Raw genomic sequence first — 72,089 nt, 5'->3', positions numbered from 1 at the left:
AATAATCTGATTATCTTTTTGTTGGAAAAAAAATAGAGTTTCGGTTTTCTCTTTAATTCCCCAAACTTTTTCTAGCGTTTTCTTCTTCTTCTTTTTTCTCTCCTCTACCGATTCTTTCCCCTAGTTGCTGCAAAAATTTCCATTATTTCCCCCCTTCTGTTGCTTTATTTTTCTAATTGATTCGGTTGTTCATCGTTGGTTACGCATGTTCGGTAAGTAACGGTTTTGTCTATTGTTAATCGTTCTTGGTTAATCTCTAAAAGGGGGATTCCTTTTTGGTGTTTAGAAGTTAATCAAGAGGCTTGTGGTTTTGAATCGACGCTATGATTGTGCGAAGTCATGGTTTCTCAAGCGAGGTAAGGGTTTTGTTAGGTTTTTAGTCGAGTTCCTTCCAAAATTTATTGATTAAAAACGAATTAAGTGATTAATCTGGAGATATGTTGGTTGATTTTTAGGTTCTGGAGGCTTAGGAGTGCTTACACATCAGAAACGATACCAGGTACCCGAAACGCAGAAAATAGGATTGGGTGAAAAGTCAAAATTGCTTGCTGTCAAGTAATAAGAGAAATAAGAGAAAATGATGAGAAAAATTGTAGAGAAAGGAAATAAGGGTGTTATAAACTTGGAAATCAACATTTTGCACTAAAATAGTTTTGGATAGCAGTAGTAGTCTAACTTTGAAAAATCATAAAAAAATAGTGGAAATTGAGTTATAGGTTGAATAAAATATAAAATTAAAGCTTATTGAGTCTAGTTTTTCATGGAAAAAACAATGTAAGTAATGGAATTGTAAATTATGAGATATAATAAAGCTTACGAGACAAGGTCAAAATGATTTCGAGTTCCCCTATTCTGACTTTGGAAAATCATAAAAAAATGTAAAAAAAATAATTAGGGGTTTAAATTTATAATTTTAAATCCTCAATGAGTCTATTTTCAAGAGAAATAAACGGAAAGATCATCCAAATTTTGTACCAAAAGATAAATAATTTTTAGTAAGGAAAGGTTGAAGCTGTCAAATAGCAGAATAGGGATAAGTTTGAAGATTTTACTGTACTTATTTGATAAGCTATAAATTCTGAAAATTTTATGGTAGAAAGGTATTTGAGTCTAGTTTCGAAAACATCAAGTTAACCTTAATTTGGAATTCTGTAGCTCAAGATATAAATAATTTAGTAACAATGATTCAAGTAGACAGCTTTGAATGAACATATAAGTAAATAGTATATTAAAAATGGATCACATGGCCAAGACCAATTTGGGCCGAGTGGGCCACACGAGTGTGCGGGCCCACACGGGCGTGTATGCCCATTTTTACCGAAATGTTTCTAAGGTTGCACAGGTCGCCCAAGTCGATTATGAACCTACTGTAAGGTCGATAAGCGCTACTTAGACCCCTAAATGTGTGAAATTGACTGAATGGTATCTGTATTAAGCATGTTAATATCTGAACTGAATATATGTACTGAAATTGCATAATAGCATATCATCCATGGTATGTTGCATTGCATTGGGTTGGGGGTTTTTATTCGGAGGAAGTATACTGAAAGGCTTTAAGCCTAATTTACTGGCAACTCAGCTGCAAACTACTGTTTTGTGCCACATTCAATACTACTTGGAGTGTAGGGATGGATGGGTTGATTATATCCCCATATGGAATTTAGGGTCGGACGGAGATGGTGTGTAGAGGCTGGTTGGGTAGGATTTTGCTACTGCATAACTGTTATTGCTACTGCTACTGTGATGGGCTAAGGCCCTACTGCATTTTTGACACTGTACTGAGATGGGCTAAGGCCTAAACTGTCACTGATACTGAAAAGGGGTTAGGCCCAATACTGTTCAATTGTGCATTGTGAATACTAATTGTTTGTTTGTTTCTGTGGGATTACACACTGAGTTTGCGTAAACTTTCCCTTTTTGTTTAATGTGCACAGGTAATCCCCAGACTTAAACGGATCGGTGCGACGGAGGACTCAGCGGTGACTACAATAAATTTTGGACTTCATGGTTTTCAATTTACGATTTATGATTGGATTATTATTGATTATTTGAGTTGTAATTTAAGGACCTTCTGGGACTTTAGTTTTAAATTTGGGTTTTTATTTATTTATTTTACTTTATGGATTTATACTTGTTGGTCATAGGAAATTCGGTTTTTAAAAAGTTAAAGTATTTTCTAAACGCATGATCACTTAGACTGTTTTATTAAAGCTTCCACAACGAGGGATGTTTCAAAACAAATGTTTTAAATGAATACAGACGACTTCCTAAGTTCTAACAAAGGTTTACTAAAGATAATAACATCGAATATTTTCATCGTAACAACAAGGTTTCAAAAACAATATCGTGTGACATTGCCAGATACAGCCATAACATCTAGGCTAGGTTTGGGGTGTTACATTTAGTGGTATCAGAGTCAGGTTACAAAACTCGGGTTGCAAAACTCGGCTGTGGATTATGGATTTTATAAAAAATGAGCTTTCAAAAAATTGATTGATTTCCAAATGATTTGAAATAGTTTTACTAAGCAAGTGGTACACCGAATATCCGGTGCCAATCCTGTAAGTATTCTGAACTGTGATTTCCAACTCAGTACTATCCTAAATGTCGAACCGTACCTGGGATGACTTCCATGTCATACAGGATTGCCCTTTAGCAGTTTCAATTTGGGAAAACCTGCGAATTACTTGGCTTGTGTCATACAACGATGCTAATTTTGTTAGTTGGCTCGATTCCTATTTACAACTTATTCTAGAGACTTGATAGAGTTGATACTTACTATGATTTGGGTTCTCTAGATGACGAGGAACCATGGGCACCATGGTGGGCTTCACCATACTTCTTTAGAGGTCATCTTCTTTATTCGTTCGTATCTCCAAGATCTGTCTACCGTCGATGTGACTGTTGGGGTTTTAGTAGGTTTGCTTGTCGAGTAGTAGCACCTTATAATTGATCCTTTGGTAAAGGTAAACTTTGAAGTTGTGTATAAGGGACGCGATTGCACATCATGCTCTAGTGTGCTTGTGCATGACTGCCATGGCCAGGTGTTGGGTGCATGCACACAACTTCATCGCCATGTCTTCTCCGCTTTTGCTGCAAAAGCATTGGCTTTTGTTTGGTTTGTGGAGTTTGCTTGTGACTTCGTTCTACAAAGAGTTGTTTTGTATGGGGATTGGTTGCATGTCATTCGAAAGCTCATTCGAAAGCTCTACTCCAACACATAAGATGTTGGAACGCCGACACCCCTACGGTGCAGCGAAAAAATAAAACATCCAGCGGTCCTAACCATGGATCCATGTGTGAGGAACGAATCGGGGTGAAATAAAGGTTTCGAAATTACCGAATCTTTATTCTTAGTAGACAGCGACGCCTCGGCAACGAGTAATCTGATCTACTATCGAATCAAGTTGCAATCTATTGTGACTTCGGCCTCTACGTAATCCACCCAGTTGACAATGAACGGAAGGAATCAACAAAACTGTTTTGGGAAATACTTTTCTTTGACGGCTGCTAGACCCACCAAACAAAGAAAAAATGAGATTTTATATCTATTTTTAGGGTTTCTAGAAATTAAATAAATATAACAATATTTTTAAATCGAAAATTATAATTACATTAATTATAATAATGATTTCGGTATACTATATATTTATTTGAATTTATATACGAACCAAATTCATGTTCTCATTATGCGTACAACAACCTTGTACATATAATGTATTCGATATTTGATTACCCAATTAAATTAATTCTATAATTAATTTAATTCAAGTGACAACCAAACACAATACTAACTATGTTTTATTCCGTTCATTTCAACTATAGGGTGTGACCCTGTAGGTTCTTGTAACATTAGCAGTAATACTGGAACGATTCTAATGTTACAAACAATGAGTGGCACCTAGCAATGCATCATTGCTACCTAAGTCACAAGAAATAATGATTCGACATAACCTTTTTATGATTAATCTTTCATGCAATAATCCTTAAGTCCTTTATCCCTGGATTGGACACAAGTCATGGAATAGTCATACTTGCATAGTCCATTCCACGTTCCTTGATATCTTAAGTAGACTATGATATACAAATAAGTATGACATCTCATATCAGCTTATTTGAGCATGGCCATGCATTTCTAGTCTCACTCAATTAAGTGACCTAAGATATTACTCCCATTATGTAGGAGGGACTTATCCTATATCGATCAACCATATCCCTCTACACAGATCGTGGTATATCCAACATCAACCTTTATAGAACAACCAGTTACGGTGTATGTTTGACTGTATCAAAATATACAACTCACGATGTTGGGATTATGATGATCTCAAGTCTGAAGATCATATACATATTAATCACTATGAGTAATGTTGTGACAATTACATAATAATCCAAGAAACATACTCATAACGGGTCGTCCAATATGTTGTTCTCTAACACACATATTCATGTATCGATTTTGACATTCTATATCAATGACAACTCTTTATCATCAATCAACTACATGTTAGTCTTAATGCATTATTGTTGTCCTAGCCAACAATAATACTTGACTAAAGACCTTTTAAGAATGATCATATTATTTTCAGGACATTATTATAAAACAGTTTATTTATACACACAGAAAAGAAACTGGAAAAATAATGGTAACGCCTTATATTAATAAACATGATAAATCAAGTATGTTATTACAACCATCTCATGATTGATCTTTGGGCATGCTCTAACAGAAGGCAGGTAAGAAATTTCGGCTATTATTAAGGAGGGTAAACATAGTCTGCTTACCAGTTTCACTGATCTTACCATTACACACTATTATGGGAAACAAAAGACTATCACTCACCTGCTTGCGTCTCTAAGATTTTGATGGGCACATGATTAATTTTGAGTAGAGGAGGTTCTGTTGGAGGTTGAATCGGCAGTTGCTATTGATAGGTGGTGGGTCAACCCTCCCGATTAGCTCTTTGCCCTTCTATGGTTCTTCGAATCAATATCCCTACATTTTTACCTGCTTCGTCCTTGGCCTATCCACCGTCTTGCGCGTCTTGGTCTACCTTTGGGCATTGGAGAATTTTGGCTTCCATGTGTTTTCTTGGTTGCTGCGGTTTTGGGGACTTTTTTCTTTCCTTTCTTTGCCTTCTAGATGCTTTTGGTTGGTTTGTTGGGTTTTCTTGATTTTTCTATTTGTACTGGGATAGTGTTGCTAGCAGCATGTTCTATTGTTTGCTTTGTATGTTTCCCTTTTTTCCCTTCAATAAATGGAAGCCATTTTTCAAAAAAAAATGAATCAAATAATGCAGAATTATAATAGAGTTAACATCTATTATTCAAAAACAATATGAATTTTTTTTCATTTGCAGGTCACCTCCAAATAAGTATTTTATTTGCAGAATGCTTTTAAAATATAATAATGTTAAATAGTAAAATGAGATTATTTTTTAAACAGTAAATGTTAACTCTGTTAAAATTTGAGTTTACTTGAAGTTTTTTAATAGTTTAGGTACTAAATTAATCCATTTAATAGTAGATGGATTAATTTGATCTCATCCTTAAATTAGAAAGACATACCAAGTACATTCACCAAAAAGTTTCTTTTTTCTTAATGCACGCAATTGTATTATAATAATCAAATGAGTTAAGAAAATGAGTTACAAACACAAAAATCAAACCCTGTACTTAATATCAATCAAATTGAACACATGTAATTTTTTTAGTAGACCAACAACTTAATAAAAAAAGGTAAACTATATAAATAGTCATCAATTATTTGCATGTTTCTGTTTTAATCACTCATATTTAAAATTTTCTATTTTAGTCATTAATATTGTTAAAATTTAATATTTTGGTCGCTCCTTTGTTAAATTGCTAATGGAAGGTTGGGTGACTTTTTTTATTGGCATAATAACAAATTTAACTCTCAAATATTTACAAATTCTATCAATTTGGTCACAATTCTAAAAAAAATAACAAATTTAACTTTCAACTTTACACATTCTATCAATTTAATCTTGATTTTTAAAAATTTAAAATTAAAAATTTTAAAAAAAATAAAATTAAAAATTATTTAAAAGTTCATTTTTGATGAAAATACATATAAAAATTATAAAATATTTATAAAAAATGAATATATATATTTTCTCATTTTCTAATATGACATTTATTTATTAAAATAATAACTTTATAAATAAAACAATTTAAGGAGAAAAAATCACGAAGAAAACTTAAGCATATTTAGCTTTTACCATTTTTTTCAACATTAATAACTGCCACCTTCAGGTCGGGTCAAACACCACAACATGAGGCTGAAAAAGGTAAGAATCGATGTCTTTAGGTTGTTGCTCAGAATGAGTTTATTGCGTTTGAGGTTACGCTTGAGGGCGGGGCATAATTGGGGATACATAGGTGAGGATGAGAGCTTGGAGACCAATAGGTGGAAGGTTATGCTATTAGCTTCGCAATTGATTCCTAGTTTAATACATATAAAAATTATAAAATATTTATAAATAAATGCATATATATTTTTTCTCATTTTCTAATATGACATTTATTTATTAAAATAATAATTTTATAAATAAAACAATTTAAGGAGAAAAAATCACAAAGAAAACTTAAGCATATTTAGCTTTTACCATTTTTTTCAACATTAATAACTGCCACCTTCAGGTCGGGTCAAACACCACAGCATGAGGCCGAAAAAGGTAAGAATCGATGTCTTTAGGTTGTTGCTCAGAATGAGTTTATTGCGTTTGAGGTTACGCTTGAGGGCGGGGCATAATTGGGGATACATAGGTGAGGATGAGAGCTTGGAGACCAATAGGTGGAAGGTTATGCTATTAGCTTCGCAATTGATTCCTAGTTTAATACATATAAAAATTATAAAATATTTATAAATAAATGCATATATATATATATTTTCTCATTTTCTAATATGACATTTATTTATTAAAATAATAATTTTATAAATAAAACAATTTAAGGAGAAAAAATCACGAAGAAAACTTAAGCATATTTAGCTTTTACCATTTTTTTCAACATTAATAACTGCCACATTCAGGTCGGGTCAAACACCACAGCATGAGGCCGAAAAAGGTAAGAATCGATGTCTTTAGGTTGTTGCTCAGAATGAGTTTATTGCGTTTGAGGTTATGCTTGAGGGCGGGGCATAATTGGGGATACATAGGTGAGGATGAGAGCTTGGAGACCAATAGGTGGAAGGTTATGCTATTAGCTTCGCAATTGATTCCTAGTTTAATAGCACGATGATGGAGGATGTAGAAATCAAGAAGTTATAAGTAAGGGTGGTTGATGCCAATAATTGTGATTAAAGGTAGTGCCCAGCACTCAACAAATTTAGCAAGAACTGGGTAATAAGGTCAAACGTATAATAAATAAATTATTATATATAAAATAAAACTAAAAACAAGAAAAAAAATATTTTACTTATTAAATTATTACTTAATAAAAAAAATACATGTTAGAATAGAAGAAAAATGAGTATTTATTTATAATTTTGTATCATTTTATTGAAAATGAATTTTTAAATATTTTATTTTTATTTTTAAATTTTTAAGAATTAAGACTAAATTGGCAGAATGTGTAGAGTTGAAGGATAAATCTGTTGAATTTTTTAGAATTAGGATCAAATTGATAGAACTTATAAACATTATAGGGCTAAATTTGTTATTATGTCTATAAACATACTATGTCAATATTATGTTAGTGATTTAATGGAGGAGTGACTAAAATATTAAATTTCGATAATGTTAGTGACTAAAATAAAAGTAAAATTTGAATGACCAAAACAAAAATAAACTAATAATTGAGTAACAATCTATATAGTTTACCCTAAAAAATCAATTAAATAATGTAAGCCGAAGGCTTCATTGGCAAGAAAAATGATACTTAAGGATTCAAAGCCCTGTTCGTTTTCCTATGTCTCTTCTCCAATCTGGAATGAATTCATTAATAACAGAAGTTTGGCATTAACATGTTTAGTTAACGTTTGTTATAACCGAAGTAGACCTATCAAAATATAATAAGAAGTTGTCAAATATTAATGAAAAAAAGGTTCTTTGATTACCTCTATACTTTAATAAATCTTTTAATGTGTATCTATTATATTTCTTAGGGTCGATTCCAATGCTATCTCTCAAATCTTAACTGTGACGGAGCTAGGGTCATGGAAAAGCACATATTCTGAATAGAGGAGATTTTATGGTGGACGGTAGAGATAGGAACTTCTTTCAATTTTAAGGTTTCAACCGTAGATTTGGGGGATTCAAAGCTGTTTTTGGGGAAAAGAAGGTTTAAATAGGGTAGAGCAATTTTCAGTTAAAATAAAAAAAAATCGGCTACACTAGTTCTTTGATAAGGGTTATGGGATGATGGCCACAGGCTCGCCGATACTAGTTTTTGTGATGAAGAGAGAAAGCAAAGGAAGCGGTAAATCTTTCGGTCCCTTTTTCGACTTGAATGAAGGACGGACGGTGGCTAAACAATGACGTAAAGGCAGAGGCTAGGGATTATCGTGAAAGAAAATAAAAATTGTTATTACTTTTAATTTAATTTAATTGCTTTAATAAAATATTTTTCATCTTTTTTTTTTGTTAAAAATAGATATGCTAATTTTGGCATTTTTCATAGATTCTTTGATATAATTTTTTTTCAAGTCCTTAGACTTGATTGATTAACCATTTTTCTAACCAAAAAAAAATGCCAAGCCATGTGGCAATATAAAATTTATCCACGTGTCACTCTAGTTAGAATTAACTTTGTTTTTGAAAGTAGAAATATCGAGAAATTTTATCATTATCCATTTTAAATATTTAATTTTGATCGAACTTTCTTCCACAATTATGTTGTATTCTATACCATTAAGAACTACAAAAGTGGAAAGTATCTAAGCTGGCCCTTGGAAATTACATGGGCTTCTCGTAAGGTTGATACAATCATCCAACTGAGGCATGTGGGCTATTCTCTTGCCCAAAGAAACTGGGCCAGTAGACATGTTCTTTAGGGTCCGAGTACCCATCCAATCCTCCATTTTAAGGGCATTTCCGTCAATCCAAAACATTCAAATACAAATTCCCCCGTTTTCACAATGCATAAAGATCCCGCCTTAGCTCTCGCTCTGCAACTCAACGTTTAAAAAGAAAATGGAGAAGATCTGCGTAGCAGTGAGAGTAAGACCTCCAATTTGCCATGAAAATTCTTCTTCAAATTTCTGGGGAGTCGATGATAATCAAATCTCTCTTCACAAGCTCCACGGCAGCCCAATTTCCGGCGTTTCTTACACTTTCGGTAAATTTTCATTTCCCAAATCCTTTTTACCTTCCCAATTCCAATTCTCATTCCTTGAAGTGTTTTTTTTTTTTGTTTCTAGATCATGTCTTCGATGAGAATTGCTCGAATTCAGATATTTACGAGCTTCTTACTAAGGATATTATTCATGCTGCTGTCGACGGCTTTAACGGTTTACATTTTATCCCCTTTTTTAGCCCTAATTTTGATGATCTGGTATAAAAATTGATTAATTTGTATATGATTTACAATTTTATTTATGTTTTAGGAACGGCTTTTGCATACGGGCAAACAAGCAGCGGCAAGACCTTCACTATGAACGGTTCATCTAACGATCCCGGAATTATTCATCGAGCAGTTAACGATATATTTCAGAAAATAAATATGGTAATTTAACGAAATTTGGTTCTTTCCCGAAGCAGTTAACGATATATTTTAGAAGCTTTGGCTTTGATTTTCTTGTTGTTGAATTGAATTCCCAGATTTCTGATCGAGAGTTTCTCATCCGAGTTTCCTACATGGAAATTTACAATGAAGAAATTAACGACCTTTTTGCTGTAGAGAATCAGAAATTGCAGATTCATGAGAATTTAGAGGTCAGCCATTGATTAAACTTTGATGCAGTATCAAATGTGTACCATAATGCTCAAAACTAACTGATTTTTTCTTGTTTGTTTTAGCGTGGGATTTTCGTTGCGGGTCTTAGGGAGGAAATTGTGAACAATGCTGAACAAGTGATGAAGCTCCTGGAGTCTGGAGAAGGTCCTTTAAACTTCTTATTTTTGCCATTGGTTTAACTGGGTAGTTGTTTATTTTTAATAATTTGTTTAAATCATTTTCCTTACAGTTAATAGGCATTTTGGTGAGACAAATATGAATGCACGAAGTAGTAGGTCTCATACAATATTCAGAGTGGTATGGTCTTTTAACATATTGTTGAACATGAATATTACTATTTTACTTTTAATATTCGTTGTATTTATTTTACATTACTAGGTGATAGAAAGCAAGGGAAAGGATACGGGCTCTTTTGGTGATTATTCAATCAGTGATGCCATACGCGTCTCAGTTTTGGTATGTACCTTATATTACTATAGACTTTCCCCCCTTTTATCTAGTTTATACCTTGTCCCATTAGTTTTATGAATGTTATTTTAATTCCTTTAATTGAAAGCAGAATTTGGTTGATTTGGCTGGTTCTGAGCGGATTGCTAAGACTGGAACTGGTGGAGTACGTTTGAAGGAAGGAAAGTATATTAACAAGAGCTTAATGGTTCTTGGTAATGTAATTAACAAACTTAGTGATAGTGCAAAACGAAGGTACTTGTTTTGCTTATCCTGTGAGAAGTAACTTATCTGTATCGAATAACTATGTTCTAATTATATGAATTATTGACATGTAAAGGGCACATATTCCTTATCGTGATAGTAAATTAACCCGCATACTCCAGCCTGCTCTAGGAGGGAATGCGAAAACTTCAATTATATGTACTGTAGCTCCTGAAGAGGTGGGCTTACTTCGACTGTATGTGGTTATTCAATGGCTTGTTTTTGGTTTTCTTATCTTTTTGAGAAGGGAAGATGAAAATGACTCTCAACTGAGCATTCTGGTTTAATTTTATTATAGATTCATATTGAGGAGACGAAGGGAACTCTCCTTTTCGCTAGCAGAGCTAAACGAGTTACTAATTGTGCTCAAGTGAATGAGGTTGGTCATTTTCTTATATTGCACCACATTATCACAGAATATATGGATTTCCAACGCTAGCTTGTATATAAATCATAAAATCTATATTATTAATAGAACCCCTGACTGAGTTGGTGTCATGGGTTAACCGGGTACCAACTCAGTTAGGAAATAAATAAATTCTTTACCACCACACCAATAATAATTCTTGAGTAAACTTTAAAAAATCAACTTTTAACATAAAATGTTCTCTCACCAAATTTGTGTTTTAAACATACCTCTATGTGATTTCCGCATGCATATACGTTTGATAGGATTTATAGTATTTATTATGTTGTTACATGACAGAGTAAGAGTTCAAGTTTTCATCTAGAATTTTTGTTTTAATTGATTTGGCATTGAGTTTGAAATGAAGCTAATCATAGTTTAACTTGTATCTAGGTTTTGACGGATGCAGCCCTACTGAAAAGGCAAAAGTTAGAGATAGAGGAGCTACGCTGGAAGCTTCAGGTGAGGATCAGGTGACATAAGCTAATATTAGACTTAAAAAGGCAATCTAAAATTGGTCACCTTTTTTCAGGGATCTCATGCTGAGGTGCTGGAGCAAGAGATATTAAAGCTGAGGAATGATATGCTTAAGGTTCATTATTTGTTTATTTCAGAAGGATTATAGATTTATAGTCTTCTAGCACCAATTATTAACATTTACATTAACACATTTTTTATCTGCTTGTATTCCAAGTTCAGTATGAATTAGAGCGTGAAAAGCTTGAAATGGAACTAGAAAAAGAAAGAAGATCACATAAAGAGCGTGATCAGTACATTAGAGACCAGCTGATGATGATCGAAAACCTAAGTAGTTTGGTTTCTGATGGTGATGGAAGCTCTAGTCAGGTATAACTTGTGCAGACTGCAAAATAAGAGTAAAGAAATTCCTATTTCTTTTCAGTGTGCTTCTAAATTCTGTTTGTGCTGCGTGGTTCCTAGGCCAGAAGATCACCTAGTTTGTGTATATTATAGCAGTGTTACTTGGAAAACAATCCGTCTATCTTTTAGAACACTTGATTTATCATTAAAAATTGTAAGTTTTTCATTCTGCTTTCTCGGCTACCCCTTTCAGTAATACACGTAATCACAAATCTTATGCTAATGAAGTACATCTATTCCTGCATTACATGTTCCCTTTATAACTTCCTCTACCATATTCTATTGACAGCAATGTGTTACTTTTAATGGGCTCAAACTTACACATGAAGTATAGGCCGTAACTGAACTGCGGTTGCAAGTATTATTTTATTTTGTCATCTGGAAATTTGGACCAATTGATATGAATTCTAAATCGGTGCAGAGCTAATCATATGATTAATTATTAATGTATTTATAATCTTTTACTTCGTCTCTAGGAATCCATTCTCTAATATGAAGTTTGACATCAAAATTGAAGCTGACCGATCAAAGAATTATTCATTATTTTAGGGTCAATTCTTCTTTTATGGCCGCTATTTTACAGTCAATTATGTTGTTGGTGTTGTTATTTCTATGCTGAGGACAATTTATAAGTTTGGTTTTGGTGAGGGCAGGGATCCATGAAAGAAAGCCCAACAGAAGAATGTCATAATAGGGGAGATGATTTTAAAACACCTTGTTTTAAAGCAGCTCCCAAGGCCTTTGTCGCCAAGAGATCAAATTATTCACAGTTGCCAGACTTCAGTCCCCTTCCAGATTCTTTTAGCGATGTAGCTGATGAAGACACTTGGTTCAAAATAAACAAGGGTTACATAGCAGACCTGGATTCACTTCAAACAACACCTGCAAGAAAAGTTCAATCCTTTCCACCAGAAGATGTTACTCCTGTGAGTTGATAATTTCAAAGTCATTTCATCTTCCATCTTTCAATCCGTCCCATGTGTTTTTAGTAATGCCTTTCTCTGTCATAAATCGATATTGGTCGTAATAAGGACTGCATAAGTTAAATTTAATAAATGGTTTCTTTTTCAGAATTATTTGAATAAGAAATACAGAAAGGAACTCCAAAATCTCAAAAGACGGCTAGAACTTGTCACTGAAGAGAAGAACGAACTCCAGGTCAGTACATTGCTACTTGTTTAACCACCTTAGGGACTTGACATTTTCATCACTAAATTTCTGGACAATTCATACTTCCACTGTTTCAATTGTTGCATTCACAGAGAAAGCTTGCAGAAGATATAGAAGTGAAGGATAGATTAAAGGGTGATATATCTAAACTTAAACAAGAAGCATTACTAGCTAGGGAAATGCCTCAAAGGTTGTGCGGCTCTGTGACAAGTTTTAAAGATACATACGAGGAAGTTTTGTCAAAGATGCAGGTCAAAATGCATTATGTTAGTCTAATTCAACTTTTCATTTCTAATTTGTATGAAAATATTAACCTACTTGTTGCCATCCTTTCGAAACAGAGGTATACATTTGATGGGAAATCTTCAACTGCAAAACTGCTCCGTTGCATAAGTGAAATTGGGTCAATCCTTTTCTCGACTATGGAAACTAGTATCTCAAACACAACAGATCGTCACAAATTGTCATCTGAGAATGACTCTCTAATACAAGAATACAACAAAATGCTTTCTGAAAAGCTAAAAAGCACAATTACATCCTTGATTCTATCCGAAACAGCAAGCTCTGAGGATAAACAAACCAAGACTCCATGCAGCTGCAACTTTGAGGTAGTTGCCTGGTCAAGATACCATGTATCCATTTTGGTTTTATTTTTCGTGATGATTTTAGGATATTTCGTTCCATTCTTCAGGACATTGATTTTCTGAACTCTTTTTGCTACATATATTCTCTACATTTCATGGGTTGTGTCAATATTGTGTAGTGAGCAAAAAAGGAACTCCAATAATTCCTTCAAAGTAGTGTTTGTCCTTTGCAGAATGAAAATTTCCTTTGTTGTACTCCAGGATGACCAATATTTTAGAACTACTATATATTTCATTAAATAAATTCTTAACTTTCTTGTTATATGACATGGAAAAATGTCGAAAATTGATTTTTTTAAATTATTTTATTAATGCTTATTTGATTTTTAGAAATTATAGAAACTATAAGCGAATTGTAAAGGATCTTGATGACGTACGTTTCCAAATAACCCTATCAAAACCCAAAGAAGGGCAGGGAGTAGGAATACTTACTATTTGCACAACGAAATCATCAAACAACCAAATGCGAAACGGATTAAGGTTCTAATCTCCATCAGACGTGACCATTTCATCGAGAGAGCAATTTAAATTAAGAATAACATGCGTAGGAATATGCAAAATTAGAAGACCTAAAGTCGAAATCCAAGAATCTTTCCAACAACGTATACTAGTGTTGTTACCTATAGACTAGGCTAAATTCTCACGAAATAAGGGCCAAACCTTGGAAAGAGACCTCCACAAATGTGAGCACTAGCTTCGACCAATGGAATCCCATCCAACTAGAGTTAGCTTCAGATGTCCTTCGGAGCATCCCCAAATAAATTGCCTAACAATTCACTCAATTTCTGTGCAAACTCTCTTGGGTATCATTATTGAATGCATAAAATAATTAGGGATCCAGAAAAGAATAGATTGAGCCAGTGTGACTCAACTAGCGATGGATAACTTCCTTGCTTCCCAGCTTTGTAGTTTCGGTCGCACCTTTTCCACCACAAAATTCAAGGTGCTATTAGTGACCCTATCATGAAGAAAAGTCACCCCTAAAGAAGTTCCTAGCTTCTGAGTTTCCTGAAATCGAAGCAACTTACTAATTTGTGAGCTTAAATCACTTTCAGTTCTTTTAGAGAAAAAAATATTACTTTTCTGAGTACTGATCCTATGCCTAAAAGACTCACAGAACTGTTGCAAGACATTCTTCAACACACACGCTTGCTCTAAGTTAGCTTTACAAAAAATAACCAAATCATCTGCAAAGAAAAGGTGAGATAAAACAGGTCTTGAACATGACAGGCGAATAGGGTGCCACCTACCAAAATCAGTTGTTGCACGAATAGAGTACCCTAACCCTTCCATTCATAAGACAAAAAGATATGGTGATAAAGGACACCCTTGTCTACCCCTTCTAGCTTGCTTAAACTTTTGAGTAGGAACTCCATTTTAAAGAATCTGCTTAGTAGAAGAGAATATGACAGACATAATCACTCTTCGAAGGGAATTCGATACACCAGCAGCCAGAAGAGAAGCATCAATAAAATCTCTTCTTACCTTATCGTAGGCTTTCTCCAAGTCAATTTTTACCGCCATCCATTCCTTACCAATGCGCTTTCTTCTCATCAAATGAATAAGTTCTTACGCTATAATTATATTATTAGAAATAGCGTGCCCAACAATGAAGTCAGCCTGATTTTGATTGATGAAGTTAGGAAAAACCAATTTAAAACGATTGGTTATAACTTTCATTACCAACTTATAAAGGACAGAGTAGAGGCTAATGGGACGAAATTGAGAGAAAATTTCTTGATTTTCTATTTTTGGAATAAGGACAATCAATGTATTATTCAAATTCGGATCAATGTCCCTTCTTGCAAAAACCTCTTGTACCCACTCGCACGCAACTGGCCCAACAATATCCCATTGATTCTGAAAGAAGAGGGCATGGAATCCATCACTCCCCGAGGCTTTTAAAGGAGCCATATCAAATAAAGCCCGCTTAATCTCCTAATCCAATAGTCGTTTCCCCAAAAAGTCAACATCCGAAGAGCTTAGCATAGGAAAAACGCCCAAAGAGAGACTTATCATGGACTTCGATTGCTCTCCATAAAGTTTCTGAAAAAAACCTACCGCCTCAAATCTAAGAACATTCTGATTCGAGCTGCACTTATCGTTATCAAGTCGCAAAGCATTAACATGATTAAATTTCCTCTTTTGAATAGTGCGACTATGGAAAAATTTTGTATTCCAGTCTCCCAGATGAAGCCAATCACACCTAGACTTTTGTTTCCAAAGTAATTCATCATGACTAAGAATATTCTCCAATTCCTCTTAAACATCTATCTTGATTTGGAATAAACAGTTAGAATTTGATCACTTCATAGCCTTTTGAGTGCTTGAAAGTGACTTAAATAGTTTCTTTTTACAAGTCTCTATAAAACCATAAACAGACCTATTCCATTCCTCAACACATCAGGTAAACTGAGATAAAGGCTCAGTCATATTACTCAAATAGCTCCATTTGTCTTTGAAAAAAAGATGGGAAGTTAGAATGCTTTGTCCACCCAACTAAGAAGCGAAAAGGTCTACCCCTTGTAAGATTAGACTTCGACCTCATAGAAAGAAGAATAGGCCTATGGTTCGACTTAATTTGCGGAAGGTGAGAGACTAAACAACTTGGAAAAGCTGACATCCATGCATCATTAGGTAATGCTTGGTCTAGTCTCACAAACGTCTTACCTGTCTACCAAGTAAAGGAAGGACCTGTAAACCCCAAGTCATGCAACTCAGCTATTTCAACAAAGCCCCTGAAGAGCGTACACCTCCTTCTAACAACACAACTACTCCTCTTATCATTAGGTGAAAGAATGGCATTAAAATCACCCATGATCAACCAAGGAAAAGACCTTCGTGGCATGGAAGCCATCAAATCATTCCAAAGAAACTTCCACTTCCTCTTGTTCGAGCTACCATACACAAATGAAATAAAAATGGAATCAGAAGGAACACTACCAAAAACCTGAAAAAGAATGACTAAGGGTGATTCTGAATAATCTCCATCCTGACTGATTCCTTCCAACCCACCTAAATACCCTTTGAGAAACCAATAGCTTCAACACGATGAGAATAATTAAAACCCAAATTAGCAATGACATTATCCGCTTTCTTTCCACTTACTTTTGGCTCCAATAGATATACAATATCCGAACCATACTCCAAACTATAAACTCAACAGAAAAGGAAGTTTGGAAGTAGGTTATCCCAATCTGTCAACTATAGACAATAATACACTTGAGCATAAAAAAGACAATAAGAGCTCACAAGTGTGTACAAGAGAATTATAAAATTATTGAGTACAAAGGTTGTTTGATTGATGATTTTTTTAATATACTTTTTTTGTAGGATCTTTAGAAGCTGTATTTATACCCCCTGATTGATTTCCAACTGTCTAGGTTAGTGGTAGTTAATAGAGCCGTTGGGGATGTGAAAACCAGGGCATTTAGTACACCTGCAATAGCGAGTATTGATACCAGATAAAAATGTATCAAATTCTTTTTACAATAAATGCTAAATTCAGTGATCGTTGAAGTTTAAATATCGATACCATAACAAATTTACCGATATCTTATAAAAAGGTATCAATACTTAGTTGATTTTGTGAGAAATAGAATGCCAATTTTGTATTGTTTATTTGAAGGGTATCGATATTTCAAAAATATCGATACTTTTTGGCCTGGAGCAATTCTGACTTGTTTGAAAAATAGTTTGATTAGTTAAAAGACTTTTAACTTGGTTAAAATAATTTTAAGTTAATTTTAAAGTTGTTTCAAAAAAATTTTAAGAGCTCAAAGTAGATATTCAAAATTTCATCTCTTAGACTTCAATTTGAATAATCATTTTATCAATTTTGTTCGATTGTAACTTTTATTCAAAAACACTTCAATTTGTTATATCAAAATATTTTATTAAGTAAAAATTAGTTTAACAATCTCCCACTTTTTGTCATAACAAAATATTTGGTAAATTTGTTTTTGAATAATTGCTCCCCCTTAATAAAAGTCATTTTGAATTTAAGGCCAAAATAAAAATTGACATACAATTGACATCCATTTGTACTTTAAGGAAAATGGTCACATAACTTGCATAATTTGCATAATTTGCATATGGTTAGCATAAAAGTAATTAATCAATTTACCTTTTCTTCTCCCCTTTTTGTTATATCAAAAGATAAATAAAACTTAAGGAGAAAAACATGGTTAGTTCAAAAAGATAGGAAAATGAAGAAATGAAGAAATAGAGAACTAACATAAAAAAATCAAAAAGGTATCTTAGAATACAAAATAAAAACATTAAGGTGCATGACATAGGTAATAAACAAAAGTAAATGTGCAAATGTTATGAACAATAATATGCAAAATGCAAGCCTAGAAATCTAGTCTAGTCATCATTATGAGGTGAGAAGGAAGGTGTTGAAGAAGTGCGAGTTAGGAGAGATGCCATTTGCATCTCTAATGTCGATAACCTAGAATTAACCTCATCTCTGAGTCCTTGAACATCATTGTTCAAAGAATAGATAACATTGAGGATGACATCATTGATCTCGGATGAAGGTTCAGCTGCGTGAAAGTACGAAGCCGAATGAGAAACATGTTCGGGTGAAGGAATATGCTTGTGTGCTAGAATGTCTTCTGATGCAGTCATAAACTAACTAAAAATCTGACTAAGGCAAGTGCACCTATCAATTAATAGTATAGTTACGGTGAGCAAATATATAATTCCTGCGAGGACTAAAGGTAATAGTAATTATTGTCTTTCTATTATTTAACTGAAAAATTGGAGAGATTAATTCAAACTAAAATTAACTAAATTAATTAACTAAAGAACCCGACAAAGAATGAATCAGGAAATTAAATGATTAACAACCAAGAAACTAAACAATACCTAGGGAAGAATTCACCTAGAGTTCATCTGTCATTATCAATTTGAATTATACAATTTCTTCACTTAGTATCTTGATCCATAGAAATCCCCAAATTATGCTAATATTTTTTTCGAGAGTAAGAGCAACTAACTCTAGGTTAATTAATTGAAAATTTTTTCTAATTAAAACCCCTATTATCGCATTAAATCGATCTATGGATCCCCATATTAGATTTGACTCTAATCCGTAGATTTATGTCGTCCTATTTCTAGGATTCATGCAACTCCACTCAATTATGCTAGATCTACTCTTAAACAGGGTCTATTCCTCCTCTTATTTAAGCACATAAAATATGGATTAATAGTCCGAAAATATTAAACCAAGAATTAAGCACAAATAATTAAGAACAAGATTCAAGTATTTATTGCGTAAAGCCCTTGTTTTATTTAAAAATATAAATGATATAGAATATAAATGGAATGGAATTACTGATAAAAGTTCTATATCTCTATAGAAAAGTTGGATATATCTATATAATCAATCTATATAATAATAATAAAATTTAGAATCTATATATCTATGGATTAATAATACTCTATATAATTAATAATACTCTATATAGATAAATAATAATCTATATAACATAATCTATATAACAAAGTAAAAAAGGGCTTTTTTCAAGCCTTTCTTTTTGCGTGCTGTAACATAGTAATTATCTTTTCTCAATTAGGAGAGATGGCTGAGTGGACTAAAGCGTCGGATTGCTAATCCGTTGTGCGAGTTATTCGTACCGAGGGTTCGAATCCCTCTCTTTCCGTTTCGGTTTTTGGTAGTGGAATAGATCAAATCCTAATACCATTTCTAAAAATGAAGCAAGGAATCGACTAATTAAACTCATGTTTCTATAATCAATTCGATCCCCCGATTGGATCGGGGGCAAACGCCTACGAAAATATCGCTTGGATTTAAGAAAGAGTCGCTTGGATTTATCCATGATTTCTTTATTCCTTATTTCTAAAAAGAATCCTATCCCTATCTCTATTTCTAAAATCCTATTTTGAAAATTCAAATTATAGAATTAATATAATAAATAGGATTTGGTTTGTTTATTTTATTATTGTTTATTTTATTATTATTTATCATTTAAATATATAATTGAAATATATATAAATTAAAATATATTAATAATATATAAATAATATTTTAATAATATATAAATAATATTAATAATATAGAAAGAAAATATGCGTTATATATAACTAATTATATACTTATACTTAATATATTATATACCTAATGTCATATTTTCATATTCTCGGTAAGTGGTGACATACGAGCACTTGATTCGATTTATTTCTTTATCTCCCCGTGAATTGTATGTTTGTAACAATAGGGACAGAATTTCTTCAATTCCAATCGACTGGGCGTATTGTGTCGATTTTTTTGAGTAATATACCTGGAAATACCCATTGATTCCTTATTAACGCCGTTTCGAACACAACTGGTACATTCCAAAATAATCGTTACTCGGACATCTTTACTCTTGGCCATGAACCTCCTTTGAGTTTTTAATTCACCCAACTTTTCTATTTTCCGATCAAAAGCGAAGAAGAAAGGAATGAAAAAAAACAAAAGAAATAAAAGTTACTAACTCAAAACCAAATCTTGAAAGATTTTGTTGCAATCAACATAGTAAATCAATATATAGAAATCAAAAAACAAAATTCATCATAGGGTTTATCTTCCCTAGGTATTTAGAAAATTAGTTCATAACCATAAATAAAAACATCTCAAAGATAGTATAACCACAAGAAATAAAGAAACTCATAATAAACTTCAAAGAAATCAAAAGGAGATCTTCAATCTTGATGGAAATATACTTCAGAGTCAGCTTCAATGGTGTGTTTCAAGTTGTTTTCTTCAATATTCTCTAATAGCTTACTCCCCCTGTTTATCTTTTTCATATATAGGTCTTAGAATGCCTGAAAAACCTAAAAAATGTGTTTTTTCGCCTGTTTGGAGTGCAGTTCCCGAAATCCACACGGTTTGGCACATGGTCGCGTGTTAGCCTGCTCATACGGTCGTGTGTACAACCCGTGTGGAATGACTTAACTCGTGTGACTCTTGAAACTTGCTCTGATTTTCTAATTTTCACTCGTTTTTCGCTCTTTTTGCTCCCAAATGCTCTCTTAAGTATAGAAACATGAATTTAAAGGATTAGGAGCATAAAATTCACCATTTTACATCAAATAATCATTCAAAAATGCATTAAGAATGAGGCTAAAACATGTTACTTTTGGCATTTATTAAATACTCCCACACTTAAGCATTTGCTTGTCCACAAGTAAAATTCTCAACCTACATTCAAGTTAACTTTCCTTAATTTTTCGTTTTCATCAATAATGTTTCAAGATAATTCACAAACAATCATGCATTGGAAATTCAACCAAAAGGGCACTAAAGATTCAAGCAATCTAAGCCAAAATTTTTAAAGCACAAAAACGTAGGTGTCTCCCCTTATATAAATAATTACCTTAAATTAAAAATCAACAGGAATTGACATCCTCACTAAAGATCACTCAAAGCACTCAAAGTGTTTAAGGTTCAAATATTGTGCACTCAAAAGTCGAATAGGAAATGTCATTATCATAGACTTGCTTAAAAATAAAATCTCCACCACTATAAAATGAGATGACACACCAATCAAGAGGTCTTTAAAAGGTTGTAACAAAACTTAGGTTAAGGATATGGAAAATGCCAGAAAAGTCGATTATAATTGAAATCGAGTTGATAAGTTACCAAACTAGAAAAACATTCAGTTGATGAATTAACATAATTTACATCAACAAGACTAATCAATAATAAAAATGAGCTTTACAACAGAATATGCAACTAACGATTCAAGCTAAATAAAAAATATATTTTTTATTTTTTCTCTCTTTTTAGAACAAAAATAAAATTCAGCAATTCAACAACTAACCAAATCAAACCTCGATAAAAATAGAGTCAATAACAAGGATAATTTACAACATGCTTATGGGTTAACTAACGGGCTAGAAAAAAGATGTGTTAGGATCAAAGGGGTTTACTAGGGTTTAATTCAATAGGTAAGCTTTTTACATGTTAAATCCTAAGTGCTTCTATCATCTTAGTATATTAAATTAATAATATGGTTTCGACATGCATAATCGAAACAAGTTCTAGAAAAACAAATCAAGTTAACATACTATAACAAAAAATAAAATGAGCATGAAAAAATATATGCTCTATAGGCTTAAAAACAAAAAAAAATATGGTTTTGATGTCAAACTTGCAATTTCAAAATTTCAAGATAATAATTCAATTCAAGGAGACAACCTAAAATATTTGTTTCTGAAAAGCAACTTATCATGCTTGACTCTCTCGTGTCTTAAGGTATAAATCAACCAATACATAACAATCCACAAATTAATTCAAAACAACATTAATAAAAATTCCAAATAAAAAAATATTCACTCTAATGGAAGGTATGAGAAAATTACTTAAACACAACAAATAATTTAGGGATTTTATCACAAATATACAAACAACCTCCCCACACTTAAGATGTACATTGTCCTCAATGTACAAACAAATATAAACACAGAATAAACATAATATCAAAAGAGAGGGAGAGAACTGAAACTGCCCTGAATTTGGATGAAATCGCAGAATAGTGAAAATCAGAATCGTGGTAAATCTAAATAAAGTACATGTTTCTGGGTAAACTAATGAGAAGATAAACACATATAAATAAAGAAAAAAAAGAGATTATAAACTCAAATAAAAACAACCATCAAAATAATAAAAACAACAACATAGTTCAAAAGATAAATAAAAATAATAAAGTCTTATACATCAAAATAAAACAACTAAAAATAAAAATAAAAGTACAACAACAAATAATATAAATAAATCAAATAAAACGAAACAAATCAGTGATCGTTGTTGTAAAAGGCATTAGGATCATGCGATGTATAATCAAAATAGGAGATATAAAGGTGCTGGAAAATCTGATGTAAAGCCATGTCGATGGTATCGAAACGCTCAAAGCATCACTGCTCAAAATGGCTAAAATGCTTGGAGAGATCCTCGAGTGTAATAGCGAGAGTGGCAATAAGGTGACTCGGAGGTGGAGGGGAATGAGGTGGGTCCGCATGGCGAGGAGGATCATCATCTGGTAACTCATCGTGCTCATCCTGAGGATCTGAATGAGACAATATATATCGATGGGGACCCACTCTATGTTGTCACTCGATCATCCTCATGTGACTTATAATCGATAATCTCTGCGGGATCATTTATCTAACCAGTGTAAAGGAGGATGTCTGCTCTGGAGTATCAAGGTGGCCAAAATACATTTCCAGGCGAGTCACATAAGGTCCCAAACAGATAGGACCCTTCCTACTGCGAGTCTAATGGCAACAAGTGAGGGCGATGAAGTATGTAACATTGAAGGGGCGTCGCTGCGTCATACACCAAAGAAAACAAACATTAGTCATGCTCACGACCCTAGTACTCTCCCTACGTCCCGTCAGTGTGTGTACAAGAAGAGTGTGGATGTAACAGATGGTAGGAGGTAGGCATGTGGCTTTCGACTGGCTCGAGTTATAAGGTTTTACTGTCCTGCTATATTAGACCAACAAAGACTCATCGAGTTATAGATATGCCGATATAGGGTGGAGAACCTTGAAGTGCTCATAAACTCATTAGTCTAGATACCAAAGGTCACTCCAAAACCTGAGACGCTCAGATAACGCATTGTACCACCCAATTGGAATGAGATAGTGCGTGGCTCATCATGTGTTGACATTGCGTACTGCAGAAAAAATGTCGAACAGGACTCTAATGTAAGCTCTGAGTAGGTAGGCTTGACGATGGAGAAAATACTGTCCCATAGAGTTGTTTCAATCAGTGTGCGCACTCTATCATCCAAATGTATGTCCTGTAGGGCCGCCCAATCAATACAACGACCTAATCTCAAGGTTCTCTACCATAAGTGCTAATACAGGTGCTTTTAAGGACCTAGAGGGAACTGGAGAATGGGAGTCTCACGACTAAGAGAGGAACCGAGGATAAGGTCACCCCCAGTATCTTCCACTTTTTAGAAGTGGGAACGAAGACCTTATATTTACCACGAGTATTCGTCATAATGTATCTACAAAAATATATATCAAACAAAGAAATCAATAGCAGTACAAAATAGTAGAGATACAAAGCAGCAAATAGAGTAAGACACATCAACAACCAACCCATCTCATGATGAAATTGGATCAGATAATTTTAAAATAGACAATGGTTCCTAATACAAAAACTAAAACTAATACTACGTAGAGAAAATTTTACTAATTAATGAAGATATCTAATAATAAGAACCAGACTACTACTAAATAAACAAAAAATTCAAAGAAACAAAATAAAACTCAAACTATTACTAATACGAAAGAAAGCAACATAAAAATGCTAATAAGACTAATAAACAGATTACATAATAATAAAGATAATAATAAAAATAATAAAATAAATAAAGAAAATAAAATAGAAACAAGCAAAAAGTGAGGGGGGACAAACGGTGGGGAAGTTTAAATAGCGGTGGTGGTGACCAGAGGGGTAAATCACAGTAGTGGTCGTCGAAGAAGGAACAACGATGGTGGTTGGGTTCAAAAAAAAAGGAGAGAGTGGAAGGGGGTGCGCACAGGGTAGATCTAGGGTAGGTTGGTGTATTGTTCACAGTGGAAAGGCGACGAGCTCAGATGGTTCACCCGTGGCTTGTTGTCGGGGTTGTTCTCGATAATGGTTGCACAAGGAAGGTTAACGGAGGCGAGCAAAGATGGGGGAAGGGTAAGGTAGAAGAGTGGTTGGGTCGACGAAGAAGAAAATATGAGCAATGGGCTAAGGTGGCATGAGGAGAATGGGGAAAGAACCAATGTTTGGAAGAGGATGGGATCGGCGGTGAGTATGGTTAGGCTTGACGACTGTTACAGTTTGAAAAGGAGGGGAAAATGGCGTGAAAAGAAAAAGTAAAAGTACAAAAATAATTAGGGTTTGTTGTAAAAAAAAAGGGGCACGATTGTCTAAAGGCCCGTGTTGGGCCACATGGCCGTGGCTAGTGCCCGTGTAATCCCTTTCAGGCTGTGTGCCTTGAAATTTTTTTTTAAAAAAATTAAGCTCCAAGACTCACATAGCCTAGAACACTCCTGTGTGTCCAGGCTATGTTCCACACAAGGCCATGTCGCTAGGCTGTGTGGGTCATTTTACCCCGTGTGATGCTTCGAAAAAGAATAAAAAAATACGCCTAGTATCCACATGCCTATTTGTCCAGGTTGTGTGTCACACACACCTTACGTGAGGTCGTGTGTGATGATCCTTTGCTTCTTCCACGCCCGTATGAGAGGCCGTGTGGGTCACACGGTCTACCACACACTTGTGTGCCAGGTCATGTGTCACACATGGCCATATCTCCAAACCATGTAACTCTCTGTTACCGTGTGTCAAAAGAAAATTGGAAAAATTTGCTCCAGTGTCCATACGGCCTAGGACACGCCCATGTGGCCCTTTCTTTTACATACTAAACATGCAACAAAATTAAGGAAAATAAAAATTCAAACACTCGAGTTGCCTCCCAAGAATCGCTTATTTAAAGTCCAAGTTCAACTTTCCCTTTTATGCTCACAGTTAATTTGGATCTTGGAGCTGGAGCTCATCTCTCTCGTTATTAATATCACCACAAATATAAGATTTGAGTCAATGTCTACTTACCTTGAATGTACCATATCCAGGATGTATTAACTCTATTATACCGTACGAAAATATGTTTTTTACTACAAATGGGCCTGATCATCTCGATTTTAGCTTTCCAAGAAACAATTTAAGCCTTGAATTATATAAAAAACACTCGATCTCCAACTATGAATTGTTTTGGCTGCTTTAAACGAGTGTCGTGGTGTAGCTTTGTTTCTTCTTTGTACAATCTTAAGCTCTCGTAAGCATTTTCTTACCATTCTTCTAACTCATTTAGTTGCAACAGTCTCTTCCCACCTGGAAGTTTAGGATTGTAAATCAGAAATTTTATTGCCCAAAATGCTTTATGTTCGAGTTCTAATGGTAAGTGACAACCCTTCCCATAAACAAGTCTGTATAGAGACATTCCTATGGGTGTTTTATACGCAGTCTATAAGCCCATAAAGCATCATCTAATTTTAATGCCCAATCCTTCCTATTTGTCTCTATGGTCTTTTCTAGGATGCATTTCAATTCTCGGTTCGACACTTCAACTTGCCCACTAGTTTGAGGGTGGTAAGGGGTAGCTATTCTATGATGTACACTGTATTTCTTAAGGATCTTATCAAATTGAGTGTTACAAAAATGTGTATCCTATCACTAATGATTGCTCGAGGTGTTCCAAAACAAGATAACAGTTTTTTAAGAAATATAACTACCACCGTAGCATCATTAGTTGGTAAAGCTTGAGCTTCAACCCATTTCGACATATAATCTACTGCTACCAGTATGTATTTATTACCATAAGAACTAGGAAATGATCCCATAAAATCAATACCCCAAATGTCAAAAATTTCACAGGAAAGCATATAAGTTTGAGGCATTTAATCATGCTTGGAAATATTACTTATCCTTTGGCATCTATCACAAGAAGAAACATACATGTTAGCATCTTTAAACAATGTAGGCCAATGAAAACCTTATTTGAGTACTTTATGCACTGTCCTAATCTTATTGTAATGTCCTTCTATCGGTCTCGAATGGCAATGGTCCAAAATTTTATTCACTTCTGGTACTATAACACACCTTCGAATTACTTGGCCAGCACACACACGAAAAAAAAAGGATCCTCGCAAAAATAGTTTTTCACATCAGCAAAGAATCGTTTCTTTTGATGATGAGTCAAACCTTTTAATAAGGTGTTAGCAACAAAAAAAATTGCAATATTTGCAGACCAAAGACTTTCAGAATCAGCTATCGCAAAGAGTTTGTAACGCCCCAAAATTTTAATTTTGGGTATTGTGAATGTGTGGCAGAAAATATTTATCTACTTTAGTGGTTATGTGTTCTGGGTGTGTTTGGGAGGTCTCAGGTTCAAGCCAGGACTTGGGAAAATTTTGGTATTTTTATGAATATCTTTGGTCAGTAGGCTTTTGAGTAAAAGTTGGCAAATAATTAACAGAATGAGCCTGCTGGTCTGGTGGATAAGTGGAGTGTTGGTGTGAAGGAGGTCCTATGTTCGAATCTTGGCATGGGCATTATTTTCACTCGAGCGTCCAGGAGAGTTTGAGATGGACTAAAAATCTGAGTAGTGGATTCAGTAAAGAGTTTGATGGAGAGAAATAATGGATTGGGGTGGTTATCAAATATTATGTTAATCTTTTTTTCCCTTTTTTTTTACTTTCCCCAAAATCCCTCCACTCTCTTGTAGTTTTTCTCTTCATTGCTGCCGAATTTCTGCTCTCTTTCACCCTTCACCTTTTTTATTTTTCTTTTCCCACTCTGCCTCGTGTCGCTCTACATTTATCTATGATCGTTTGGTAAGTTTTAGATAAGTGATTTGTCTCCAATTGTTAACTTTCTTCTGAATTTTTTTGTTTATGCCAATTAGAGGAGGATTCAAGGGCTCGTAATCACCAATCGGAGTCTTAGTTTGTTTGGGAATTACTGTTCATCGGTTGAAGGTAAGGTTTAGTAACTTATGGGTTAAAACCTCGATACGAGTTCCCCTATTCTGACTTTGGAAAATCATCAAAATTTGGAGAAAAATAATTAGGGGTTAAAATTTACATGTTTAAATTATTAATGAGTCTATTTTCAATAAAAAAAATGGTAACATCATCCAAATTTTTTACTAAGAGATAATTAATTTTTAGCAAAGAAAGGTCGAAGCTGTCAGACAATTTTATGGTAGAAAGGTATTTGAGCCTAGTTTCAAAGATATCAAGCGGAGCTTAATTTTCTGTTAATCTTTTTTTCCCTTTTTTTTTACTTTCCCCAAAATCCCTCCACTCTCTTGTAGTTTTTCTCTTCATTGCTGCCGAATTTCTGCTCTCTTTCACCCTTCACCTTTTTTATTTTTCTTTTCCCACTCTGCCTCATGTCGCTCTACATTTATCTATGATCGTTTGGTAAGTTTTAGATAAGTGATTTGTCTCCAATTGTTAACTTTCTTCTGAATTTTTTTGTTTATGCCAATTAGAGGAGGATTCAAGGGCTCGTAATCACCAATCGGAGTCTTAGTTTGTTTGGGAATTACTGTTCATCGGTTGAAGGTAAGGTTTAGTAACTTATGGGTTAAAACCTCGATACGAGTTCCCCTATTCTGACTTTGGAAAATCATCAAAATTTGGAGAAAAATAATTAGGGGTTAAAATTTACATGTTTAAATTATTAATGAGTCTATTTTCAATAAAAAAAATGGTAACATCATCCAAATTTTTTACTAAGAGATAATTAATTTTTAGCAAAGAAAGGTCGAAGCTGTCAGACAATTTTATGGTAGAAAGGTATTTGAGCCTAGTTTCAAAGATATCAAGCGGAGCTTAATTTAGAATTCTATAGCTCAAGATATAAATAATTTAGTAATAGTGACTGAAGTAGATAGCTTTGAAGGAACACATATAAGTAAATAGTGAAAACATATATGAATATTTGGCTAGCACGAGTTACATTAAAAATGGACCACGCAGCCAAGGCCAATTTGGGCCGAGTAGGCCACACGGGCATGTGGGCCCACACGGGTAGACCATATGGGCGTGTAAGCCCAAGTCGACTGCGAACCTACTGTAGGATTAGTAAGCATCACTTAGACCCCTAATTGTACGAACTGATTGTTTGATTTATATATGTGTTGAGCATGATGATAGTATGCTTGTATACTAAACTGGTTATATGTACTGATGTCCTGAGATAGCATGTCATGACTTGTATGTTGCATTCCATGGGGTTGGGTTAATTATATTTAGAGGAAGTGTGCTGAAAGGATCTTCAGCCTAACATATTGGCAGGTTAGCTGAAAATTACTGTTTAGTGCCACATCCGGTACTACCTGGAGTGTAGAGATGGGTGAGTTGATTTGATCTCCACATGGAGTGTAGGGTTGGACGGAGATGGTGTGTAGAGGCTAGTTGGGTAGGACTTTGTTACTAAATACTGCATGACTGCTACTGCTACTGTGATGGGCTAAGTCCCTACTGCATATTTGATACTGTACTAAGATGGGCTAAGGCCCAAACTGTTACAGATATTGAAAAAGGGCTTAGGCCCAGGACTGCTTTAACTGTGCACTGTGATTTGCTATTGTTTGTTTTTTGTGGGATTACACATTGAGTTTTAGTAAACTCACCCCTTTTGTTTAAATGTGCACAAGTAGTGTGGTGGAGGACTATTTTCGGTGACCACGGTATTGGAATTTCATGGTTTTTAACCCATATTTACGATAATTGGTTTTATTTCTATTCTTTTTTTACTAGCTAATTTTTTGTGTTATAATTGGACTTTTGGACTTTGATTTTGGATTTTAATTATCTTTACCTTATGGATTACAACTGCTAGTAGTAGGAAACCTAAGTTTTCAAAAGAAACAAATATTTTTCCTAAACGCACGATTGTTTAATCTGTTTTAAAAGCTTCCGCAAACGAATAATGTTTTGAAACCATCGATCAAATGAGAAACACAATTTTGGAACTAATAAGATATTAAGATAAGGAATTCAATGGTAATGGTTTTAATGCATCGACACGGTTTTCAAACACCCTATCACGTGACATCATTAGATCGGGCCATAACATCTGGGCCGAGTTTGGTGTGTTACAGAGTTATTCTTCAAGAAACAAGTCATTTATTTCCTTTTCATTAAGCTTTTCAAGGTGAGGATTCTCGATCCTTTAGACGTGGTCTGCTGTAAGATTTTTAGCTCCTTTCTTATCTTTAATCTCCAAATCAAGATCCTGCAACAATAAAATCCACCTTATAAGTCGAGGTTTTGCATACGGTTTAGTAAGAAGGTAACGAAGATCAAAGTGATCAGTGTACACAATAATTTTAGACAATATTAAATAAGGCCTAAATTTATCAAATGCAAAAACCATAGCTAGCAATTGTTTTTTTTTTGTAGTGGTGTAATTCTCTTGTGTATCTATCAAAGTCTTACTAGCATAATAAATCGGCTGAAAATGCTTCTCTTCGTTTTCCATGTACTACACCTACTACAAAATCACTTGCATCACACATTAGTTTAAAGGGTAAATTCCAATCAGGTGCAACTATAATCGGGGTATTAATTAGTTTTTCCTTAAGAACATCAAACACCTCTAAACATTCCTAACTGAAATTAAATGACACATATTTTTCCAGCAAATTAGTTAAATGTTTCGCTATTTTAGAAAAATCTTTAATAAATCGCCTATAGAACCCAACATGTCCTAAGAAACTTCTGATAGCCTTAACTGAATTAGAAGGAGGTAATTTTTTGATGGTTTCAATTTTTGCTCTATTGACCTTGATCCCTTTGTTAGAAATTTTATGACCCAAAACAACTCCTTCTTAAACCATGAAGTGACACTTTCACTAATTAAGCACAAGGTTCATTTCCTTACATCTCATTAAATCTAATTTTAAATTTTTAAGTTAAATATGAAAATAATTACCGAATACTGAGAAGTCGTCCATAAATACCTCTATAATGTCGTCTATGAGTTCATCAAAGATGGATAACATGCAATGTTAAAAAGTGGCTGGAGCATTACATAATCCAAAAGGAATTCTTTGGTAAGCAAATGTACCATATGGACATGTAAATGTCAATTTTTTTTTTATCCTCGAGAGCTATTAGGATTTGGAAGTAGCCAGAAGGTCCATCTAGGAAGCAATAATACATGTGACTAGATAATCTCTCCAACATTTGATCCACAAATGGTAAAGGAAAATGGTCTTTCCTTGTAGCATCATTCAGCTTCCTATATTCAATACAAACTCTCCATCCCATGACTGTTCTTATTGGAATCAACTTGTTCTTTTCATTAGCCACAAAAGTCATACCTCCTTTCTTAGGAACAACCTACTTAGGACTCACCCAAGTACTATTAGATATGGGATAAATAACTCTAGCGCCTAGAAGTTTAATTACCTCAGCCTTGATAACTTCCTTCATGTTGGGATTTAACCTCCTTTGAGCTTACACACATGGCTTATACTCATCTTCCATTAAAATCTTGTGAGTGCAAAAAGAAGGACTAATTCCTCTAATATTAGAAATTTTCCAAGCTATATCTCTTTTGTTTTTCTTCAACACTTGCAATAACTCATCTTTCTCATTCAGTTTTAAATCCAAAGCAATAATCATTGGTAATCTAGAATTGTTTCCGTGGAAGGCATACTCTAAATTATTTGGCAATTGCTTTAATTCCAATTTAGGAGGTTCTTCAATAAAGGGTTTCAACTTTAGTTCTTTACTTATCCCAATAACCTCAAAAACTTTCTGTCTTAGTGGAGACTCATTAGTATCTAAATTAGTTTTCATCTCATTCATCACAACATTATCTCCATCGAACTCCTCTCCTTGAACAAGACACAATTCCAACGTGTCCTTATGAATAATTTCTTACAATGAATCTTGAATAGCATGATCAATAAAGTTGATAAAATAATAGGAATCATCTTGCTCTCTAGAAAATCACATGGCATCATAAATTTGAAAAATGATCTTATCATCACATACCCTAAGCACAAGTTTACCATTACCCACATTAATAATAGCTCTAGCAGTAGCTAAAAAGGGTCAACCTAAAATTAAAGGCACCTCAATATCCTCATCCCTGTCAAGTATAACAAAATCAACAGGGAATATAAATTTATCTACTTTCACAAGTAAATCTTCAATAATGCTCTTAGGATATTTAACAAATCTGTCAACAATTTGAATACTCATCTTAGTGGGTTTAGGTTCCCCAAGACCAAGTTGCTTGAACATTTTATAAGCCATTAAATTAATACTAGCACCCAAATCAACTAATGCTTTTTAAATATCTAAACTACCAATAAAACAAGGGATAGTAAAACTTTCTAAACCTTTCAGCTTAGTAGGTAGTTTATTTTGGAGAATGGCTGAACACTCCTCATTGAGTTCCACAATGGATAGCTCTTTTAACTTCCTTTTATTTATCAATAGCTCTTTTAAAAATTTTACATATGTGGGCATCTGCAAAAGAGCTTCAAGAAAAGGTAAGTTAATATGTAATTTCTTAAAAAAATTAAGAAATTTACCAATTTGTTCATCCATGTGGTCTTTCTTCAACTTTGTTGGATACAGGATCGATGGTTTGTATTCTTTAAGCACCATGTTTCATTTTTTCGATTTTTGTCACACTATCATATTTCTCATCAGTTTCTTGTTTCAACTTCTTTTTAGGCTCTAACAACACTTCCCCATTCCTTAATGTAATTGCCTTCAAATGCTCATTTGGGTTTGGTTCAGTGTTACTAGGTAAACTATCTTGCTGTCTTTCTGAAACCAGTTTAGCAGGCTGTCCAATTTGATTTTCTAATTCATGAATTGATGCTTGCTTATTTTTCAAAGCTATCTCAGTGTTTTGAATTCGAGTTTCAGAAACTGAAATAAATTTAGCAAGCATCTCTTCAAGGTTCGGTTTCTTTTCTTGCTGAAAGGTTGTTGAAAACTCGGAAGGGGTTGTGACACTTGATTTCCTTGACTAGCCCAAGATAAATTTGGATGGTTCCTCCAACCTGCATTATAAATATTGCTATAGGGGTTATTTTGAGATTTAGGATTATTACCCATAAAATCGACTAGTTCATGCTCTATGCTAGACTTGATGGGTGAATATTCTGAATTAATCATCCCCACTCCATTCGTATCACATTGCATCACTAGATTCATTTGTTTATAAAAATTTAACCATCAATTTTATTACCAAGAGCTTGAACCTAATTTACTGACATAGAAACTACATCAATATCAAAAACTCTGATTGCCTTAACAGGTTTTGCTCTTGTAACTTGCCATTGATAATTATTCAGTACCATCTCCTTAATAAATTCTTGAGCTGCCTTAGGTGTTTTGTTGTTCAATGTTCCTCAAACTTCTGCATCAATCATCTATCTAGTCAAAGTATTCAAATCATTGTAAAAGTTTGAACTTGGAGCCACAAAAGTAGTCCATGGTGAGGACACCTTCTCAACAAATCCTTAAATCTCTCCCATGTATCATAAAGAGTTTCTATATCAAACTGAACAAAATAATAGATGTCGTTCCTCAACTTAGCTATTTTTTCCAGTGAAAAATATTTTAACAAAAAATTTTCAGTCATTTACGCCCAATTAGTGATAGAAACTCATGGCAATGAATTTAACCACTATTTTTCCTTGCTCCTCAATAAGAATGGGAACAACCGTAAGTGTATGGCATCATCAGTAACGACATTAATCTTGAAAGTGTCACGAATCTCTAGAAAGTTGGCCAAATGAGCATTCAGATCTTCATCTTGCAAACCATCAAACTAAACATATTGTTGCATTATTTGAATTGTGTTTGAATTTATCTCAAAATTGTTTGCATTAATAGTTGGTCTGACAATACTTGATTCAGCTCCAATCAAAGTGGGCTTAGCATAATCATACATAGTCAGAGGGGCAAGACGTACGGGAGGTAGTTGATTATTTTGATTATCACCCATCTCCACAGAATATCCTTTTCCTCTTGATTGTTTATTATATTCTGTTGACTTTTCCTTAATTCTTTAACCTCTCTATGATTTCTGTGAGCATTCTTTTCAATCTCACTATCAAAAAGTAATGGATCCAATGGGTTTCCTCTAGTCATAAACAGAACTCAAAAGACATAATTAATCATAGGGTTCATCTCCCTTAGGTATTTAGAAAATTAGATCATAATTGAAAATAAAAACATCTTAAAGACATTATAACCATAAGAAATAAAGAAACTCATAATAAACTTCAAAGAAATCAAAAGAAGATCTTCAATCTTGATAGAAATCTACTTTAGAGTCAGCTTCAATGATGTTTTTCAAGTTGTTTTCTTTAATATTCTCGGACGACTTACTCCCCTCTTTTTATCTTTGTCATATATAGGTCTTAGAATGCCCGAAAAGCCTAAAAATTGCATTTTTCCACGTGTTTGGAGTGTAGTTTGTGAAATCCACACGATCTAGCACATGGTCGTGTGTTAGCCCATGTGCCTCACATGGCCGTGTGTACAGCCCGTGTGGCTTTTGAAACTTGCTCCAATTTTTTTATTTTCACTCCTTTTGCTCCCAAATGTTCTCCTAAGTATAGAAACATGAATTTAAAGGATTAGGGCCATAAAAATTCACCATTTTACATTGAATAATCATCCAAAAACGCATTAAGAATAAGATTAAAGCATGTTACTTTTGGCATTTATCATATTCAACAGCGGTTTCGATGTTGTCATCTTCATTTTCTGCCAGATTGTCACTCTTAATCCATGTACTGGTGGTGGAATCATAATGATATCCCGCATGATGAAGGGCCCTATAACTAATAGGTTGGTTAGAGGAAATAGGGGTGTCTCCATGAATGCTAATGCCTAACGTCCTAAACAGATATGACAAATAACTGCCACGGGGAAGGGTGATATTTGTATTCATCCCCCTCCCGATAGCCTTAGTAATTTTATTAAACATGATGAGGGCTAAGTCGGGACGCCTATCGAATTTAAAAGAATCGAGCCGTTAATAATCAGTGTTTCGAAGCTTAGCATGTTTTTTTGAAAGGGTGAAGGGTCCAAGTTATGATCAAGTGGAGAACACGATCATGAAAGTTAAGTTCAAATGCTGATCTGGACTGAATAGAAAGGTTAGGATTAAAAGCACATTTTTCATCGAAGTTACCTCCACAAGGCAAATAAAGATAATCACCATACTCTTCTAAGGTAATACATGTGGGGATTTTCATTAAAAAAGAAGCGATGGCTGTCATGGTGCCATCGGACTCATCGTGCTCGAGTGTGGCATTAGAGAAAAATTCTCGAACAAGATTATAATAAGTGAGCAATGAAATATTAAGGAAATCCATCCAACTTCAGTTTTTCAAAATTGAAAGATAGACAAAATTAATACCCTCTAACATGACTATATCGACTTTCCTAGACTTCCAGACTCTCTTAGATGCAAAGTTTCTACAAAAATGGTGACATGAGGCATCATTATGAAAACATTCGTTAAATGATTATGTAGGGCCACTAGGTTGGTGGGATGATGAGGTACCGGTTCTTGGTCTTTTCTCAAGAGTTCAACTAAAACTCTAAAAAAAATTATTTGGGAATTTTGTCAAACACTTGGTGTGCAAGGGTTTCAGGTAAAAAAATTTAAGAAATGTTTAAGAATAAGAAACCCTCTGCAACAAAACGCAATAAATATAATCCAAATCAACCCAATAAATCATCAAGAAGAACTATTTAACCTATATTTTATAAAATACAAAATTTAAAAATTCTAGGGCATACCTTCAAAATGTTGAAATAGTGAAAATCCTTAAGCAATATTGTGCAAATCTTAATGGAAGGATGTTTAAAAGGATTGAAAGGCCAAGATATTACCCCCCCAAAAAAAAGAGTTTCGAAGAGTTTTAGGGAATGAGAGGAGAATTTTTGGATGGAAGGGAAAAAATTTTAGGTTTTGAATCAAAGCTATTTTGAAACAGCATGCAGGTGCCTTTAAAACCCAGTGGTATTGATATTTTTTAACGAGTATCAAAATTTTTTTAATTGGTATCGATACCAAATTGCAATACTGTTTTCAAGTGCAGTAAAATTGCAAAAACGAGAATTTTAGGTCCTTAGGGGTTTTAAGGGTCCTAAAATGACATTATGGGAATTCTTAATGGTTTCTTATGCATGAAATTGCATAATTTAAGAATGATGCATATGAGTCATGAAAAACAAAAAAAAAACTAAGTTAAAAAACTAAGTTAACAAAATTTAATCCATTCTAGGAAGTTCAAGAGCATAAAAAAAATCATGTTAGACTAACGAGGTCAAAATAGAACAATTATCCATATAAAAAAATCCCCTTAACTTTTTACATATAAGAGCCATATAAATCATGCATATATACTTTTGCAATCAAATTTAAGTTATAAAATAGTTTTAAAACAACATAGTGTTAAATTCATTTGAGCACGAAATTAAGACAATGTAGTAATATCTAATTCTCCTCTATGTGTCCAAAATCTTTGTAATACCTAATTCTCCTCTATGTGTCCAAAATCTTTCTTTGTCTAAAGGTTTTGTAAAAATATCTGCTAATTGATTTAAGCTGTCAACAAACTCTAGAACTATTTCTCCTTTTCAGAAATGATCTCTAATGAAATGATGCTTCTTTCAATGTATTTAGTGCTAGAATGTTGGATGTGATTTTTAGTGGACAAATATTACTAGTATTGTCACACTTGATAGGAATGGTATCTATATCAATTCAATAGTCCTTAAGTTGTTGTTTCATCCATAAAACTTGATCACAACAACTATAGGCAGAAATATATTCCGCTCTGGTAGTGGACAATGCAACACTATTTTGTTTCTTTGAAAACCATGATATATGCATGTTGCCTATGAATTGACAAGTATCGGAGATGCTTTTCCTATTTGATGAAATTAGAGATGAATGCTCTAATGTATTGAGGAAAAACCTCTCTCAAAGTATGTATTTCTTAGAAATATGTACAATTATATATACATGTAATATTGAATCAACTTGGGAAAGAATATTTATTAATTAGAATCTCTAAAAAAGTCAGATGTAATCTCTAAAGATATTATTCAATGCTATCAAATAATCAAAGATTCTCAACACTCCCCCTCAAGTTGGTGCATAGATGTCTCGCATGCCTAACTTGCAAAGAAGATTATGGTAAGTCTTACAGTTGAGCCCTTTATTAAAAACATCAGCCAACTATTTTTCGGGTGCTAGATAAGATAGACTTAAGGCACCACTGACTACTTTTTCCTTGATAAATTGGCAATCTATTTCGATGTACTTGGTTCTATTGTATTATACTGGATTTTGAGCTATGTTGATGGCCACCTTGTTACCACATTACAAGGTTGATCCTTTTTCATTCAACAACTTTAGCTCTTCTAATACCTCTTACAGCAATAAAAACTTACAAACACCTTAATTCATGGCCTTATATTCAACCTATGCACTTGATCGAGCTACAACACTTTGTTTTTTGCTCCTCCAAGTGACTAAATTTCCTCCCACAAGGGTAAAATAACCTGTTGTAAACCTTCTGTGATCAAGAGAGCCAGCCCAATCAACATCTATAAATACTTCTATCTTTAGATGACTATTTTTTTAGAAGAGAATACATTTTCCTAGTATAGACTTCGAATAGCACAACATTCACAATACTGCCTATATATGAGCTTCGCGAGGATCATGCATAAACTGGCTTACCAAACTCACCGCATAGGCTATATCAAGCCGAGTATGAGCGAGATAAATCAAATGTCCAATGAGTCTTTGATATCTCCCTTTACCCACCATCTCACCGATCTCTGCTTGTAATTTGTGATTACTCTCAATAGGTGATTCTACTGGTTTACAACCTAACATGCCAGTCTTTGTCAAAAGATCTAAGACATTCTTTCTTTGGGAAATAAAAATCCCTTCTTATCTGGTCACTTCAATTTTGAGGAAATATTGTACCAAGTCTTTGATTTCGAATTCCTAAGCCAATTGTTCTTAAGCCAGACAATTTCTTCCTTATCATCTCCTATCATAATTATATCATCAACATAAACTATAAGGAGATGAATCTTACCCTTGTAGTGTTTTATAAAGAGGGTATGATTAGCATTACTTTGTCAATAGCCAAATGACACCATGGCCTTATTAATTTGTCAAACCAGGCTATGGGAGATTGCTTTAGTCCACACCGGGCCTTTTTCAATCTACATACCTTCCTTTGAGTATTTTTATCCTTGTATCCTGGAGGAACTTTCATATACACTTCTTTTTCAAAGTCTCCATATAAGAAGGCATTCTTTACATCAAACTGCTATAAGTCCTTGTCAAGATTTGCTGCACATGATAAAAGGATCCTAATCATGTTCAATTTAGCATTTGGAGCAAATGTTTCTTAATAATCCATTCCATATGTCTGAGTGAATCCTTGCGCTACTGATTTGGGTTTGAGTCTTTCAATTAAACCATTAGCCTTTATACTTGATAGTAAACACCCATTTGTAACCAACCATTTTCTACCCCATAGGAGGATTAACCATTTCCCACGTCTCATTTTTTACTAAAGCCCTCATTTATTCAATCATAGCCTTCTTCCATCTTGGATTAGTGATAGCTTCTCTCTAATACTGTGGAACAAACATAGAGAACAAAAACAAAGAAAAATCTCTATAGGATGGGGATAAGGAATCATAAGAGACAAAGTCAGAGATAGGATGTACAGTGCAAGTTCTAACACCTTTTCGTTGGGCTATTGGTAATTCCAAGTCAGTAGCAAACGGAGGTAAAGAAGACTCACCTGACAATAAATAGTCAGGACATAAAGTAGATTGTATGATGGCATCTTCTTTCTTGCCTTTTCTATTGTATGTCCTTAAACCAGGCCTATCTAACAACCATCCACTAGTCTTCTCTTAAACCAAAGTCTCTAGTGGAACTAAATTCTCCCCCGAAAGAGTAGCAGTACAAGGTGTCATCTCCTCATTTTCAGTAACCTCGCCCTGAAGAGATGGTTGTGATGAAGAAAAGTAGGATTCATCCTCACAAAATGTTACATCCATACTTACATAATACTTTCTAGATGGCAGATGATAAAATTTGTAACCCTTCTATGAGAGAGAGTATCCAATGAAAGCACATTTGACTACTTAAGGATCTAGTTTGCTCCCATGTAGAATATGAACGAAGCAAACACAACCAAAGACCTTCAGTGAAATTAGGTAATCTGTCTTGCGTTGTAAGGTTTCTATGGGGCTTTTAAAATCTAGGACCCGAATAGGCATGTGATTAACCAAAATCACATCCCCCCAATAAGGCTTTGGAAGATTCATAGTGAACATTAGTGATCTAGCAACCTCCAAAAGATGCCTATTTTTTTCTTTCGGCAACACCATTCTAAGCACTTGTACCTAGACAACTGGTCTAATGAAAAATCCTATATGATTCCAAATGATCATTAAAGTTATTCTCAGTTCCATTATCAGTTCACAAAATCATAACCTTTTCATCAAACTGAGTAGTAATCAATTTATGAAAAGAATGAAAACACGAGAAAACATCACTTTTGGACTTTAATAAAAATACCCATGTCATTCGAGTGCAACATTCAATAAAAGTAACAAACCAACGATTACCAGATAAAGAAGTAAGGCGAGTAGGGCCGCAAACATCCGAATGAATAATTTCAAAAGGAACATTACTTTTATTATTACACAAAGGATAACTATTTCTTGTATGCTTAGCAAACTCACGGGCATCACAAACTAAAGAGTATAACTGAGTTCTTGAAAACAAATTAGAAAACATCTTGGCAAGAATGGTAAATGATAGATGTACGAACTGCCTATGCCACTGAAGTATCTCCCGGTTGACATCTTTATTATCTCCAAATAATGCTTAAAACATACTAGACAATCAATCCAGGAGATATAAGCCATTGCACCATCTACCACTGCCAATCATCTTCCCTGTTTGGAGGTATTGAAAGACATAGTGATCAAGAAAGAACTCAAGTTTACAATGTAAGGCTTTAGTGATAGTACTAATAGATAAAAGGTTAACCGAGAATTTAGGGACATAGAGGACAGAGAATAAAGTGATATTGGGAGTACACAAAATAGAACCTGTTCTAAAGATGGAGGTAAGGGAGCCATCGGCTAGTTGCACACTATCTTTAAAAGGACAAGTAGTATAGTTAAATAACCTTTTGTTTGACCCTGTCACATGTCTATTCACACCAGAATCAATAATCCAAGAGTCAGAAGTAGATGAAGCATTTAAAACAGTACCTAATTTCGCACGATTAGACTTGGCAATTGAGGTAGAGTCCAATTGAGACAAGAGGCGTCGAAGATGTTGAATTTCGTCCGAGGTAAAACTTCCAGCAGAAGTGGACTTATCCTCTATTGTTACAAAGTTTGACAAATTTGCTTGAGGCTGAGAATTACCCTCTCGTTTTCCAACACGACCTCGAGTGGGACGACCATGCAACTTCTAGCACAAGTCTTTAGTGTGCTGAGGCTTACCACAGTAGTCACACATCAAGTGATCATTGGCAGACTTACCACCCGATGGACCATCCTGGTTAGTAATGAGGCCAACTGTCTCTAAAGGTGGATTATAGAGCATAACAACATGACGACTCTCCTCCTGTTGCACATGAGAGTATGCCACATTGAGAGAAGGGAACGAAGTCTTGTCAAGAACTTAAACCTGAATTTGATCATACTCAGTATTCAACCTAGCCAATAAATGAAAAACATGTTCCTTTTCCACCATCTACTGAAATTTTTCGGCATCCTTGTCACAATTCACTTGAAAATCTTGATAATAATCAAATTCCTGCCACAACCCACTTAATTTAATAAAATATTGAGAAACCGTAAGCTACCCTTATTTTATACCATGGACCTTATTACGAATCTAAAAAAATTGCGTATCATTCCCAGTACGAGAGTAGGTGAAAATAACAACATTCCAAATATTTTTTGCAGTACCAAGCATCAAATAGGTTTTAAAAGTATGGGGTTGCATAGAGTGCAAAATGTAAGGGCTTTTTTTCTAATAAAATAAATAAAACAAAAATAAAATGAGACTTATTTTAAAAGAAAGAAAGGATAAAAACACGCATATTAACCACTTTGTTTTATTTATTTTCAAAACAGAACCGAAAAGATAAAACCTTATATATTAAATACTTAATTATGTTTTATTTATTTATTAATTAATCTAAAATCAAACAAACTTGTTTAAAAATCAACTCCAAAATTTTGGCTGCAAACATATTTTATTTTAAATCAATAGGCCTAGGAACAAAACGATTGAACTGAGACTCGAACCCAAGACTTCAGACACGGAATTAAAGCACTTAACCACTGATACAAAGAATTAATTATTATGAAATTCATAAAAACAAAATTTAATAAATCAAGGTGTTACAACTCTACCCCCTAAAAGAAATTTCGACCTCAAAATTTACCTGATACAAACAGATGCAGATACAATTGATGAATCAAGTCCTTAGGTTCCCACGTCGCTTCCTCAGTGCCATGATTCTGCCACAAAACTTTCACTAAAGGGATAGATTTCCTCCTCAATACCTTAACGTCACGGTCCAGAATCTGAATTGGCTCCTCCTCAAATGTCAAATCCTATCTAACCTCAATCTCCTCAACTAAATCAATATGAGATGAGTCCGACTGATACCACCTCAACATAGAGACATGAAACAAATCATGAATACGGTCTAACTCCGAAGGTAGCTCTAACTAATACGTGACTAGTCTCACACGTTTCAGAATCCGATACGGCTGAATGAATCTAGGGCTCAACTTACCCTTACATCCAAATCGTAGAACTTTTTTCCATGGAGATACCTTAAAGAACACATAATCACCCATGGAATACTCAATGTCCCTTCTTTTTAGATCCGTATAGGACTTCTGTGTATCAGAAGCCACCTTAAGACGATCCCAAATTAGTCTAAATTTGTCTTTAGTCTTAGAAACCAACTTAGGGCCCAAAACCCATCCCTTACCCAACTCAGTCCAACACAATGGAGTACGACACTTACAACCATATAACGCCTCGTAAGGTGTCATCTGAATACTGGACTGGAAACTGTTATTGTAGGTGAACTCGACTAATGGCAAAAAATCCTCCCAACTACCTCAGAAATCGATCACACAACTCCGAAGCATATCCTCTAGTATCTAAATCACCCTATTAGATTGACCGTCTATCTGAAGATGGAACGTAGTACTGAAGTTCAATCTCAAACCCAGAGCCTCATGAATTTTTCTCCAAAACCGAGAAGTGAAGCGAGAATATCTATCAGAAATAATCGAGACCGATACCCCATCAAGTCTCATGATCTCTGAAATATATAACTTGACCAACCTCTGAAGAGAATAATCTGTCTGAACTGAAATAAAGTGGGTAGACTTGGTTAATCGATCCACGATGACCCACACAGAATCCTTCTTAGTAGGTGTTAAGGGCAACCCACTAACGAAGTCCATAGTCACACGTTCCCATTTCCACATGAGAATCTTAACAGGTTGAAGGAAATGTGAAGGTAACTAGTGCTCAGCCTTAACTTGCTGACACATCATACAACGAAAAACAAATTTTGTTACCTCCCGTTTCAACCCAAGCCACCAGTACAACTCTCGCAGATCCCAATACATTTTATTTCCTTCAGGATGCATAGCATAAGGGCTACTATATGCTTCCCTCTAAATGGATTGTCTTAAATTAAGATCATTCGGTACATAAACCCATCCTCGGAAACACAGAACCCCATCACTATTCAACCCAAAATCATACGTACCACCCTTCTCTCCTTGACGGAATCGCAAAGCCAGAGAATCATCCCCCAATTGTTTATCCCGAATCTGATTGATTCAAGTTGGCTTAACTTGCAACTCAACTAACAGACCCCCATAATCAAATAGACTTAGGCAAGCAAACATCGCCTGCAAATCAAACATTGCCTTACGACTAAAAGCATCGGCCACCACATTGGCCTTATCGGGATGATACTCAATAGTTCAATCGTAGTTCTTAAATAGTTCAATCCATCTACGCTGCCTTAGGTTTAACTCCTTCTGGGTAAGGAGATACTTAAGGATCTTATGATCGGTATAAATAATACACCTCTCACATACCAATAGTGCCTCTAAATCTTTAAGGCAAAGACAACAACATCTAACTCGAGATCCTGTGTCGGTAGTTGCCATCGTGTGACTTAAGCTATCGGGACGCATAAGCCACAACCTCACCGTCTTGCATCAGTACACAACCCAAACTGACATGAGATGCATCACTATATACCACGAAGTCCTTATCAGATTCAAGTTGTACCAGAATAGGAGCCTGAGTCAAAAATAGATTTAAGCTTCTCAAAGCTCGATTGCTACTCATCAATCTAGACAAAAGGGGCATTCTTACGCAACAGCTTAGTCACAGGAGCTGTAATCAACAAGAACCCTCGACAAATCTCCAATAATAGCCCGCAAGACCCAAAAAACTTTGGATATCAGAAACATTCCTACGTTGTTTTCAATCAAGCACAACCTCAATCTTTCTAGGATCAACTCAAATCCCCTCTGTAGAAACCACATGCCTTAGAAAAGTTACTTTCCTTTAACCAAAATTCACCCTTACTCAACTTAGCGTAGAGTTGTTTCTCTCGAAGTATCTAAAAGACTACTCTAAGACACTCATCATGATCATCTTCGGTCTTAGAGTATACCAAAATGTCGTCTATGAAGACCATGACAAACTGATCCAAATATGGTTGGAAAACCCGGTTCATCAGATCTATGAATGCAGCCGAAGCATTCGTCAAACCAAAGGGCATGACTAGGAACTCGTAGTGCCCATAACGAGTCTTAAACGCAGTCTTGTAGACATCAACCTCCTTAACCTTAAGCTGATGATACCCAGAATGGAGATCTATCTTAGAAAACACATAAGCTCTATGAAACTGATCAAATAGATCATCGATCCTCGAAGGCGGGTACTTATTCTTAACTGTTAACTTATTCAACTGACAATAATCGATACACATCATTATAATACCATTTTTTTCTTTACAAACAACATCGGTGCCCCCCACAAAGACACGCTAGAACAGATGAACCCACAATCAAGGAGTTCCTGAAGCTAAGCCTTTAACTCCATAAGCTCATTTGGTGCCATACGATAAGGAGCGATAGACACCAAAGTTATACCCAGTAAAAGCTCAATATCGAACTCGACTTCTCGACCCAGAGGTAAACCCAATAATTTCTTGGGAAAAATATCTGAAAACTTTCTAACCATTCGAATGTTCCCAACAGAAGAATCCACAGAGGTTGAATCACTTAAAAAGCCGAATATGCTTCACACCCTTTCCGAACCAGTTTCTCAGCCACAAGAGTATAGATCATATTGGATAAGTAATCATGACGCTTGCCAATCATAACTACCTCCACATCATTCTCAAATCTCAGAACCACCCTATTAGTAGCACAATCTAAACTGACTCGATGCTCCACAAGCAAATCCATCCCCAGAATCAGATTAAATTCTCCAAACGATAGCTCCATTAGATTAGCTAAAAACACAACCCCTTGTACCTCTAACAGTACATTTTGGCCCAACGAACTAAGTACAGTAATCTCACCATAAGTGATCTCAATCGAAACCCTCAAGTTTACAGAAATACACAATGTCTATTAGGGCAAAATAAGGGGCATCATAAATAAAGAACGTATCCGTAATCACATCAACGACATCTTTGTCCTCTTGATGTCTAGCATCATAAACTAATGCAGGCTGTCTTGCCTCAGTCTGATTAGCACCTCTGCCTAGTGCTCTCTGCCCTCTGCCCATACCATTACCACCTCTAGCCAACCACGGCCCCTAGGCAGCTGTTGAACTGCCCACTAAGGCTGAACAATTCCCGGAGCTAGTGCTTGCATCTGATCAGAACTTTATGGGCAATCTTTGATACAGTGCTCTATTGACCCATATCACAAACACGCTCCTAACCTCCTCTAACACTCGCCCAGATGACGTCTACCACAGTTCCCACACAGCTAAACCATAGTAAAAGTAATTGGAACCCCAACTCTCAAAGGCCCATCAGACATGGCCTGTTTCTTAGGCCTTTGCACAAAACTAGAGGGATCTAAATCCCTCTAATTCTTACCCCTCTCTCGGTCCCTATTCTCGCACTCAACGCGCTTAACCTCCTCAGCAATCTTTGCCTTATCCACCAAGACGGTGAATTTCTGCTCCCTTTGCGGAGCTATCAAAACTATCAGATTATCCCTTAAATTATCCTCAAAGCAGACACATTTCTCATACTTAGTCGCCACCATCCCACGAGCGTAAAGACTCAATCTCAGAAATTTGGCCTTATACTCGGCCATAGTCCTATCCCCCTGAGTGAGGTTCATAAACTCGCGTCTACGAGCATCCACATAACTTAACCCTACATATTTACTCTGGAAGGCGGATTTAAAATAATCTCAAGTAATATGATCCGACTAAGTACCCTTTTCAACCGTTATCCACCACTGATACGCCTCATCGCGAAGCAGGAATACTATACCTTTTTATTTCTGTTCAAGGGTGCAGTCAATATCATTCATGATTCTCTCAATGGCCTCCAACCAATATTCAGCCACAGTCGAGGCAACCCTAGTGACGCCCCTAAACTGCTTAGCACCATTAGACCGAAGTCATTCAGTTACTGACCTACGGCTCCCAAAACCATAATGAAGTCTAGCGAACCTCTCCAACACTCTAAGTATGGCTTGGGACAATGCTTTATCCCCAGCCGAGCGACTTTATGACCCAGTCTCAGCAGTAGGTGTAGTTAGTGTCTCACTCGTATCCAGATTGAGCATACTACCCATTAAAGATGACTTAGCTCAAGTCCCTCTACAACGCCCACCACGTCGACAAGCACTACGGCCACGCATTCCATGAGCACTCATCATATTCACAGTTTTATCTACATTACAAAGTTTTACGTATCAATTTCATTATTTATTAGCAAGTATGTTATGCTTCAAATTATTATCAGAAGAAGTTTTTAGATATTTTAAAATTTTTTAGTCTCTAACTAACTCAGTGCAGTTTTAATCGTTTTAGAGTTTTCTAACTAAAGTATTTCTAAGTTAGAAGTACTTACAGGATTGGTGTCGAAGACTCGGTATTCTACGTACTTACTTTTCTGATTCATTTATAAGTAAACTTCTTTAAAAAAACAATTTTTACAAATACAATTTTGAACCCAAAATTTTTCATAGCCTAAGTTTCGTAACCTGGCTCTAATACCACTTAATGTAACACACCAAACCTGGCCTAGACGTTATGGTCGAATCTAAAAATGTTACATAAAGTAGTTATAAATTTGACTCTCACTTATTGAAAGACTTCGCGTATCTTTGCTAATTTAAACCCATTTATGAAAATGTTTGTCATACTAAATAGTTAAAACCGTTAATTATCTACATTTTCTGAATAAATCGAATAATTTGCAACAGATGTTCTTAAGACATTACATTTTGAAAAATCAAGTTTGTTTTCTTAAAAACAGGTAACCGTAGAAACATAGTCATTTTTCGAAAAAATTTGTTTTATCGAATGTCATGCCAAGACCTAAATTAAAAGTCCAAATCCAAAAATAAACCCAAATGTCCAAAAAGTCTAAAAATTACAAAACTCTCAAAATAGAATTTTAAATAAGTCAAATTTATGTAAATAAATTTTTACAAAATTGTGGACATATCCGAGCTCCGATCGCACTAACTCGCCTAAGTCTAAGGGTTACCTAAATGTGACAAACAAACAAAGAGTGAGTTTTATAACTCAGTGTGTAACTAATAAAAACAGAATCACAGATTGAATACATAATAGAATAGTTACTGACGAATATCTCATGTAGAATCAGAGTCATACGCAAATTACAATCCTACCCTCATCCGCTACACACTATCTCTGACCATCCCAACACACTATGTGGGGTATAAACTGTAATGGCCTGAATTTTCAGTGGTGTCGAAATGGTAATTCGAGATCACTAAATCTAACAAATGAGTAGAAAATATTATTAATTTAGTGAGAATAAGTTAAATGTGAAGTTAGGAAAATTTTTGAAATAGTGAATAGTGTACTAGGAATAAATATTAAAATAATTAAAATAAAAAATGAGGTATCGAGACCTCGAAGATTTTAAACCGAGCCATAAGTATTTTTATAAATATTTATAGAGTGTCATTGAGTTGGTATTAAAGTTTCGTTATAAAATTTTAACGTTCGGATAGTTAATTAACTAAAAAGGACTAAATTGAAAATAGTGTAAAATTTGTTAAATTGTGATTAAATAGCTTAAGTGACTAATGAGGAGGGATTTAAAAGGAAAATAGGCCCAAATCATATGGGCTGGACGGTTGGGTAAGAAAAATCAACAGAAGGTAAGGAGAAACAAGGGCAAAATTGGAAACTTAACAAATTAAATATATAAAACAAAGACAAAAGTGAAAAATCTAGAGATTTCTTCACAATTTATCAGAAAAAACGCCATATAAGGTCTGAAACAAGCTGTTTTTTCATATATTTGAATCATGTAAGTTTAATTCTTGATTATTTCTTCTAAGTTTAATTCTTGATTATTTCTTCTAATTTTTGTGATTTTGATACTTTTACAATTAGGTCCAACTAATTATTTCATTAGTTTTTGATTTCATGGCTAATTTTGAAAGTTACCATTGATGAGTGCTCGATTTTTATGATGAATAAACATGGAATTAAAGCTTTAATTTTGTTATATGATGATTTTATTAAGTAATTTTGATAGAAATTGATTTTAGGGACCTAATTGTGAAAAAGTTGAGAATTAAGGTTTGGTGTTTCGGTTTTGAATATGAAAGGCTATTTAGTAGTCTAAAATAGTTGGAAAATGTGTTAATTGAGAAAAAAGTTAGATCAATTGAGAGGTTAATTGAGTAGGGACCAAATTGTAAAAATTGTAAAGTTTGGGTTAAAAGAGTAATTTTGAAAATTAAAGGGCATAAATTGTGAAATGAATTAGAATAGAATTAGATGTTGATGAATGAATAAATTTTCATTTTAGATCGAGAACCCGAAGCAAGTCGAGGAAAAGAAAAAGTAGCTGATTAGTCCCTGAACTTTTACAAATTCAGTAAATCGACCCAGGTAAGTTCATATGGCTGAAATTTAATGATTAAATGTTAATTTCATGAATTATTAGTGTATGATGAAATATATATTTATTGATGAAATGAGAATAAAATAAAAAAAATGCGAAAACTGAATAAATGATCAAATTGAGCGGAACGCCGGATTTGAGTACTTCTGATCAAGAGACAAAGTGATAAGTGGTAGCTTTAGCTACACTTATCTGATCAAGTAACAAAGTGATAAGTGATAGCTTTAGCTACACTTATCTGATCAAGTGACAAAGTGATAAGTGGTAGCTTTAACTACACTTATCTGATCAAGTAACAAAGTGATAAGTGATAGCTTTAGCTACACTTATCTGATCAAGTGAAAAAGTGATAAGTGGTAGCCTAGCTACACTTATCTGATCAGGGACAAGTGATAAGTGATCATATGTAAGACCATAGTTAAACTATGGCAAAGTGGAAGTGAAGTACTCAATTTTCCGTAACCGTTCCTTAATTTTGATCAAGGATGGTAAGTGACAAATGGGCCCAAAGGAATTATGGTGAAAGAATAAGTAGTATTGAGTTTATACCAAGGAACTCACCAAAGATAGTGGTTGACAGGTAAATTTAGTAATGGTGTATAATGTATAAGTGTATAAATGTTTGGTAAGATTTATGTTTTGTGCCTATGAACTTACTAAGCTTTCTATAAGCTTACTTGTGTGTGTTTATTGTTTCTTGTAGATTAACGTATTTATACATTCGGAGGATCGGATCTACATCAAGAATCACACTATCCAGATTTACTCTGATAGATTTTGTTAAACAACTTTTTGGATTTATGTGGCATGTATAGGGAATTGAAGTAAAAAGTAATAGAATGAATGACTAAGTATGCAAAGTAAATTTGAATGTGATGGTTGTGTTAGACATTGAAATATATATGTTTTTAGTTTGAAATGGTTGATTGGTTGAACTTCATTAGCATTTAAGTGAAGTAGTTGAAATACTGAAATTGATTGTGATTTGAAATTTGCAGGGAAGGTTAGATAATTATAAAAGTGTTATATTGAATTTTTTTAAAAAATTTCAATGGAATAGTTTTTGGACAGCAGCATTGATGTAACTTTGAAAAATAACCAAAAATACTGTAAATAGAATTAGAAGTTGAGTGAGATATGAAATTAAAGCTGAATGGGTCTAATTTCACATGAAAGCAATAGAGTAAGCAAAAGAGTTATATACTTTTAGATATTTGAAATTTAGTGAGACATGGTCAGAATAATTTTGAAGTCCCCTGTTCTGAATTTAGAGATTCATTAAAAATTGTACAAAAGAAATTATGAGTTATAAATTATATTTTTAAATTTATTAATGAGTCTATTTTAAGTAGAAATAAGTGAAAGCACCATATGAAGTCTGTACAATGAGATAATTAAATTTTAGTGACAAGAGGTCAGGATAGTCAATCAGTGAAACAGGGGAGACTTCAACTAATAAACTGTACTAATTGGCTAAACCAAAAATTCTAAAAAATTTATGGTGAATAGATATATGAGTCTAGTTTCAAGAAATATTTACGGATCTAAATTTAGAGTTTTTTAGCTTGAGTTATAATTAATTTAGTAACTGCTGCGCAGGTGGACAGCTTTATTGTGAATGGTGAAATTAATTTTGAAAGTAAATTTTTATGCCCTGAACTTAAGTTAAGTCAAGTGACGCCTCATGCTCGACTCCGGCAACGGTCTCGGGTAAAGGGTGTTACATAAACACCCACCCATCCCTACACACCACTTAGTGCCCTTACGACACTTTTAGAAAAATTGCAGCAGTGCTGTCAGTATAATGGCGAGTTAATGCTTCACATAGAATACTTCCTCCACAAAATACATAATCAGTCCCAGAGCCAGATACAAACAACATACCAGATATAATAGATTAACAAATACCATAATATATATAATGCATGCTCATAACAGATATATATATCATGCATACTCAAAACAGATATTGGACATGCTTATACGTAACAGATCAAACATATCGCATCACATTACATGCATTGAGGCGTTATTTACGTCGAATTCATACTAATAGAATAGCAGATTTCATGCTTTAAGGCTTATATAATACATACCAACCCCACGGAAGGCCACAGTCGATTGGGATGACATGTACGACCCTAAAAAAATTCTAAAATTTAGGCCCACAGGGCCCAAAATGGCCTTGCCCGTGTGGCCCACACGGCCTAAAATGGCATTGCCCGTGTGTCACACACGGCCTCGCACACAGCCTACCATACGGCCGTTTGGCATTGACAAGCCCCAATTTTGACTTTCGCCACTCACTATTTTCAGGTTTCTCGTTACACATCTGGTATATTTTTTATGCCGATTCAAATACGACTAACCCCAGAACCTAATTAACAAGTAACACAACCAATTTCAGTAATGAATTGCGAAATCGTGATTAAAAATCGAACCCAATCAAATAAAACAACCCTTCATAACACAACTACACCCTTACCGGAACACGAACAACTATTACGCAAATTCTAAATCATTGGAGGGTCGTCCACTGCCTCTTGTACTACTCCTAAATCGCATAAAAAATAACACAACATCATTAAACTAATTAACACAACCATCGTCCAACACGACTACAAATAGTGCATAAAATACTGAACGTAAATACCTTACCCTTGGATTAGCAGTCAAGGAATCACAAACTATTGCTTCAAACAATAACACTAGCCCAACAAAACAAGAAACTAAAAATAGAAAAACGAAGAAGAAAAGAGATAAGAAAAAAAAATTAAAAGCAAAGTGCCAAAATTTGGAATTGGAATTGCGGCATGAATTAGAGGAAACAATAAAGGTGCAAAAAGTGAGGTTTTTTTCTAATAAAAAAATAAAATGAGATTTATTTTAAACGAAAGAAAGGGTAAAAACACACATATTAACCATTTTTGTTTTATTTATTTTCAAAACAAAATCCAAAAGATAAAACCTTATATATTAAATACTTGATTATGTTTTATTAATTAATTAATTAATCTAAAATCAAACAAATTCATTTAAAAATCAACTCCAAAATTTTGGCAGCAAACATATTTTATTTTAAATTCGATAGGCCTAGGAACAAAACAATTGAACTGAGACTCAAACCCAATACCTCAGACATAGAATTAAAGTACTTAACCACTGATACAGAGACTTAATTATTACAGAATTCGTAAAAAAATTAATAAATTAGGGCGTTACAGTAATGCAAGATATTTGGATTCGAAAAATCGATCGAGTTAAGGGTGTTACACTACATGACAAGTTCATTTCTAATCTTGAGTGTCAAATTAGGTTATCTGGTAGAGGGGTTATTTGGTCTTGCCTTTTTGGTCTTATTGCTTGGCGAATTTGGAAGAATAGGAATTTGTTTATATTCCAAGGCATAACTTGGACGGCTCATGAGATTGTCAAAGATTCCTTTAGTTGGGCATAGCCATATGAGTTAAGCCTTTATGGGGATCAATGCACTAGCCATTTTCTGTTCTCATGCAACTTTGGAAGGAACGTGGATGCATTTATTCACTGATGGTGCAGTGGCAAGAGATAATGGGAATGCTTCGACTGGTGGTGTGTTGCGTGATCAGTATGGGAATTGGATCTTGGGATTTTATCATTACTTGGGAAGATGTACAGTTTTTGAGGCTGAATTATGTGGCATTTTAGATGGTTTTCAGTAAAGGTATTAGAATGACCATAATTCAAACAGATAATTTGGAGGTTGTCAGAGTTTTACAAGACAATGCGATGGCAGACTTAAGAATCACAATGCTTAGGAGAGTCCAACGGATTATGAGAGCTAAAGGTCAGTGGCGGATAAGATATATTCCCAACGAATGTAATCTAGTTGCTGACTATTTAGCTAAATTGAGTTTTGCATGGAGGTCAAGCCTACATGTTATTGATGTAGCACCTAATAAAGTTTTGGGGTTTCTTTAACAAGAGAAAGCTGGCGGTGTTTTTGCTCAATTTAATTTGATGTAACTTTCTCTTTTGTTTATCACCAAAAAAAAGTTATAGAAAATTATATCAAATTATTAAAATGATAATTTTTTTTTTACAAAAGTAGTGTTTTTAAATTTTATAATATTTAATAATTTTAAAATATTTATATAATTAATTCTATCTTTTTTTTAAATTATTACAATATAATAAATTTTACTTACTTTTTGATAAAAAATAGTACACCTTTTTATTTTATGATATTGTCTTTTTAGTTTATCCTTATCAGCATCCCTTACATTACCTCTCCTTAACCAAAATCATCAACACTAAATTCATTGTCACTCAACTCTCACTTGAGACCTCATACTAACCCGATCACCATCACACTTTAAGCTTTCCATTTTTTTTATTATCGAAAACGAAGACTTCAATCCTTCAAAATAACAAAAAAATATATATATTTGAAGTACTTTTTAAAATGCTTTTTATAATTTCTTATTTTCTTAGAATTTTTATAATAAAAAATCATTTAATCCCTCATAAAATAGTTAAAAATATCAATTAAACTATTCAATTTAGCATTTTTCCGCCTCAGCAATAAACGACTTGATAGGGATTTGGACCAAAAACTATATTCTAAAGATTCAATTGAGTATTGATTGCAATTTTCAATTAAAAGTTTAATTAACTTTTATTATTTTATAAATATTTTTCCAACATTTAAGCTAAAACACTTGTGTCGTGTTTTACAAAACAAACTCCAATAAGGACGAAATCCGATGTATCAAGAGTGTAAAAATTCTCAAATATATCAAAAACTTGGGAAGTAAATAAATTAAAGGAAATTATTTCGATTGCCAGTAAAATATTTAATTAAAAAAACACATGCAAAATTGTTAAAGTGGAACAAGATTTGACTATTATTACCATGACTATATATATTCAACTCAAACTCCCATCTTCACTATATATTGAAATTATATCCTTTGTCCACAGCAGTGACTTGACAACCGCCATGCTCAACAACAAAACTAAAATCAATTTTTTTGTTCAACTTTAAACAACTACCATTGCCCAATTACTTGGTTATATTTGATATAATAGCGGCACAAACCTTGGATAAAGAAAAAGTATTTTAGGGTTTAACATCATAATTAAGCTTTTCATAACTAATCCTTCATGTTTGTCGGAACATACATAAAATTCATGCTTCTCTTCTTCTTCTTCAGGACTTGCCTCGGTAGATGAAGTGGTTACAAAGCTGGCAAAGAGGAAGAATGAACAATGGTTGAACCAAGGAGATCATTCTTGTTATTCTCTGCTCTTGGACTGCTTCCAGCACTGCTATTCGAATGCGAACCAAACATTGTCTTTTGTAAGACCCCTGTAGGAGACAATCCGAGCCGAGGGCTATGATCACACTTCTCTGTCATAAGGTTAAGTGCCGATGAATTCTTGCACTCTGCGCTGCTGCTGTTAGTGCTGTGCAATACCTCACCCAGAGGACCGCCCACGGAAGTCTCCCTAGAGATGGGGATCCAATTCGCTTGCCTCCAGTTTGTTTCATTACCAACACTGCCTACTTCCAATCCCATCTGTATAGGGTCAAGTTCTCGCCATAATTGCAGAGGTGAATGAGTTACATCTTCATTGTTGGGTGATGAAGTAGAGGACATGAAATCCGAGAGCGCCATCGGCATTGAAATGGAAAGCTGAGTCCGGTCCGATTGAACATCAGCTTCAGGCAAGAAAATGGAAGAGCAGTCGGACTGGGTTTTAGGCCAGGCATCAAAGAACTGGCGAACTGATCGATGTGATTCGGTTTCTTGACTATCAAGATCTTGAGAACAGCCAAAATTAATGCACTTAACGAGGGAAGAGCTTTTGTGGGAAGGGTTAAGGAGTGACTCAGAAGAAACAACTCCAAACTCATTCCCAGGAGCAGTATCATGCATTCTTTCACCAATGCTTTCTTTATTCAGAAGCCACCTGCAGAAAGTAACCAATAGATTTTGAACCCATCAATGGCTAGCTCGTCAAATACCGATATATGTTAATTACAAGTATGCGGGGAGGACTATCGTATCACCTGTTTAGTGGACCAGAGTGCGAAAGATTAGATTCACCAGCAGGCTGCAAATTCTTGAATTGCTGCTGTGCAATGGTGAGGCTGTTGGACTCACCGTTTCCACCGTTTGGCCCTACCACTGATGCTGAAGAGGACGAGCCAGAATGCATCAGCTTGGTGGTAGTTGTGGTGGTGGATGCGGTGGAACGTCCGGATTGACCTTCCACAGGCTTTCTTGAACGGTGGCGGCCCCTGTTCATATGCCGCTCACAATACTTCTGGTCGGCAACTGCATCTCTTGAGCACCGCCATTTCTTTCCATCTGTTCTACGACACCGTCCTGGCTCCGGATCAGTGTTGTTTGAGAACCCAAGATGGAAAGCTCCCCATCCCACTGCTGGAAAACATCCCAAGAACAAATAAATGGAACACCCTTGTGAACAAAACAGATTAACAAACAAAAAAAAATGCACTACAACTAACAAACAGAAGAAAATGTACTTAGTTAAATCTGCATTTGGATCCAAATTACATGAACAGTTAAAAAAAAAAGGAAAAAAGTTTTGATTTTCTTACTTCTCCAAGAGACAGGAACTTACATGTATTGGGTCTGAGGAGTCCACCAGAAAAGCTAGAGAAACCAGCAGAATCAAGGGCTTTTCTTATAGGAATGAGAAGAGTTGATGGTATTGGCACATTTGCAGCCATGTATTTGTAGATCAAAGCCTGATGTTCTAGCTCCATCCATTGAGATGAAGTGAATGGTCCTCCATTCATATTTGCACCATTAAATCCTCCAGTATTGTAGCCTGAAACAAAAAGACTGCACCATCAAAAAAAGACTGAACAAAAAGAAAACATATGAAGATAGAAAAGCCAAAAACTTTCAAGGCTATCAAAGCAGCATAGTGGAAATGAAAAAGTTTTTAGATTTTCCTCTTAAGAGAAAAAGGGGAAAAAGGGACTGTTTAGAAAGTGGTGAAGGCAAGTTAATCCAGAAATCATAAACTTGTCTGCAACATTTGAGTGATGGATTTGTGGCCTTTGATACAACAAGCAAACATTACATAAAAGGGAACATAAGAATAACCCCAAAACAATCAAAAGATGGACCATTCGATTCTCTCACTCTTCACTACTATTCTTTCCTTCTTGCACAAATGTTCTTCTTTCCTTCCCTTGCTCATTGTTTGGGTTATTACCAAAAAAAATTTTCACACCTAAATCAGGAAGATGATTGACAAGACTCTAAAACACAACACCACTCTTAGATTTCCATGAAAAGACCCTTCACCAGAAACTCAAATCAGAAAACCAAAAACAAAACATGTCTGATCCTTGGTTACAACTCACAAGCATGCTGTATTTCATTTCCACAAATGTTGAATAGGTCATTAACAATCCCCCCCCCCAATATATATATACCTGTATTTCTAGTACATGCTGGTGATGTGAGATGAAAGTAAGGGAATGTGACATTTTGGGAACTCCTCCCCATTGAAAGAGCTTCTGATTTGGGAGCAGAAAAGCTCAGCATTTGCTGCTGTTGTTGTCCATCAAAGAAGATAGAGGTATTAGATCGAAATAAAGTATTTCTGTGTTGGGACAGCACTGCCTTGGAGGCTGAAATATCATCAAATTTGGCCAGCTTTGAAGTCCTCCAGTCATCTTCACTACTGCCAGATCTCTCTTGCTTGAGAAACGCAGATCCATACAACTTCTGCTTTGTCTCAGATTCTGAAGCAACCAAAGTAAAACCATTACTAGTCTCTGAACCCACAATACCCTCCAAACCCACCACCCCAAAATCCATATAGAAACCACCCCCCCAACCCCCCTACTTACAAAAGCTCTAGACTCGAGAAATGAACCATTGGGTTATTGCAAGAACTAAAAACAAAAGCTTCATGGTTTAAGCTTCGTCTCAAGAATCAAACCAGACTATTCTTTTTTAAAAGATTTGATGTTTAGAGAGAAAAATAAATAAATAGAGATAGTGAGAGCTTGTCTTAAATACCACACTCTCTGTCGTATATACATACAATGATGGATACATATATAGTATATAGAGATTAGGAATATATAGGAGCTGCTGCTACCATTGTTTAAGTAACTAAAAGTTTTATCCAATATTTAAGCCTAGAGTAGATACAACATAGATAAGTCTAACACGTTAAGTAAGCTTTTTCTCATAATAATTTTCTTCTGTTGGAAGTATTAGAATTACAGAAAACTCCTTCGAGAGTTGGATAATTTACTCTAAACAAAATGTTCTTTGTCAGATACATGGGGGATTTATTTGTCTTTAACGTGCAAACTTCAGCACTTTTTAACTTTTTTCGGTTCACCTTTTAAGAAATCTTTTTGGGTTTTGAGTTTTATATGTATAATGGTAATAAAAAATTTGGGGTTACCAAAAAATAATAATATAAAATTAGGTTGATTCTTTCCTTCTTATCTATCTTGATAAAAGAAAAAGGGTAAAACATAATTTATGCATTTAAATACCATATTAATTATGTATAATGTATTTGACTATAAACTTCTAAATATTTAATTATGATTTTGTTTCTTGTATCAATTATTTAAATATGTTTTTATTTATTTGCATTTTTTATTCTTTGTATATTTAATTATATTATTTTTAATATTTTATTCTTGTGAGTATTATAGTAATTTGTTATAAATATAAGTTTAATAATTATTGTTTGACATTATTTTAATTCTATTCTTCTAAGAAAATTAGAAATCCTATCCGAAAATCACATATTTAAAACAAATGTGTATTTAAAAATAACATACAATAAATAATAAAACGTATGGTTTGAAACTAATTAATCGTAATAATACATGAGAAATGTACGAGATTAAAATAAAAAATAGATTAAATTGTGAGTAAAATAAAATTTAAACACATAAATATATCAAATAAATAATACTAGATGCACTACAATTATTTATAATGATTTTGACAACAATTATGAGTTAGTGTCAAGTTAACTTGTGACACCAACTAAATTAACAACATTATCAATATATACAACTAATGGAGATTATGTTAAAATATATATATAATATATACATTAAAATGAAGCTTTGATTAAGTAGTAAATTTAAAGTTTTATTAATCCAATTGTCGAGGGTTTAAATAATATTTCAATTGGTTTTTGTTAAAATGAAAACACAAAAATGACTTCAAATAGTACAACTTATTTTGATTATGAAAAGACATTTATGTAATTTCCTAATTGAGTTAGCGACTCGATTGAAAGTGACACAAACTCAGTAAAATATTTAATAAGTAGTATATATATTATTGTAATATTATCTATTAATTAATTATATATATTTAATACAAGATTCTAATCTTATACAATATTGTAAAAATCTCTCTCTGCTCCCAAGAGTGCTTTACGTAGAGTCCTAGAGAAAGCAGTAACTACTGCGGCTTAGGATGGAGGAAAGCGGTGTTGAGGATAGAGAAGGAAGGGATGAGATCTTTCTCCTAGCAGAAGAACTCATCCAATTATCAGTCAAGGGGTCGATGGTGGTACCAAATTCTAAACCAACGCTGATATGCACGGTTTGGACAGAAAAGCTTTACAACCTAGAAAGCTTTAGGGTACAAATGAAAAGTATATAGAAGACAAGGAAAAAGTTCGAGATCTAACGGGTGGGGCAAAATCTATTTTTGATAGTGTTTGATTTGGAAGAAGATCTGGAGTCGATTATGGAGGGGAGACCTTGGCTTTTTCGTAAAAGTATTATTTTATTCAATATGTTAGTTCAGGCGGTGGAAAGAGATCAAATTAGTCTAAATTCTTCACCGTTTTAGATAAAAATTGATTCGTATTTACCAGAATTTGATAAGAAGGATCTCCTGCATACAATTGGTGTTACGTTTAGGGGGTTATCAGATTTGAAATTAACGATGCTTGCTGTTGACTCAGAATCAATTTGGATGTTCGAAAACCACTACGCCGAGGTATTTTTGTCTCTAGTATTAATGTTAATAAAACATGGTGTTCCTTTTAAGTACGAGAATCTACTGATATTTTGTTTTGGATGTGGAAGAATGGGGCACGGGATAACAGATTGCACTCAAATAATACCTGTAAGAAAAAGCAAAATTAGTATTGATCCACCTTATTCGTTGGCTTTAAAAGCAAAATCAAAATTAGTTGGAAAAAAAAGTATGAAACTTAATGCTATGACGAAGAAGGTGGGGGTTCAAAGCTCTTAACTAGGAGGCAAAGTAGTGTTGAAAAGAAATTCTAAAATAATAGAAAAAGAGAATAATGAGATTCGAGAAGTACAGGAATATATAGAATTGATGGGAGGGAAGGAGATGATAAAGGAGCAGGGAAGGATATTTGGGTTAGAGGAGGCTGAGAAGGCAAATGGCAGCAAGGTACAAGAGTGTAAAAACGTAAACCATGAAAAGAAAACGAGCTGAAAAAAATGAAACCAATGGCCACAATGATACAAACAAAGGCTGAGAATAGTATGGGAAAGAGGAAGTCCCTAGAAAGAGATCTCACAATGAGTGACAAGGGAGATGTTGAGGTGGACGGAACTAAAAGATTGAAAAAAGATGATGTTAAGGGCTGTGATAGAACCTTCTCAGAAGTGATGTTCATGGATTGGAGAGTCCACGGGCAGTAAGAAAGCTGTGTTTTTTCCTAAAGCAGTACAATCCCCAAATGGTCTTCTTAATGAAGACAAAGCTAGATAAGCAACGCATGGAAAAAGTCACAAGGAGATGCGGTTTTATTAATGGAATTGATATTGAAGAAGAGGGTTTTCGAGAAGGACTATGTTTAGCATGGAAAGGAGACACTAGAATAAGCTTACAAATTTATTCTAGGAATCATATTGATATTATGGTTAAAGAAGGCAATGATGAAGCAGAATGGAGGTTCACGGGGTTCTATGGTTCGCCGTATGGTAATAATAGGAGTGCTACGTAGAATCTGCTAAAGAAATTGGGGCAAGACAGAAGTCATCCATGGTTGGTAAGTGGTGATTTTAATGAGATCATGTAATCTTACGAAAAATGTGGTGTACCTAGGGAAGAGAGTAAAATAGAGGCCTTTCGAGAGGCTTTAGAAGAATACCTACTAGAAGACTTGGGATATTTAGGGGTTTGGTTTACTTGGGAAAAAGGAAATTTGCTGAGACAAACATTAAAGAAAGACTTGACAGGGGAGTGGAAAATGACAAATGGAGGCAACCATTTTCAACAAGTAACATCAAACACCTAACACACTCAATGTCTGACTATTGCCCACTTCTTATAAACACAAAACGTGGAAATTCTTATAAGGGCAATTCAAAATTTAAATTTAAGGCGTGGTGGCTCATGGAGGAAATGATTGAGGAAGTAGTTAAAGAATCTTGGGAGTTAGGAATAGGTGCAGTTGCTGAAAAACTCGAAAGACTACAAGCAGACTTAAAAATATGGGCAAAATCAATAAAAGAACGGAGAGAGGGATTGAAGAAAAAGCTTACAAAGTAACTTGATACGTTAATGGCGCAAGAAAAGACTGACGAAACAATGGCAAAAGTCATCGATACCCAAATCCACCTGAATATAAAAATTGATAAAGATGAAGTTTACTAGGAACAAAGGACAAGAGTAAATTGGCTTAAAACAGGAGATAGGAATTCGACTTTCTTTCATAGGTTTGCCACATATCGAAGAAACATTAATACCATATCAAAGTTAGAACTTAATGGAGGAGGAGAGGTTACCGAAGTTAGTGAGATTAATGAAGTTGCTACTATGTACTTTCAGAAGTTATTCACGTCAAATGGAGTAGGAGACCTTTCTTATCTTCTAACGGGCATTGAAAGTAATATTCTGGAAAAAATTAACAGAGTTCTGATGTCAAAATATACAGCAGAAGAAATCTATGAAGCTCTGAAAGGAATGGGACCCACTAAAGCATCAGTGATGGTTTTCTAGCAATTTTCTTTCAGAAGTATTGGCACATTGTAAGTAAGGAAATTACTAACTTTTGTTTGGGAATTCGAATTAATGGGGAAAATTTTAGACCTTTTAATCAAACAGAGATCGTGTTGATTCCAAAAATTCCTAATCCCACTAGCTTAACTAATTTTAGACCCATTAGTTTGTGCTCAGTTCTTTATAAAATGGTGGCGAAAATAATTGCAAGTCGACTACAAGTAGGTATTAGAAGATGTATTAATGTAACTCAAAGTGCGTTCGTCCCAAGAAGGTTAATTACAAACAATGTGCTTCTTGCGTATGAGATTTTGCATACATTTCGACAAAAGCGCAGGGAAAAAAAAGATACATGGCAGTAAAGCTTGATATGAGTAAAGTTTATGATAGGGTAGAATGGGGCTATATAAAAGAAGTCATGTTAAGAATGGGTTTTGCAAAGGAATGGGTGGAGCTGGTTATGAAATGTATATCTACGATGTCCTATGTAGTCAATACAAATGGAGGAAGTGGACGAAGCTTTAAGTCGACAAGAGGATTGCAACAGGGAGATCCTCTAAGCCCTTTTCTATTTTTAATGTGCAGCGAGGGATTATCACCGTTGATGAGATTGGCAATAAAGGAAGTATCGTTGAGAGGTGCAAAAGCAAGTAGAAGAGGCCTAGAAATTTCACACTTACTTTTTGCAGATGATTGTATTCTGTTTGGGGACACATCAGTCAAGGGGGCAAATGTGCTAAAAGAAATATTGAAGATGTATGGAAAGTGTTCTGGCCAATGTATAAATTTCAATAAATCTACAATTTTTTTCAGCACGAACACTACAGAAGAAAAAAAAGAAGAAGTCTCAGCAATTCTGGGGATAAATACCTCAACAAATATGGAAAGATATTTAGGTCTCCCGAATGTGGTTGGCAGACGGAAAAAAGAATCTTTTCAGTATCTCAGCATCTCAAAGAGAAAATACATAGCAGAATTGAAGGATGGAGTACCAGAATGTTATCGCAAGGAGGCAAGGAAGTATTTTTAAAGTCAGTACTACAGGCTATTCCAACCTATGCTATGTCTTGTTTCTTATTACCAAAGTCATTATGCAGAGATATAGAAAGCATTTTTGCTAAATTCTGGTGGCAAAAAGCCCATGGGAGAAGAGGAATTCATTGGTGTCAATGGAAATATTTGTGACGATCAAAAGTAGAAGATGGTTTGGGCTTTAGAGATATGGCTAAATTTAATGTCTCACTATTAGCCAAACAGGGATGGAGAATCTTGAACAATCTAGATTCCTTATTAGCTCAAGTTTTAAAAGCAAAATATTTCCCAAATGTTAATTTCTTAGACTTACGATTGGGGAACAATGCTTCGTATACATGAAAAAGTATTTGGGCTACAAAGGGCACTCTAGAGGAAGGTCTGTGTTGGAAAGTGGGAAAGGGAACACATATTTCAGTTAGCAATGACTTTTGGATCCCAGATGTGAAAAAGAGCAGGTTATTAGCTTTAAATACAAATTTGAATGATTTTAAAGTTGCCGATTTAATTAATCAAAGTAACAGAACATGGAAAAAAGAGTTGATAATTTCTACCTTTCCAGAGGATGTAGCTGAGAAGATTATTGGCATCCCATTGGCAGAAAAACCTCATGATGATTTTCGGGTTTGGAGTGTAGAGGCGTCGGGCGAATTCACAGTGCGAAGAGCCTATAAACTATTACAGAGTATTGAAGATGATCCTAGAGCTTACGCTTTACAAGATGACTATAAGGAATTTTACAAAAAATTATGGCTCCTGAACCTTCCTTCAAAAATCAAAATTACAATTTGGAAGATATCATGGAATTTCCTAGCTATACGAGTTAATATGCTTCAAAAAAAGCTAACAAACATAACAATATGTCCACGCTGTGGAGTTGGATCAGAGAACATGGACCATCTTTTCTGTGAATGCCCTATTTCAATTTCAGTATGGAGGGAATTACCATGCAAAGTTTTTTTGCAAGAAAGTCAGTTGGAGTTTATACAGTGGCTAACCTGGGTATTTGCGAAGAACTCAGCATCACAATGTAGGATATTCTACTGTGCATTATGGGCAATTTGGGGAGATAGAAATGACTGAGTGCACAAAAAAGTGAGTAAATCTGGAAAAGCATTAGGCATATTTGTTAATAGCTATATATCAGAGTTGAACGAGATCGACAAAAAAGAAGTCACAATCTTCTATAATTATTAGAAAGTGGAGGAAGCCACCTGACCAGTTCATGAAGATCAACTTTGATGCAGCCTACGATGGAAAGTATAATCAAGCGACTGTGGGGATTGTGGCTAGAGACAATGAAGGCAAGGTTCTTTTATCATGCTCGAAGATCTATCAACAAGTGACATCAGCCTTTGCGGCCGAGGCGCTCGCGTGCCGGAAAGTGACCAAAATCGACATAGAAAGGAAATGGGAAAAAATCATTATCGAAGGAGACTCATTACCGATAATAAAAAAGTGCAAGTCAAGTATCCCAGATAAATCACAGGTATGTGCTTACATTAGCGATATTCATAAGCTACTATCAAAACTCAATGAATGCAGATTTGAATATGTCCCAAGAACAGTTAACAGTCTTGCGCATACGGTAGCAAAAGAAACGATGAAGGATAAAGTAACAGTGTACCTTGGTTGGGGGAGTCCCTGAATATGCAGAAGATCAAGAAGAAAGGGATAGAGAGGGAGAGTCGGATTGATCAGGAAGGTAGAAGATGAAATGGGGTAATCTAAATGAGGGCTGGTAAGGAAAAGTTGAAATTAATGTTCTCTCAGGAGTGTGTATGCATCTTGAAGAAGAAAAGGAAGCTGAAGTGACAAGGCGATGAAAAGTCATTTTGTTGATTGGGCAAAAACAACAGTAGCATTAATGGATTCCATAAACTTCCATCTCTGCTTTTTATGCTGTCCTTAGGTTGAATTAAGATCTGTTTTGACGTCCATAGTATTATTATTGCTTTGTTTATTCTGAAGCTGGGCCAAAACTTACAATCGGGTCTGGTCTTATATAGGCAATTTGTTTTGTATTTTTGAATTTATTAATAAAGCCCAATCTGCAGTTATTTTCAAAAAAAAATTATATATTTAATAGGACTATTTTCATAGTTTAAATCCAAACACTATTCATATTATTTTAATATTATTATTACTATATCAAATAAATCTTAATTCAATTGACATGATATTATTGGCAATGTAGGAGGATGTGAGTTCGAGTGCATTGCAGCCTATTATCCTCCTATTTATAGGTTGAAAAGTGATTATAAGTAATTGTAGATATTATGTGAAAAAATAGTAGATATAATAATAAAATTACACTAATCAATTTAATTATTTTTAAATATTCTTATCTTGCAACTAAAAAAAACCTAATTGGTTGCCTTGCCTTGCCTTGCAAAGTCTGCTAGCTAACGGTTTCTTTTTATTAATAATATATTTTTATTCTTATCTCAAAGTTAAGCTTAAAAGAAGACCAAGAGAAGTGGTGAGCTCCATGAAGTCATGTGACAAGGATGCATTGTCACGTGACAGACACCAAAGAGGAAAATCTACTCTTTCCGAAACCCCCTTTAATTTATAACAATCTCTCTCATGGAAATGCTTGAAATCAAACACCAATCCATAGATTTTCTATTTTTAAATGGTAATTATTTGAATTCTTTTTTTAATTTAAATTTATATTATCTTCTAAATATTTCAAAAAAATTACTTAATCAATTCACATATTTAACACATTCAAATACCAAATGAATAATGTTATTTTATTTATTTCCTATTCAAATAAATTTTCTTTTGAATTTGAATTAAAAAAACCAATATCTAACCATTTGTGAATGTTGATTTAAGTATAAATAAGTTATTCTTTTGAAAGTTATTATGTTTAAAATAAGATAAGGATTAAAATTAGTGTATTAAAAATGTATTATTTCAATAATATTGTAAGTTGGTAAAAGAAATATGTTTTCAAGTATTTTTTAGAAGGAAAAAGTTAAAAATTAAGAGAAAAAAAAATTTAATTTATCATTCTCTTATTGAAAAGGAATAAGGATAATATGAAATTACAGTTTCATACCATTCATTCTTAACAAATAAATAACTTTCTCTCCTTACGTAAACTCAATACTAAATAACATTCATTAAGGCATATTCCTAGGTCTTATTCTTCCTAGGACAACTTCAAATTCATTGTCTTCAATAATTTTTGAGCAAAACTTTTGCTGCTTCATTCAATTTTATTCATACTTCACAAGTACTTGTAGTTGCAAATGTAATTATAGGAGATCTGGTTGAAAAACATATTCGAAATTATGATTTTTTTTAAAAAAAAAGGTTTTTATGGCCTTAAAAATATCCAATCATCGATAATTTTCTCAACATTAAACTTTTCGTATCAAATTTCTATAATTTTTTCTTTGAATATATAACGTTTCAAGGTTTAAAATTTGCCCAGGATATAGTTAGCAGCCTTTGTGAAATGTGCAATTCCCCCATCTCTTGTTTTTCTTGATATTTTATTATAAAAGAAAATTTTAAATAAGTTTTGCAATGATACTAACTATTATTAATTCATTGACTCATTAGTCCGTCGAGTCTTGACCCGTCCTCTGTATGGGTTCGCACATGCATAGTGCTCGCACATGGGCGAGTACTAGATGAGGACGCGTAATATGGGTTTGCCTTTCAGTGACGGAGCCAAAAATATTTTGGGGGGACCGGAATTAAGTAATATATTTTTACAATAGTAAAAATGTAATTTCACCATTTTAATAGACTATATCTTTATAATTTTTAAATGATTAAATCAAATTTTTATTATTTTGGGGGACAAAGTGCATTTTTACCAGTACTAATTTAAATTTTTATAAATTATAAAGGGTCTAAATAAAAAATTTTCCATTTTAAGGAGGGTCGGAGCCCTTGCCTGCCCCTCTTAGCTCCACTACTACATCACATGGTGCAAACCCACTTTAAGTATACACATATTAACCCTAAGGTAGGGTACTTGTTATCATGCATGGAAACCTATCTAGTATATCACATCTATGAACAATGATCATATCATATAAATATACAGAGTTAACCCATTTGAGGAGACACATGGAGAAACACTCAACAATTTGGTGCGACAATTGTTATGATACTAACTATTATCAACCTACTAACCCACTAGTCCTTCGGGTCCTAACCTACATTTTGTATGGGTTCGCACTAGATGAGGACGCACAATATGGGTTTGCCTACACATGGTGTGAACCCACTTTAAGTATACACATGTTAACTCTAAGGTAGAATACGTGTCATCATGCATGGAAACCTACCTAGTATGCAACATCTATGAACAATGATCGTATCATAGAAATACACAGAGTTAACCCATTTGAGGGGACACACGGAAAAACACTCAATAAGTTTAAAAGATTCAGTAGTTTAATTACGTAAATTAATGAAAATATAAAATAATAATATCCAAATATGTTATTGTATATTTATACCAATTTTTTAAAGGAAATTATTTGGTAAATTGTGAGTAGAGTTTTTAAACTCTACAAATAGAGTCAGAAAGTTGACAAGTGTCCTATAATAGTATAATAAAAAATTAAAAATATAAATATTTTATAAAAAGCACATAACAATTTTTAAAATTGCTTGTAAAATAAATATATATATACCACTATTGTACTAAATATTAGTCCATTTTTTTATCTCGAGTTAATTTGATTCATATACACTTTATTTTTTATTCTTGTGTCGGATGCATAACACGATTCAAATCTTTCTTTTTCTAATGAAAGAAAGTTCTACGAAGATAAATAAAGAATTAATCATTCAAATGAAAAAGAAAATAGAAAGAAGTAAAAAGAAAATAATGGTGCAGGGAAATATTACGCAAGAAAGACGGGGAAGTATCGAAGAGAAAAAAGATAATAACAAAAGTTGGTAAAACGATTGATATAACATAAAAGTAGGAGATGGTAAGGATGGTTCACATTCAGTGGGATGGATATTATAAAGGTGGTTCGTATTCAGAGAGCGGTAGATAGTTGTTGTTATGATGGTTATTCACATCAAGGGCGACGTGAAAGACCGTTACTTGTGAAAGATGCGAAGTTGGTTTAATAGAACTCGGATAAAATAAGTTCAAGTATTTGGATTTATCTTACCTCTCGTTCAAGAGGTATTTATAGCGAGAAAGAAAGAATAATTTGTTAGGATTTGGTATTTTAAGTGTAGTTTATTTGTCATTTGTATTTGTAATTTTTTAAATAAATTGATTTAAATAAAATTTTACTGTTCATATTAATATCGTTTGTATTTATCCTTAACGGTTTTTGCATGCATAATAAAATGTAAGCAAAAATTGGCTCAATGATTTCTTAATGTTTAACTAAGGTTAAGTTGCATTATGTGGTCAGATCATAATGTAAGAAGACAACTTGTATTAGTAGAAAATCTAAAAGGTCATGAATTGAAATTAAGCAAATCGATTAAAAGACTATGATGTAGTGTATCAAGTGCAAAAGAGAAATACCTTGTCTTGGGATAGAAGTGATTGACTCCTCAAAGATTATAATGCAATAAGACAACTTGTATTAGTAGAAAGCCTTAAAGGTCCATAGTTTGATGAATTGAAATTAAGCAAATTGATTAAAGGACTATTATGTAGTGTATCAAGTCCAAAAGGGAAATACCTTATCTTGGAATCGAAGCGATTGACTCCCCAAAAATAGAGACATAAATGTGATTGTCTAGATTAAAATTATATCGAACAAGACCCAAGTCGAATTAATCCTAGATCCATTTATGAATTAATTCTTTTGTGATGTTCATAGTATAACTTACCTTAATCTTGAGTAAATGACTGACTATGTGCATGTGACTCGTATACTTTAATCTATTGAAAGCTTGAGTTCAAATAACTAGAGAACCAAAAGTTGGTAGATTGGGTATGCAACTTTTTCTTGACATAGTTTCGTTTACAATAGTGAAATTTATAACCCAATAAAGGGTAAATGATATCCTTTCATTAGCATTACATAATAGATAAAAAAGTAACATGACCACGGGTCCTTTTTCTAGGATAAATTATTTAATCACTATTTGTTAGTAATTGATTTTTTTCATGAGGGAAGATGTAATGGTTACCATGATATAAAATTAGATCATATTGGGTGAATGAATTTAACCAAAAAGATAAAGGATATCATATGAGGGTAACACACTTATGACAAGGTCATTGGACAAACATCTAAGAAGTTAATTTTATAATGATATATAATAAGGGAGAGTTCAATCATTGTACTTTAGTAAAATGACTCCATGATTAAATAATGTTGTAATTAATAGACGAAGAGTCAGAACTTAATTACAAATTATTTGAGCCCTAATTATATGTGTCCAATCAATTCCTCTGCTAGCTCGACATAACTCAAAACGAATTGCATGCATACTGATACTTTGGAATGAATGAAAACAACAATTCAGAGATAGATAGCATGTATCACTATACACAGTGAATACATTTTCCCGTTGGGTACAAAAGATGACTTAGAAATTAAATTAATTTCTTCAAATTATTACTTAATTATCGAAATTAAAATAATTGAAATTTGAAGTGAAAGTTAAATTAATTAGTCATCATTGTTTTATTGAACGGAGCAGTTAAATATATTATCATAGATTTTAATACAAAAAAGTTCTCATGACCTGATACAGATAAGAGCGGAACAGGATCGTAAGTTTGTCCAAGTCGCAGATTTGGCCTAGGATTCTGGACGAATGAAGGAGCACTCAGAGTTTGATTCAAACTGGAACACATACAAACCCAAATTGGATCTAAAAGAATTAAAGGAAACAATTAAAATAGATAATTAAGATAGGGGAAAAAATTAAATAAATCAAATATTTTAATAATTAACAGGAACAAAAGAAAATAAAGAAGATAGATGAAGAAGATGAAGATGACGTGTAAAAGTCCTAAGGAGCCTTGAAAAACCCAATGAATCCACAACCCCCTTCAAAAAGCTCTAATTTCTCCTCAAAGAAAGAAAACTTGACAAGAAATAATTTGAAGATGATTCCCGCAATCGTAAAATATTGTTAAAACTCTTCTAAAAGAAAACTTAGGAGAAATTCTTGAAGAGACGAACTCAAAGAGAATTTATTAACTCAAAAGAGAAAGTTGTTGATATAAAACTCTTAAGTGTACTGAAACTCTAAAACCCCTAAATAAGAAGTAGTTTTAAACTAAACTTTCTCGTTGATATAAAACTCCTAAAAACTTAAAATACTTAAAAAATATCCAAAATTAAAAATAAATAAATAATAAAATAATAAAACTTAATAAATACAATATTAGACTCATATATAATAAAAACTAAGCCTAAAACTCGAACCCAATATAAATTAAACTCGAATTAAAAGCCCGAAACTTGTAATTTCTGTAATAATCCCATCCAAAAATTTTGTTCGCCCAGTCTTCACTAAAACGGTCATAACTTGAGCTCCCAAATTCAAAATCGAGTGATTCAAAGTGCATATCGAATATAAAAAATAGCTCTTCAAATGTTATGTAAACATATAAGCCCATAAATGTCTAGATCCCATCCAAAAATTCGTCGCAAGTTGACTAATCTTTTTAGCTTGAAAATTGGCAGCTTGGTTGAATTGACTTTAATAAATTTCACCCATTTCGTATATGTATCATTCCCTTTTTCCTTGAAAATATTTATCCTCACATATTGTCTTTGATCGAGTATTGGTTTGATTTGCTTGGCCTTTGACCTTGTTCTTGGGCCTTGAGGTAGTGTAAGCCCATCACATCCATGGGCCTGAAATTGGGTCTTGAGGCTCGCATCATGACCTTATAGGAAAATAATTTAATTTGGTAAATTAATTAATATTTTGGAAAATAGAAAAAAAATTAGTTATTAGGTTTGTTAAATTATATGTGTTAGTTAAATGTAGAAATAACACATATTACGCCCAATACATGAGGGGCAGCAAACCCTAGTCCTACTAAAGGTCGTCATCGACCCTTAGGGTTTCCTAACAAGGAAACATTGTTTTTCTATTAAAATATTATTACTTAATTACCCCTTGTTCAAGTAAAACTCTTGTACCTTTTTCCTATAAATAAGAATTATAAAAACTCTTGTACCTTTTTCCTATAAATAAGAATTATAGAATGACATACTTGATATGCTAACTGAGCATCATTACTCTACTAAAAAGTGGTGACAATTTATTTACAAAATAAATTCTATTCTTTATTAAGCTAAAAAATTTTTCCGATTTTTTATAGAAAGAAATTAATTTTCCCAGAGTTAATCAAAGTTTTCATTATATTCTTTTGGTTCATATAGTTTTAGCCTACATTCAAAGCAATTTAGGGTTTGACGATAGCGGAGAAGATTATTTGATAGAAAACTAGGAAACAACCTAGATTGCCTCACTTAAAGCACAAGTAATAATTTGGTTTAGGGTTTATTACTATAAATGTCACAAGGTTCTATTTTAAGAAAAATTGTAAACTTTTACTATGTTGAAAACATTATTTTCTAAACAATTTTTTCCAACACAACCATGAGACTTTATCCCTTTAGCCTAGGCCTCATAATAGGGTGATTAGTGCCAACCTGGAGTGTTGTTTGATGTGATGGGTGAATTGATGGATATTAATGGGTGCATACAGAGGTCTTCTCAATATATCTTCTTTGGATCTTGTGGGTCCTAAGAGGGTGATGCTTGGGTGAGGGTGTGAAGAGGTTTTAAGGGAGAAGATTGTTGGTTACGATCGTCATGGAGTTGCATCATCATGATTCAAGTTGGTTTGTCTAAGTTGGTCCACATAGGTTTGGGCCTTATATTAGTGGGTCTTTATATTTTATTTGTCCCCCATAGGCAAAAGGCGGGTTATAAAATGATTTAGCTTGAGATGTCTTAGCTTGAGATGTTGATAAATGCATAAATTCCAATGTATTTGTGATAGTTTTTCCTTTGAATTGTACTATTTAAGTCTTTAGTTATTTTTATTTTATATCATATTTTATTTTTCATGGTATAGATGAAATAATTGGATAAAATTGAGAATAAAGATTAATTTTGCAAGTTTTTGTGGATTGGAATTTCAACTCACATTACTTCAGTATTTTGGTCATATCTTGGGCCCATAATATACCATTTCAAAGAAAATTGGAAGATCTAACTAGACTTAGTTCATGAATTGAACCTAAAAATGTCAGAAAAATGCCCAAAAATGTTTTAAAAGTTCGTGTAGCAAATTTGCCCAAAACCTAAAAAATTGTTTCAATTCATTAAGGGCACTTTATCTTTTCTCCCTTATAAGAATTTTGCTCTATAAATACATAGTTTTAAGTTTAGAATTAGATATAGTCTTAGATAGTCACCTTTAGTATTATTTTGATTTTGTGTTTTATTCTCTCCATGACTTGTTAAACTATTTTCAAGTCAAAGAAATTTTAAAGTTTTGATTCTTCAAGTTTGTAAGACTATTTTTTTCTTTATTCTTTGGTATTTGCATATCTTCTACTTTAAATACAAACATTCAGGTTTATTGAATATATAGCTCATATTTAATAACTTAGAATATTTGTTTATCAGTTAGAATTGATTAATTATTCTAATACTTGTGACAAATAGTGTGATTAAGTATAAGCTATAGATTCAATTCATGTTATGTGGATATGTGATCTAGTCTAAATAAACCCTACTAATGTGTGTTTCTTGGCTAGAATTGAGTCTTTTTAGTTCTTAATGCTATTAATAAACTAAATTCTAGATTCTTCATTATAGGGTTGTTTGTTAATAAGGGAAATAATTTCTACAAGCTTCCTCTTAGTTATCTGTAAGGTAAGGTGAGATTAATTGCTAGGTGCTTCGTCAGTAACTATAACCAATTTATCATAGAATATTGAAATTCATCTTTATTTCAATGATCAAACCTATGAATCAAAAATGAGATTTTACCATTAATTAGATTCTCATGCCGTCGATTTTTTTATATTTTATTTTGTTATCTTTCTTTTGATAGGCTTAATTTTTGTTTTTATATTCAAAACCCCTTTATTTTTATTTTAATTTTTTATTAAATAAATAAGATTATCACCAATATTTGTGGATTCTTCCGTACTCATTACTATATACAAAATTTATATTTTTGAATAGGAATTTATTTTTGTTGGTTCTGGTAACCATCAAATTTTTACGTTATTGTAGGGTATTGATACCGGCAGTTTTATTTCTTTCTAGAATCCTTAACCTTGGATAATGGTTTCATATTCACAACAATTCAAATTCAATTAAAACTTTCCAAGAAAAGTGAATAAGTAATACATATTTCTTCTCTTGAGAATTGAATTTCTAAATTAACCTATCTTGTTTGAAAATTGGCTATAAGAAATTCTCAACAAGTGAAGGCTTGTGGTATTTATGTTGATTACAATTAGTGCATTATATGTATCCCAGATTCCAAAAGGATTCTTGTAATAGTCTGTTTTTCAGTGGTGTCGAAAATAGTGATTTTGAGACCACAATTCAGATCAATGAGTCAGTAATTTTTATTTATTTAATATTTACAGGGTCGTATTAAAATTTGGTCATAAAATTTTAACGTTTGGAGAGTTACCTAAGTAAAAAGGACTAAATCGTAAAAGTTACAAAAGTCAATCGCTATTAGTTTAATTGTACTAAATGGCTATGGAACCATGAATTGAGGGTTTTATATAGTAATTAGACCTATTTAGATTGTGGTGGACAGTTAGTGGGTTTTAATTATGAAATTTTGGTTATTTTTAAAGGTTAAAATGGTAAATTAATTAATAAATAATAAAGAAAACAAAAAAGAAAAGCACATGGCCATCTTTATTCTTCATTGCCACTGAAATTGAGAGTGAAAAACACCATTGTTTACTACATAAGGTTCGGCCAAGCTATATTCATTTGCATGGTATAAATTTTTAATCCATTTTTAGTTGAGACCGTTGTAACTTAATCTAGCTAACCTGGAGACTAATTAATAAAAATGTTAAATGTTTAGAAATTTTCCATGGATTAATTTGTGATTTTCTTGAATTTTGATGATATATTATTAAGGTTGATAGTTAAATAAGACTATTTTGTAAAGTAATTTTTGTTAATTTTAAAGTTTAAGGACTAAGTTGCTAAAATTGTAAAATAGCATGAAATTATTTTAATTTATCAATAATTATGGGTTGTTTATGCATAGAATAAAATTTGACTGGACTTTTTTGAGTGAATTTGTGATTTAATTGGAAGTTTTGTGTTTAGGGACTAAATTAAATAAAAGGTAAAAGTTTAGGGTAAATATGTAAAATATCGTGAAAGAGTTAATTGCATGAATTTAAGTATTTTAATTTGTTTAAATTGGTTAATTTAATTAAAATATTATATTTAGATCAAGAAACGAATTAGTTGATCGACTAACGCGGGAAAGGAAAAGTCA

The 72,089-nt window shown here is 33.7% G+C and overlaps 2 protein-coding genes and 2 non-coding genes across 11 annotated transcripts; 3 read left to right on the top strand and 1 right to left on the bottom strand.

Moving 5' to 3' along the window:
* The first annotated feature begins 9,076 nt into the window (after positions 1 to 9,076).
* LOC107910322 (kinesin-like protein KIN-7N) lies at positions 9,077 to 13,923 on the top strand. Its single transcript, XM_016838138.2, has 17 exons — positions 9,077 to 9,300; positions 9,383 to 9,472; positions 9,569 to 9,687; positions 9,783 to 9,896; positions 9,981 to 10,062; positions 10,148 to 10,215; positions 10,297 to 10,374; positions 10,478 to 10,620; positions 10,706 to 10,808; positions 10,928 to 11,008; positions 11,429 to 11,497; positions 11,568 to 11,627; positions 11,735 to 11,881; positions 12,568 to 12,840; positions 12,986 to 13,072; positions 13,177 to 13,335; positions 13,426 to 13,923. The coding sequence occupies exons 1-17, from the start codon at positions 9,156 to 9,158 to the stop codon at positions 13,789 to 13,791; spliced, it is 2,184 nt and encodes a 727-aa protein (XP_016693627.2). The 5' UTR covers positions 9,077 to 9,155; the 3' UTR covers positions 13,792 to 13,923.
* Positions 13,924 to 19,309: 5,386 nt separating this feature from the next.
* Positions 19,310 to 19,397, top strand: TRNAS-GCU (transfer RNA serine (anticodon GCU)). Its single transcript has one exon. It is a non-coding gene; the product is annotated as a tRNA-Ser (tRNA).
* Positions 19,398 to 32,774: 13,377 nt separating this feature from the next.
* LOC121214982 (small nucleolar RNA R71) lies at positions 32,775 to 32,881 on the top strand. Its single transcript, XR_005910717.1, has one exon. It is a non-coding gene; the product is annotated as a small nucleolar RNA R71 (small nucleolar RNA).
* Positions 32,882 to 52,481: 19,600 nt separating this feature from the next.
* LOC107910325 (growth-regulating factor 6) lies at positions 52,482 to 62,562 on the bottom strand. 8 transcript variants are annotated; one of them, XM_041088511.1, is made up of 9 exons: positions 61,825 to 62,506; positions 61,609 to 61,715; positions 61,165 to 61,526; positions 59,365 to 59,473; positions 59,122 to 59,197; positions 55,036 to 55,347; positions 54,210 to 54,419; positions 53,632 to 54,007; positions 52,482 to 53,531 (listed from the first exon to the last, which is right to left on the bottom strand). In XM_041088511.1, the coding sequence occupies exons 6-9, from the start codon at positions 55,145 to 55,147 to the stop codon at positions 52,796 to 52,798; spliced, it is 1,434 nt and encodes a 477-aa protein (XP_040944445.1). In that variant the 5' UTR covers positions 55,148 to 55,347; positions 59,122 to 59,197; positions 59,365 to 59,473; positions 61,165 to 61,526; positions 61,609 to 61,715; positions 61,825 to 62,506; the 3' UTR covers positions 52,482 to 52,795. The 8 variants fall into 8 exon arrangements, with proteins under 8 accessions (XP_040944445.1, XP_040944444.1, XP_016693630.2 ...); XM_041088510.1 differs by lacking the exon at positions 59,365 to 59,473; XM_016838141.2 differs by lacking the exons at positions 59,122 to 59,197; positions 59,365 to 59,473 and having other exon boundaries at positions 61,165 to 61,515; positions 61,825 to 62,562.
* Between the last annotated feature and the right edge of the window lie 9,527 nt (positions 62,563 to 72,089).

Source organism: Gossypium hirsutum, chromosome D02 (assembly GCF_007990345.1).
Source record: "Gossypium hirsutum isolate 1008001.06 chromosome D02, Gossypium_hirsutum_v2.1, whole genome shotgun sequence".
Classification (NCBI taxonomy): Eukaryota; Viridiplantae; Streptophyta; class Magnoliopsida; order Malvales; family Malvaceae; genus Gossypium; species Gossypium hirsutum.
The sequence above is the reverse complement of the archived record's forward strand: the minus strand, read 5'-3'. Positions and strand labels throughout refer to the sequence as shown.

Excerpts from the sequence above, each read along its gene's own strand:
- LOC107910325 (XM_016838139.2), bottom strand. The coding sequence starts at position 55,423 with ATGGATTTTGGGGTGGTGGGTTTGGAGGGTATTGTGGGTTCAGAGACT. Across the intron at positions 54,008-54,209 it reads ACTCCTCAGACCCAATACAT|CAGTGGGATGGGGAGCTTTC; the intron begins GTAAGTTCCTGT and ends GATGTTTTCCAG. Across the intron at positions 53,532-53,631 it reads CACTCTGGTCCACTAAACAG|GTGGCTTCTGAATAAAGAAA; the intron begins GTGATACGATAG and ends TACTTTCTGCAG.
- LOC107910322 (XM_016838138.2), top strand. The coding sequence starts at position 9,156 with ATGGAGAAGATCTGCGTAGCAGTGAGAGTAAGACCTCCAATTTGCCAT. Across the intron at positions 10,063-10,147 it reads GCTCCTGGAGTCTGGAGAAG|TTAATAGGCATTTTGGTGAG; the intron begins GTCCTTTAAACT and ends TTTTCCTTACAG. Across the intron at positions 11,498-11,567 it reads AGCTACGCTGGAAGCTTCAG|GGATCTCATGCTGAGGTGCT; the intron begins GTGAGGATCAGG and ends ACCTTTTTTCAG.